Below are 70,774 nucleotides of genomic sequence, written 5' to 3'. Positions count from 1 at the left end.
GTCCTTTGGAGGTCAGGCTCCATCATTAACCCCTCGCTCCGAGTCTCTGGCTGGGTGCTCAGCATTGAAGCCTCTTATTCACTGAGTGCCAAGAAATTCCTCTTGGAGCCCACGGCTGGGACCGCCCATCGCTGGCTGCACTCCACTCCAGGGTCCACATTCCTCTGGGATCAGAGCTCAGGCTGAAGGGAAAATGCTCTGGAAGAAGCCCTGGGAGACAAGGTGGTGACAGATGAACACTGAGAGGGGTGTGGGGGACTCAACACCCTCGGGCAGAGTGGGAACAAAACTGGGATGGAGATTTCCAAACAAACATAACGTGACACAAACCATTCCCTGACCTGGAACCAGCTGATCCTGATGGATCCTGGGGCTGCACGGATCACTCCCCTCGCTGCCACACCTTCATCTTCCTTGGCATCCCCGTGCCATGCCCTGGGAATCACTTTGGAGTTGCTTTCCCAATCCAAGATCTCAGTTTGATGTGACAGAAATTGTTCCTATTTGCTGTATCTCCTGTGCTTTTGTTTGATTGGCTCTCATCATGAGGCTCTGATATCAATGGAATTAAGCTTTGCCTGTAGCAAGACCAAATCACTTTCTCTTATTAAAATAAACTTTTGGTTCTTGTTGAAAAACGTTTATTGGATTTTTTTTCTGGAACTCTTAGCTGTTTATGAAAAATCAGAATAGATACTGGTATTGCTTCAAACTGAAAAAAAAAAAAAATCTGCTTTCTGGTCAGATCTGGTGTGTCTGGTTCCAGTTTTGTCAGGAACTAGAGAGGTAGGACGGGGAGTTATGGGTTCAGACTGAAAGAGGGGAAATGTGGGTGGGATATTGAGGAAGGAAAAATGAGGACACCCTGGAACAGGATGCCCAGAGCAGCTGTGCTGCCCCTGGATCCATGGAAGTGCCCAAGGCCAGGCTGGACAGGGCTTAGAGCAGCCTGGGACAGTGGAAGATGTCCTTGCCCATGGCAGGGGGCAGGATTGGATGGGCTTTAGGTCCCTCCCAGCCCAAACCATCCTGGCATTCCATGGTTCCATAGAGAGCAATATTCCCATGCTCCTTGACCAGCAGCACCGTGGTCAGACTTAATGCAGAAATGCCCTAAAATAGCCACATAAATACACATAAAGCAAATATGTCCCAAAGTATAAACCAAAATGAGGGAGTTTATGTGGCAAATGCAGAGCACAAGGAGAAGGGCTCCCACACTTTAACTCCAGGAAAATGATCCGTGTGGGACCGTGCTGGGCTCAGCTCTGCCACATCTTTAAATCCAGCCCCCTTCAGAGGGTCACTTTGGTGGGGCACAGGGGTGCCCTGGCTGTGGCACTGCCAGCTGGGGGCTGCTGGGACCCCCAGGAGGGGCAGAGCATCCATGAGGGGTTGAGGAAGGGGAAAATGCTTGGAAAGGTTGGGAGGAGAAAGGGAGGAATAGGGGGATCCCACCCAAAGAGGAGGGAAGTGGACTCAGCCAGAGCAGCAGAGCTTAGTGCTGGTGGTGCCAACACAGGGGCAGGGCCATTATTCCAACACTCAGAGATGGGTCTGATATTTTATTTACTAGGAAAGAACCTTTTTTCATTCCCTGCTTCCCTGAAAAAAAAAAAATGCGAGCAAGAGAAAGAAAAACCCTCTCAGGCTCATTAAAGTCAAATGTTCCCACTTAGGAAAAACTGAGGGGTTTTCACTCAGGGCTTATGAGAAACAGCAGCCAGCTGGGTTCTCCTCATCCCTGTCCCCATTCCCTGCTCCCCCCCATGGTACCCCTCTGATTCCACATCCCAGCAGCTCCAGCAGTGGCATCCAGGGCAGTTGGGCTGTTCCAGAGGGTTTGGGACACACAAAGGGGTGGCAAAGGAAGGTGCTGGGGCCCCTCATCCTCCCTTGGCCTGGAGCTGCTCTGAGTGATGGGGATGGAGGAACTGATCCCTCTCCCTCCTCTCCCAAAGCCTCGGCCCTCTGCAGAGCTGGGAGGTGGCTCTGCAGGGGTCACATCCCGCAGCAGGGAAGGGCAGAGGGATGTAGGACCCAAGGATTTGGCTGGATGTCCTCTGATTTCCAAACACGGACCCCGTGGAGAGCCTGGCCTGGGCTGAAACAACCCTGAACAAATGTCCGTGTTGTCCATGGGACGTGGCAGGAAACGTGGCCTGAAATTCTGAATTACAACCTGCCCAGCCTAGAGGAGACAGGCTCCCATTCCTGGGTAGCAGGACTGTGCTGGAGGCTGAGCTCATTCTCAGCTCAGGGATGAGCTTTGGGGACAGCAGCATTCCCTGTGCAGCCTCCAGGCACCTCCTGAAGCTCTGAATGGACGCTGCTGTGGATGGAAACAGCTCAGGAGGAGCTTTGGGAGGGGGAATCACAGGATCCCAGCTGGCAAAGGAGAGAAGTGCTCACAGCTGAGATCTGAGCTGAGAAAAGCTTTGAGAGGGAAAAAAGCCCCTTGGGAAAGTTCCCCGGAGCATTTGGGGGAGCAGGACACAGGCAAGGAGAGGATGGATGGGCAGAGAGAAGGGAATGCCTTCAGAGCCATTAAAAAGAAATTTCCCTCCACGGGGCAGGAAAATCAGCTTTGTTTTTGAAAGCAAACAAGCAAACACATGTTCAGCCCGGCTAAACACAACCTCTCTGAGTTATTATTTATTATTTCTACCATGGCAACATTCAGGGACTTCTGGAAGATAGAAAGGGATCCCTGTGTTGGGCTTTGTAGTGACAGGGAGCAGGAGACAGCCCTTGAGCAGGAGATCAGACACAACAAATGGGAGCAGCCGAGGGATGAAGGGTGGGAAGCGAAGGAACAATAACAAGGCTGTGTTTGCTCTTGCCAGCTCTGTACACATCAAGGGGGGTTGAAGGCTCCATGGTTTAGCAGCTTTGAAACTTTGCTGTAAACACGGCTTTGAGCAAAAATGAAGTGGAAATAAATAAAAACATTTCAATTAACAGAGCTGCACCGCTGCCATCCAAGGGCTCTTTGGAAGTGGGAGCAGCTCTTCTGTGGGCTCTGTGCTCACATGGCTCTGCCGCAGAGCTGGGAAATCCAGAGCTCCCGGCTCACTTCCAAGTGGGATTATGGTCAGGGAAGATCCTGCAGGAGGAACAGACACACTGTCATTGGAACAGCTCCTGCCTCCATGCTGCTTCTTCCTCGGCAGTTGTGGTGAGGTGTGTCCTGCTCAGAGTCTGGGATGGGAATTCCTTCTCCGTGCCCTCCTCAGATTGGGATGGGAATTCTCTCTCCATGCCCTGCCCACAACCTGGCACATTAATTCTCTCTGTGCCCTGCTCACAGCCTGGATTTTGAATTCACTCTCAAAGAGGGAATTCCCCCTCAGGAAATTCAGGGAGCTCAGGACAATGGCTGAGAGTCCAAGCAGGTCCTCAGTCCCCTTCCCAGTCCATTCCACCACCAAGGGAACGGGGATCCAGGGATGATGATGTGGGCCGTGGATGATGCTCTCTGCAGCCCCAAGACCCAGGGGAGACAAGGGGGTGTCAGGGGGGTTTTTTCACCCCAAACCCCTCTGTGCAATCCCATCATCACCTGGAAAGGTGAAGCAGCAGCTTTGGATGGACTCTGTGATTCATGGGGGATTGTTCTGCTGTCCCAGGAGACTGGGGACAGTCAGAGCAGGGGGAGGGTTGGGGACAGCCAGGACCGTGTCTTATCCTTCCACCAGCTCAACAAATCCCCCTGCCCACACCAAAGCTCCTAAGGAAACCAAGCAGAGGTGTTTTTCCAAAAGCAAGAGCACAACCAGCCCTGTGGTTGATATTTGCTGTTTACCCCTTGCTCCAGGGTTAACAAGTGCTGAACAAAACTCCCGGGATAAAATCTTTCTCCCAGGTAAACATCCAGCTCTGCTCAAGTCCAAACAGCTTTTACTGCTGACTTCAGAGGAGCCAGATTCCCCCTCAGAGTCTTCTCAGGCTGTTTCACACCAGGCAGGGATCTTCAGGCACTTTGAAGGGGTCAGGCTCCTGCTGGGACAGGTAATTTCCCAGTAGGAAGCAGCCTGAGCTGCTGGCTCTCTCTCTGGTGGTTTCCAGGGAAGAAGAAAGGAGGGAGCTTCCTGAGAGGTGGATGGCACAGGGAAGGGTGTAAGGGAAGGAAAAGCAGTACCAAGAGGGGAGTCCAGAGCACAGCTGGATGAGGAGGATGCAGGGATGGAGGAGGCTGGGAAGTGCAGTGAGAACCAGGCTGGAGTCCTGAGCATGAGGAGGAAAGCGAGAGGAAATGGGAGGGTCAGCATGATGCCTTGAGAAGGCTGACCTGGAACAGAGGCTGGACAGAGCTAAAGAATAAAGCAGGGATTTATTAAAAGGCCTCAATGGATCCACCTTGGGCAGCACAAGAGCCCAGCCAGGGCTGAACCCAAGATGGTCACAAAATGCACGAGTGCCCACGGGATCTCTCACTTTTATCAGTTCTGCTCCATTTGCATATTGGGGCTAATTGTCCAATTCCAGCTTTAGCCCATGCAGTCCCATCCTTCTTGTTTTTCTCTCTTCAGTCCACGTTGTGTATGCTCTTGGACCTGAGATTTGGATCATTTGTCCTTGGTCCCAGCTGGAGAAGGAATTGTTTTGTCTCCCTACTCTGTGAAGAGAGCTCACCATCCCTAATATGAAGTTCACACCTACACACTAAAGCAGAACAGAATCTGAAAAATATAAAAGCTAAAACCTGAGGCATCAGGCACATTCCCATGAAGAGCTGCCATGTTCTCATGACTGAAATTCTGCCTGTGATCCTGCATTTTCCTTCTTGCCAGTGACCTCTCCCTGTCTTTCTCCTCCCAGGAGCAGGAGGTTTGTGCTGCCTCAGCATTTTTCCATCACTCACCCCCATCATTTGGGCATCATCTGCCTGAGCCTTGGCTCGGGCTGTGCACCCCGAGCCCCTTGGTTCTCCCAGCTCCCAGAGGTGACCTTGCCTGTCCATCCACAGCCGAGTTTCCAGGCTGTTATCTCTCCATGGCTTGGTTTGACACATCCCTGTCTCAAACCATGACTGATGGCAGCCCAGCCTGCTCAAAGCCAGCCCTGCCTGCTCAAAGCCAGCCCTGCCTGCTCAAAGCCAGCCAGGCGCTGTTACCAAGCTCATTTTTCTGGCCCTCAGCTGGGACTGCAGCCAAGCACAGCTTTCCCTTCCCTCACCCACCTTTTCCCTCCCATCCACAAAGGTGTTTGTCTTCATCTCTCAGCCCCTCCTGGAGCCAACTCCCCCCATCACTCTCCCAGACAGAAGTGCAGGGTCAGCTCTGCCTCTCCCAGCCTGCGATAAGCAGCTTTTATCACTCACTACCTGCAGTTTCAAACCACTCTGCATTTCTTCGTCTTCCCTCAGGTGCAGGAGGGCTCCCAGACTGCTGATGGTGCTTCTTCATGCCCCTCGTTCAAGGGCTGCTTGAACCTGGCTGCAAAAACCCCCTGGCCAAGGCTCTCTTTCCCTTCCCTCGTCATTGCCCTCCTGCCCTGCACTTGGAGTGTAGTGACAACAACAACAACAACAAACAATAATAATAATAACAACAATAATAATAACAAGAAGAAGAGAAGAAGAAGAAGAAGAAGTAGTAGTAGTAATGTAATCCCAGAATTATTTGGGTGGGAAGAAACCTTGCAGACCACCTTGTTCCAACACCTGCCACGGGCAGGGACACGTTCCACTGTCCCAGGTCAAACCTGGCTTTGGGCAGTTCCAGGGATGGGGCAGCCACAGCTGGGATGAGCAGCCACAGCAGGCCAGGTTGGACAGGCCTTGGAGCAGCCTGGGATAGTGGAAGGTGTCCCTGCCCAGGGCAGGGGGTGACACTGGATGAGCTGCAAGGTCCCTTCCATCCTAACCCATTCTGGGATTCTCCAGGCAGCACTGAGCACATCTGGCAGATGCACAGCTGGATGCTGCTCTGCCAAGGAGCCTGGTTATCCCAACTTGGGAACCTGCAGGAGACCCTCAGGACAGTTTGTTGGGAATGTGGCTCTGCACTCTTGGGAAAAGCAGCTTTCTCCATGCCTTTATCCCAGTTTTAGTGTTCTGAAGGGCATCAGGAGCACTGCAGTCACCCCTGGGAGGGGTGTCCTGTATTCTTGAATCTAAATTGTTTCTGTTACCAAATGATTTCACTGGAACTGGTTCCACAGCAGTCTCTTCCTGCCCTGACCAGCATTCCCACGTGCCCACAGAAGGACCAGCTGCCCTTGGACTCTGCCAACAGCCCCACACTCATCCTCATGAATCCAAGGAAGCCTCAATTAGACAGGATTAGTGATAACACAGGAAAATGGAGAGCAGGAAGCCTGAGGTGTAAACAGAGCCGTGGAGCAGCTCAAACACATGAATACACGGAGCAGCAGCTCCCTGAGGTCCTCGGGCTGCAGAAATGTTCCTGTAAATCACTGGGAAACCTCTGGGAACTGGTACAACAAACCTGAGGGCAGAGCCTGCTGCTCTCCCTGCCTGGGCACACCTCGTTCTGTGAGCCACCCCACGGATCCCCCGGGATCTCCCTGGAGTGGGGCACTGCTGAGTGGGAGGAATTGCTGCGGCATGGCCGGGGTGATGGATGGACCTGAACTTCCCGAGTGTGATGAGCCCCGGACAGGCTGAAATGAGAAAGGTGCTGAATTCCCTTCCTCACCTGGAATTGAAATGTAAATGAAGCTGTTTTCCAGATAACCCTGCTGATTTTAGGCTCATTCCTGCTGCATCCCGGGGCTCTGCACTCACCTCAGGATCCACCTCCTGGGAAATATTCCCAATTATCCCTGCCTGTCCCATTCCTCACAAAATGACTCGGTCAGACTTTTGCAATGCTGTTCCCAGAGGAATCAGAGCATTTCCAGTGGGATGTTTCCTGAGTGAGATGTTTCCATGGTGGTTGGAACTGGGGGGGTTTGCAGAGCCCCCACTTCACCCAGCCAAAGGTTCCTCCCCATCTCCCTGGAGGAGCCAAAACTCAGTGGAACAGCTCAAAAGGAAAGGCTCAAAACCCCTTGAAATCAGCAGAGCACCAGGGGTGTCAGCAGCATCCCTGTCCCTGTGTCACCTGAGGTCCCTCAGCCACAGCCTGGCGTTGTCACTGAGCCGCAGGATCGCTGAGATCTCATAACAGGCTGGAGTTCATGAAATGATAAAGCTGAGAGACTTTAGCCTGATTGAAGCAAAATATTTAGAGAAGGCCTTCCAGTGTTTATAGTAGGGGTTTGGAATTTTTATTTCATTGGAAATTTGGAGCTGCTGACACTGTTGCTCAAATCTGGGATGAAAGAAGACTGGAACAGTGGTGTTTTTGGCTGACTGGGAATGTTGTGCTGCAGCCAGCTCTAACAGCCTTGTCTTATTCCCCTCCAAGCCGAGGATAAAAGAGAAATATTTTCACTTTCCCAAAGAAAGCCAGAACAAAATTCCTAACCTAGGTTTGCAGCAGCTGGGGAAGGAGAAGGCTCCTCAGGTGACTTCCAAAAGTTTGCAGTGATTGAAGTGTCTGAAGTGATGCTGCAGGTGAGCTACAACCTGGGAACATCAATATTTTCCGTACTGGGCTACTCCTTCAGAACCCCAGCTTATTGGTCACTGCTTCGGGAGCATTCCAAGGTGCACCTGATTGAAAATAACTTTATTTGCAGGAATGACTTTAGATTTAAATGCAATATTGGGAAGAAATTCTTCCTTGTGAGGGTGGAGAGGCCCTGGCACAGATTGCCCAGAGAAGCTGTGGCTGCCCCAACCCTGGAAGTGTCCAAGGCCAGGTTGGATGGGGCTTGGGATAGTGGAAGGTGTCCCTACCCATGGCAAGTATTGGGATGGGATGAGCTGCAAGGTCCCTTCCAGCCCAAACCATCCTGGGACTCTGGGAACATCCCTGTTGGCTTGAGTCCTTGCATGTGCTGGAGAGATGTTTTTAGCTCTGGAAGACTTCATTCATTTTTAAATTTCCCTTCCCACATCTCTCCTGCAATGACCTGCACTTAATTATTTAAGGAATTTCATTGAGTTGCTGTGGAATTCTGAGCTGCAGGGGCAGGGAGAGCTGGGTGCTCCCTCTGGTGGGGCTGGCACAGGGGGCTGCTGCCAGGTCCCACAGATGTTCCTCCAGACATGACCCAGCCCTCCAGGTGTCAGGGACTGGGCATCTGCAAGGGGTGAAACCACATTTCCCTTCCCTCAGCTGTGGCTCTGCTGGGAGAGCTGGGAGGAGCTGGGAATGCTGTGAATGCAGGTGGAGGGAGGGAGGCAAAGCCTTAGAATTTCCATTAGTCTTATTCCAGGTGTGGTAGAAAGATGGAAGGGCTTCTCTTCTCCCTCCAAGGAAATCCCAGTCCCAATGAGCTTGTGTGTCCTCGTTTGGAAGCTCTCACCACAGCTCTGTGAAGAGCCAAGCCCTGAGCTGAGCTCAGCTCCTGCGGCTGCTCAATCAATACTCCCTTCCCAGGTTAATGCAGTTCAATTAAGGGAAAACCCCGAGGGAATGGGAATAAGTGTGGGTTTGGATGGAGCGAACGCAGGTCCCTGTACCCGGCTCCCAGAGCAATCAAAGCCAGGCTGCTGTGCCTGGAGGGCTCTCCCGGAGCCAGGTGTCTGCATGGGACCTGTCAGCACCCCAGATCCCCAAGAAACTGGCTTTGGGAACAGCCTGCAGAACCCTCCCCAGCTTGGGAATGCTCTGGGTGTGGCAGCAGCAGGAGCAGTAGGGAGGGACCCAGGACCCCCTTCGCCAGGGAGCGATGGAGCTGGGAGAAGTCTCCAGCTAAACACTGGAGAATTTTGGCTCCCTGTGCCCACAGAGCTCATTGTGTCCCCATGCTGGGCTGACAGGATGAAACCTGCAGCAATCAAAGTGAGGAGGGAAGCTCCTGTCTCTGGCAGAGGACATGGGAGGGGAGGGAGGACAGGGATGATGTATGAGAGACAGGAGCGTTCCCCCCCTCCTTCCTTCCTCTAATGAATTTTTCCCATTAGCTTGAGGTGATTTTGTGAAATCCATGCTGACTCTGATGTCGCAGCTCCTTCCTCCTTCTGTGAGGACAGAGAGAGGGACAGCACTGCCGAGATCCAGGACTGAGGCTGTCAGCTGGAATGCAGGACCCAGCAGTGACCTGTGTGAGACTCCTTTAGTGACCCGAGTAAATAAAGTGCAGGGGACAGCCCCTCGGTGGTGTGGGGAGGGAGGAATGGGATCCATTATTCCCTTCTGTGATAAGTCCTTGGCTTGGCTGGGCTGGCAGTTGGAATCAGGAAGATCATTTCTCTAATCCAGATGGTTAATAAATGTGGATTGCTTTGCTAAAACCACTTGACAAAATGCAATTACTGCTGGCTGCAGAGCTTCCAGACAAGGAGCCAGGCTGGGAGCAGGCTCTGCTCTGGGCTGGAAAAGCCACGGGACTGAGGGAGCTGCTGGAATTTCTGGGGCTATCCCAGAAAAGGACTCAAAGGCGTTTCCTACTCTCACCTTTCACTGGTAACTTGAGGTGTTCTGCACCTGCACCCTGGTGCTCAGCACAAAGTGCTGGTGTGATCCCACTCTGTGCTCTTAGCATGTCCAGGCTGGGATATGGACACGGGGCCTGGCTGAGGGAAGGATTGTCCCGCTCTGCTCTGCCCTGGGGTAGCCTCATCTCGAGCCCTGGGGCAGCTTTGGGCACTGCAATATCAGAAAGACCTAAAGCTGCCAGAGAGTGTCCAAAGGAGGGACACGAGTGGCTGAGGAGCCACTGAGGGAATTTTGATTGCCCAGCCTGAGGAGACTGAGGGCAGAGCAGAGCAGGGGCTGCAGCTCCTCCCGAAGGACAGCTCTGATCTCTGCTCTCTGTGAACAGGGACATGACAACCCAGGGAATGGATGGGGCTGTGTCAGGGAGATTTGAGTGGTTATCAATAAAAGGCTCTTCCCCCAGAGGGTATCGAGCACTGAACAGGCTCCCCAGGGAATGGTCACAGCCCCAAGGCTGCCAGAGCTCCAGGAGTGTTTGGACAGCACTCCCAGGGATGCACAGGGTCAGATTGCTGGGCTGTCTGTGCACAGCCTGGAGCTGGACTCAATGATCCTGGTGGCTCTCCAAATCAGGAGATTCTCTGATTCTCTAATCCCATGTTTTATTTGTGCTCCTTGGCTGTGGGAGCAGTTGGGCTCCTCCTGGCTGGGAGCCCCTTGGGAAACATCCCTGAGCACTGGGGTAAGGAGCCGTGGTGGGTGCAGGGCTGGATTCTGGGCTGGAGCCCACTTTGAGGTTTCATTGCAGCCTTGCACAAGAAGCAGTTTGGAGGTTAAAAGCAGCACACTTGTGTTTATTTCTCCACTTTGGCACATCTGCTACTCACTAAAGCTATTTTGGGGGCTCTAAAAGTGGCAGTTTTAGAGAGCTCTAAATGGGTCAGCAATTTCCGGGTTTTTTTCTCTTCTGAAAAAAAATATAATTTGAACCACAGATGGGAGACATTCAAAAGGGTTAAGAGAAGGGTTTAGGGACACCTCTTCCATCTCCAGGTGAGACAGGTCTGGGAGAGAAATGAATGAACATTCACATTCAGGGCTCTCCCCTTTTGAATCCAGCTCACCCCATCCTTACACCAACCCTGGGGCATGGATAGATGTAATCCTACAGAATCCCATGTCCTCCAATAAAGGATGTGATTCCAGGTGGATTTTCCTCTACTTGCCCTGGTGGGAAGTAAACCAGAGGTGAGTCTGTGGTGAGCAGCACTTTCCAGTCTGAGCTCAAAGCAGAGATGAGGTTCTCTCTGTTCACACTTTAATTCAGAATCCCATCCCCAGGCTGGGCTCCCGGAGCTTCTCCAGCCCCAGGAATGCTCCCTGGGAGCTTTCTAGGTCAAACAGTTATTTTTTTAGAGGAAACACTTAAAACTAAAATGCTGCAGAATTTCCCCTGAGGTTACAGAGTTTGTTTAGGCTTCTCCAAGCAGAGGATCTCAATCACTGGGAACTGCAAACCTCCCCCAGACATTCATCCCGCTCCCGTGGCAGGCACAGCCCAGTTTCCAAGTTGCACAGCAAACAACAACACCAGAGCTGCTCCCTCCACAGATCAACTTCCAAGGGAATGGCAGAGCTGAGCGAGGAAGAGGAAGAGGAGCTGAGGAATCCAGAGCCGGGGCCCCACGGCCTGGAGCAGGCACAGGGTGGATCAATGATCTTAAAGGTCTTTTCCAACCTAAATGATTCCATGATCCCACAAGGCCTGGGAGCTGCTCTCCAGCCCCTTGGCAAGCACAGCATCCCAGGCAGGAGGATGGGGAGGCTCCGTGGGAGGGAGTTACCAGCGGGTCAGGAGGAGGATGAGGGGCAGGGAAGAAGGAGAGGGCAGAGGGGCAGAGCAGGCCATGTCTCACTCCCATCCTCAAATGCAAAACATTCCCTCTGACCTCCTGAATTTCCATCTAAAAATAACCCATTCTCAGTGCAGTGCTGGCTCAGAGAAACACAATTTATCACAACACAAAGGCAGGGTTGAGGATGTGCATTTGAGGGTAGCAAGGGTCAGTTTAGATCCTGATCAGTGAGTTCTAAAAGAACTTTCTGGGGACAGAGAGACCTGAGGGTGTGATTTGAGGGTGGATTTTGGTCTGGAGGAGGTCACATCCCCCTGATGGTCGATGGTTGTGCCAGTGCCATTTGCACTCGGGTGTCCTTAGCGCCAGCCAAACCCTGGGCCAGGTTCTCCACAAGCATCTCCTCCAAAACCCATGGGAATCAGCACTGAGGAGTGACCCCACACTTCCAGAGGCATTTCTGCTTTCCAGTGAACGTTGGCCTGCTCGAGCTGCTGCCTCTCCCAGGACGGTTCTGCCCGGGCTCATCCTCCCGGAGCAATCATCCCGCTGCAGATCCGCCTCTGCAGAGCCGGCTCTCCAGTGGGGAGAGGAGCTCTGGGTGGAAGGACTGCAGGCAAGTCAGAGCTAGGAAAGCAATCAATTGTTCGTTAATGGAGTTACAGTAAAGATGTTATCCAAAACCACCGTGGCTGCCTAATTATTCATAACATCCCTCTGGAGATTCTCGTTTTGGCAAACTGTGAATCTCTGCTTTGTTGCCACAATAAAAGCAGTTTCAGGGCTGTAAATGAGAGGGTACAAATTACCATGGAGGCCCTGACAATATGGCAGATCCCGAGCCTTGGATTACATGGTAATTTCCATGCAATATCCAGGTTATTACATGGTAAGTGCCATGTCATTGCAGGCTAAATGAATGATTATCACCCCTGCTTGACAAATTCACCTGACAAATTTTCCTCCCTCCTCAGTCTCTGGGATGTCTGCAGGCAGGATGCTGTTTCCATGAGGAACAGCGTGGTTGGGGTGGGCTCTTCCACCCCTGGATTTTTCCAGTCCCACCAGGCTGTGCCTGTGGGCAGCACAGGGCTGGATGGGCTGTGTAAAGCTGTGACCCAGCTCTCTGCATGTGTTTCAAACACAAAATATTGATAAGAGTTTTGGAATATCCATGCCAGTCGAAACAGCTTCAAAGTTCCCCAAAGGAACAGAAATGCTCCAGTGCAGCTGAAGGAACTGTTTGAAAATCCTGAGTTAACAGGAGCAGAAAATGATTTACAGTCTACTCTCAGTTTTATCATTCATGTCCTGAATATTCCAAAGCTCCTCTGCACACAACTGGGAAACAGCTCCAGCTGGGGAGTGGAAGTTTTTCTCTTTGTACAACTTAAGGCTGCTTAAAACTGCCACAGACCTGATCCACAGTTTTGTGACACTTTTAAATTCTCTTGCATTAGGCTTGAGGAGGTCTCATGGATTTAAGGAATGACCACAGCCTTGTGTAGAACAAGAATTCAGCTGTTCAGGGAACTCAGTTCCTGTGAATGGCCATGGTTTTTCCACAGGAATATCTGTGAGTGTCTGTATTTAACCTATAGATCTTTCTAGAGCATGATCAAACCCAGCCTGGTGATGTTTGATGGGTGTTAAGGACATCCAGCCTGAATATCTCCACAGGGAGGGTTGTTCAGCCACAGGCAATCAGTGCCACTTCCCAGACTGGGAGTTTTACCCTGGAGAATAAACAACCAACAAGAAAGGGAAAGATTCAGAAATGTCAAATCTATTAAGCCCTAATGCTTCCCTGGGCCTCAGAAGCTCCAGCCTCCACATTCCTGCAGGGTTTGTATTTTATTTGCACTGTTATCCCCTGGGAAGCCAAATTCTGGACGGGCCCAAAGCTCCACATCTCCTCCTGTGCCTCCTCAACATGTTTCCTCCCTGTCCTGCTCATGCTAAGAACTGACAACCCAGAAAAAATGGTGCAAATATTTGTCCCATGTCCCCTCCCCAGACAGAATGAGAGATGAAAAGGGATCTCTCTTTGATATTCCAAACATCCCATGTGCACACAGACCCCGATTCCACACATGGCTCCCAGGTTCCTTGGCAGGACACCTGTATCCCAACTATTCCCACTGCTCAGAGACTTCCATGGGAAACTGCTCTGCTTTGGCCCTAAAACCACAACTACAGCAGCTGTGGAAACCTCCTTCTGTCCTGCACCATCACAGACACCACAGCAACACCCTGCTTATTCCTGGTAATCAGGTCCATGTTCTCCCTGCCCAACCTAGCCAGTTTGGAATTGGAAATCGTCACCAGCCCCTTGGCACAGTGACAATTATCCTGCAGTAACTTTAAAAACAATCACAATCCACGAGGACAAACAAAATTCCCAAGCCTTCTGATGGTATTTGCAAAGCTCAGAGTTGGCTTGAAATGGAAAAGGAGAAAACAGCCCAGGTAGATCAAGAGCTGCTGAAAAGGCAAAGGAGATAATCATGGAATCATATGGGTTGGAAAAGACCTCAAAAATCATCAGGTCCAACCATCAGCCCAGCACCATTCCCATATTCCCCACTAAACCACATCAAGTGCCACATCCCCATGAGTTTTGAACACTTCCAGGGATGGTGAGGGACCGGCCACTATTCCTCTGCTGTCCCTGCCCAGGAATGAGTCCCTAGTCCCTCTGCAATGAGCAGTGTCCCTGAGCAATGCCCATTCTGAGACTGTTCCTAAGGAACACCATGGATAAAATTGCTGCCCCATTGCTCCAGCAGCATCCCAGGGCAGGCTCTGCCAGCCCCCTGCCACCAGGGCCCGTGGTCCCTTCCTGTGGGTGCCAATGCTGCTGCAGCAGCTCCGAGGGACAATTAGGCTTCATCAGGCAGCACTGACATTTAGCATCAACCCCCCCTCCCATCTCCTGCCTGAATTTCCTTGCTCGCCTTTCAGAGCAAGAAATAAATGGTGCATTAGAGAGAAGGAGAGAGAGATGAGCTTTATTAGCTGTTTATGGAAGAAATTAAAATTGCTCATTAGAAACCGCGACACCGGCAGTGCCCCCCTCCCTGGCAGAGCCCCGATGGTTCCGTGGGGAGCACTCGCCTCGTATTTATTTGGGCTGGCACCTGCCCGGCGCCTCCCTGCCCTTCTGCAGATGGGTACGGGGGGACTGCAGGGAAATGTCACCGCTCCTTCCCCCTCCCGAGTCGCTCCTCGTGGTCGGCATCGGCGCCGGCAGCTCGGGATGCTCCACTGTGCCGCAGAGCAGCCGGGGCTTGCTGCGCTTTGGTGGAGAGGACGCGAGGGGCGAGGAGGTGACCTGATGGCCGTGCACTCCGGCCGTGCCATTCCTGGGTGTCCTGCCCCATCCGGAGCAGTCCCAGGGCTCAGCTCAGTGGAGAGGTGGCTCTTCCTCTCCATCTCTCACCTCCTGGGCAGGCAGTGGTTCCACGTCATCATTTTATGCCAAAAACTTCTAACACAAGAGCTTGTTCACAAGTTTCTGGGCTGTGGCTGAACCAGCTCTGCCCATGGCCAGCTTGGCCTCCTTCTCCTCCTCTTCCTCTTCCTGCTTTCCCCTCTCCGTGCCCTCCTGCCCTTCCCACCAGCCCCACCGTGCTCTGCCCACCGAGCTGCCCATCCTGGCTGGGCCGTGACCCCGCCGTGCCGGTGGCACCGGGGGCAGGCGGGAGGAAGCGGGGCCAGGAGCACTTCAAAGGCTCTGTATCTCCTCACGCAGCTGCCATAAAAAACAATCCAGGTTTCCGCTCCCGAGTCCCGCGTTGCCCTCGCAAGGGACATCCCTGGGGGCAAACGGATAAATCTTTCATCTCCTCGCTCTGGGTTTTATTAAATGCCTCGCACATCCACGGAAAACGCAGATTGCTGATAAATTCGGGCTGGTTACGGGAGAGGCAGATGGAGATTAAGTCGCTGAACTGACTGGAAGTTGGATCTTTCCAGGAAGATGGAGAGCTCTGGGATGTGCCGACACCAAAAGGCACAGCCCGTCTGTGTGGCACAGCCTGGGAGAGCACCGAGCCCGCCTTGGGAGAGGCACTGCTCTCCTGGAGATGTGCTCACACCCTCCTGGCTCCAGGGTTGGTGCAGCACAAGCTTTGCAGAGCTCAGGATCATGGAAAGGGTGTTTAACCCCGGTGCAGGGACCAGCAGGGTCCTGCCAGAGCAGACACAGCTCAGGGAAGAGGAGGTCCCAGGGCTCTGCATCACCTGGCCCCACTCAAGGTGGGCTTCAGCCACAGCCCTGCTCCCCACCACCCCCATACACCTGTATGGATATTCCTGGAGGATCCCTGGGAATATTGCAGGGATGTGGGTGAAAATGATGCCTCCTCACTCAAAAATCAGGCACAGCTGCAATGCCTGTCCCAGCTGAGAGGGAACCAGGCACTCAGGGACCTCAAGAATTGCTGCTCACATGGGAGGTTGGGGTGTTTCATTTCCCCTGAGCTCTTTGGGGAATTTCAAGTCCCACTGAAAGGGCTGAATGAACTTGTTTAATCAACAGCTCCACAGGCTGCAAAGGGTCCTCAGACCTCTAAAATTGGGCCACAAGAATAGAGAAATAGCATCTTCTCTGTATCTGGGATGGAGGAAGGCAGGGAGTCATGGGACAAAGCTTTAGCAAAAAACAATTGTGGGTTCACAGGGAGCAATGCTTTCTCCAGCCTGGCAAGGTGACTTCAGGTATGGAGGCTTCATCCCAAAGGTCTCCTGGAGCACTTTGGGCAGCCATGGAGGGCTCAGATGGGGACAGCTCATCAATCTGCTTGAGGACAGACCCAGTAAATGTAGAAAACAATGGCCCCAAGATATGAGATGAAATAAAATTAGGAACAAGAAGCTCAAGAGTGAACTTCAAATGCCCTTTGGGGTAGCCAAGCACTCGGGGCTGTTCTAATCAGTAACCTCCCCATTCCCCAGCCGCTGCAGCAAGCCCTGCTAAGCAGACAGATTTTCCATTAAGCCTGGAAGAAATGGCAAAGTGCCTTAATGAATGTCAGAGTTAATACCCCGTTTGTTATAGGCTGCGACTGCAATGTGATGGGTTTATAAAGCCGGCCCCTCATTACCCTTATCAATATTATTCTTACTCGGTTCCCGTCTGCAGTCCAGATCTGCATCCAGCCCTTGGCTGCTTGACATGGGAGCTGCCTGCCTGAGGATCTGCAAGCCATCCTGCATCAGGGCATTTTCAAACCAGTAAAAAAGGGAATAAAATCCAAGAACTAAGGCAGGTTGAGCGTACAGAGCGTGTGTCTGAGCGAGCGCGCGGTGCGCGGCATCGCTGGAGCCGCTGCAGCTCTGATTGAAACCAGACTCAGGAAAGAAGGGCTGTAAACGTTTTTTCACTGCCTGTCCTAAGAAATTTATGTCTCACCCACTCCATCATCTCCTTCAGGGCTGCCTTTTTTTGCAGCTGTCTTCAGAGACCATCGGCTGAGTCCCTTTATGAAGTCCAGTCCATGATGTCACCCAGAACCATAACTCACTCACCTCCCTGGCTGGGCTCTGCGCGGGGGTGCCCCATAAATAACGGCCCAGGCTGGGGGGAAGCCTGCCCTGCTCGAGGAAAACCTTCCTGACATCGGAAGGGAAGAGAGAGGAACACGCACAGGGGGCAGGGGAACCCAGGGTGAGGTTTGTTGAACACAAAACCACAACTGTGCAGAGCAAATGGGACAGAAAAATCGGCGGTGTTGTGTCCAGCAGAACTTGCTCAGGAGAGGCCGAGGTGAGCCTCAGCTGCCTGGACATCCATTAAACCTTCCAGGGCTCTGCCTCCTCCGGAGAAATCCAAACCATGTGCTGGAGCCCCAGCCCAGGGTGTTGTTGCTGCCTGGGATTAAAATGACTCAGCAGACGGGATGGGTCCATCCTTTGGTAGCACCCAATTGGTCATGACTAAAATGTGCTCTGACTTTGGGGTGTTTTTGGGCCCCACTTCCTGGTGAAGTTGCTGCTCACCCATCACACTTCTCGAGAGCAGGTGTCCACATCAGAGAGCTCCAGGCCCCCGCCAAGGCCCATCCCCACGGTGGGGAAGCTGAGGGTAATTGTTTCATTGTGTCTGATAACATGTGGTTTTGCCATATTTATAATCCAGCGCTATTAAAAGGGGAAAAAAGAGATCAACTCAAAATCCCTCCACCGCAGTTGGCTCTAATTGTCCCTGTCCCACCACTTCCCCCTTTCCCAGTCCTGCTTGTGGGCTGTTTTGGCAGCAGAGCCAAAGCAGGAATGAGCTGTTGGGATGAAGTTTATCCTTCGGTGGGATGGCCTCGCTGGGGAGGACTGAGCGCTCTCAGTTTTCCTGTGAAGTCTGGACTTCATCTGCTTGGGAGCAGAGCCTGGGGAGTGCCACCTCCCTGGGATACCTTCACCTCTGTGCTGGAGCCACACTGATGGTAAGTCACAACCTTCCCCTTGGAATTTCATCAGTTAATGCCACCACAACTCTGCAGTCAACTGGGCTGGTCCTGATGGCTGGGAAAGGCACAGACTGAGAAGAAGGGGCTCTTCTCACATCTCCTGCATTTCTTCTCTTCCACTTGTGGATTTGCAGGGGTTGGATCTGTGGTCCCCAGCCACTTGTTGAACCACAGAAATCCCCTCCCTGTGATGGCTCTTGCCAGGAAAATAAACAAACAGAATTACTCCAACAGCATCCGCAGGACATCTTCTGAGCCACACATTCCAGAAAACTTTGGAGCTTTGGAGGGCAGGAGCAGGTTCGGAGTGCTTGGCGGTGTGGGCCATGTTCTCAGTGCCTGGATCTGTGCCACACAGTCTGTCCCACCAAAATGTCCTCAGGGACTGGGAATGCTGTGCAGCCATTTCTCAGTGCCTGGGCATCTGCTGGAGTATGGGATGCATCCAGAGATTTGGTTCTGAGCTGGAATTTATTGCCCTCTCCTCTCCTTTCCTGTCCTCAGTAGATACAGAAGTGGGGGAGGGTGATGGTATCTTTTTTCCTTTCTTTCTTCCCAAACTGAGATTAAAACCAGCCAAAAGCCCACCATGATGGGAATGTCTGTGAGCTGCAGTGTTCTCAGGGTGGCCACACAGGTCCCTGGGATGATCCAGGCAGCTGAGGGATGGACCTTTCTCCCGCACCAAAGGATAATATTTGTGGAAAGGGCTCTCCCATGTGCCCCCAAACCCCCACAGCCTTCTCAGGCTTCTCTTTCTCCTTTTTTTATATTCCAAGTTGCAGTCAAAGCCCTCGAAACCACTCCAGCAGAGCTTGCCCATTATCCATGGGATGCAGAGGAGGGATGTTGCCATGGCACTGCAGCATCCTCCTCCTTCACGGCGGTTCCTGGGGGGGCTTCACTGCTCTGTACCTGGACAGGGCTCTGGATCCCTCACCAGGGATGGCCCTTCTGGGATCGCTGGGGGCTGCACCAACGATTCCAGCAGCCTGTCCCTCCAGGTGCGTCCCACTGGTCCTTGCCAGCCTTTGTCACTCGGTGATGACCAGCGCCTTGTCAGCTTTTGTGTCCCCTCCTTGTGGAATGTCGGGGATCGCCCAAGGAGGAGCACGGGGCAGGAATGTGGCTGTCACCCCCAAGCCCTCTCCCTTTCCCCCCTCTCCCATCCCTCTCATGAATCCATCTCCCCTCGGCGTGGCTGCCTCCCGTGCTGGGATAATGACTCCAGCATTCCCGTGGCATTTGGGATTCCAGCAGCACTTGTGGGGCTCCTCTCTCCTGCCGCCGGGAGGGCTCTTCAGGGCGGCTCCCCTTTGCTCCCCCCGCCGCGCAGCGGAGACAATGGCGTTCAAAAAGCTGAGCAGGGCAGGGAGGGAAGCGGCTGGTGTTCAACCTCCGGCGGGCAGCGCGGCGAGCCGGGGCCGGCGCTGTCGGGGGGATGCGAGCGGAGCTCCCCGCCTGCCCACGCTGCTGCCCGCCGGAGCTGCCAGCTCCCATCAGGGCCCTCAGTGGCCGCGGCACAAGGAGCCTTTATTCCTTTGGATGGGAACCAGGAGAAGCGGGAGAATGCATCGCTGCGTGGGCTCAGATCGCCCGGCTGGCATGTTTCGGTGTCTGATTTTACAGGCGACCAGCGAAGGGGACAGGGACCCCCGAGGTGGGAAGGGCTCTTCCTCCCTCACCGGCCCTTCCCGGGGTGGGAGACTTTGTCACCTGGTCCCTGCTGTCGCATGAGTCACCGCGCAGGAATCAGAGCACGTAATGATCCCGTTTCCATCCCGCCATCCCGGGATCTGAGTGTTGCTGATGGATCCGGCCCCCGTGTCCCACCTGGCTGGGACAGCACAAGGTGACACCTGCCCGGGCTGTGCCGGCAGTGCCGAGCTCGCCGCGGGGCTTTGGCAGGGCTCGGAGCCGGGCTCGCTTTATGGGGTTTGTGGGATCGGTTGTCAGGGAGTTCGTGCCTCACGTCGGGAAAACGCTTCCTGGCAGCTGTGCCGCAGTTTTGGAAGCTGCAACCTGAACGGGGGGACCCGTGACCGGGCCTTGGGGACTGTCCCCGTCCGGGGGAGGCGGGACAGGAGCCGCCTGTGGATGCTGCTGCGGGAACACCACGTGTGAGCATAAACCCTGCAAGCAGCAGGATATTGTCAGATCCAAACACCACTGGTGATCCACGGCTGACCACGGAGAGACAGAGAACTCTTCCCAAGCTGTGCTTTAATTTTTCTCTTTCTGGAGAATGTGGAAACATCTGTGCCTGCCTCTCATATTACCCTGATTTTGGTGTCATCTTTGCCTTCTGATCCCGAGGAGTTATCGTGGTTTCTTTTCCCTCGATCCAGATTGTGCTGAGTATCCATGTCGCTGCCTTCCCGGGAATTCACACTTGATTCCTCTCTGAAATCTTGGATAAATACCATCCAGGCTGGGGGATTTACTACACTTTCTCCAGTTGCTCCCTGATTTCCTCCTTAGAGGCTGCCCTGCCCGCTAAGGTCACATTCTGATTTCCTATGCACAATGCCTTTGAAATGGAAATGTTTCCCCTCATTGTCTTCTCCAGTAAAGATCAAGAGGAAGAACGCGTTTCTCCCGGCTTTTCCACCCTCCATAATCATCCTCTTCTCCCCAGGGACCAAACGCGTGCCACAGTCCTACACACAACAGTCACAGGGCAGCATCTTGTGTGTGAATTTGTGAATTCAGCAAATTTCCAGGCTTGTTCTGGCACCTCTTGGGCTGTTTTGGGACATCCTTGTTTCTGATCCACAAAGAAGTTGCTTTCCAATCCAGGGAAAGCTTTTCCATCTAATTTAAAAGGGGAATTTTATGTACCTCCAGTTAGCACAACCTCCATTCCCACGGCCAGAATGGATTCCCCTTTTTCCCTTTATTCCTGACACACCTCCCTGCAGAAGCCAGGTGGGTTCAGCATGATCGTGTCCTGGATTGTCGCCAGGAGGTTGTCCCATCCCTCCTGCTTCAAAGGACCTGTCAGGAGAGGAGAGTCTGCCTGAGAGGCTCAGCACCCCCAGCACTGCTGGGCTGGATCCGGGCCAGGTGCCTCAGCCCCCAGCCCTTCATCTGCAGCTCGGCTCCCGTCTCGTGCCGGGGCTGTGCCAGCAGAACTCCATGGAATGCCATTTCCCGATGTTCTGCTTGTTAACAGTTGCCCACAAAGATTTAAAAGTCTCAGATGTGTGTCCAATCTGTTGGCTTTGGTAGAGTGATCAGAAGGGACCCAAAGGACTTGTGACTATCTTGAAATGTTATTAGAAGTTTGCCTGAATCACTGATTTTTAGAACAATAACCTTCCCAAAAACTTCAAGCCATTCCTCTGCAAATTGGATTTAAAATAAAATTAAAATGTGATGGAGGGAATTTTCTATATGCTGGGGGGAGGATTTCTGCTGGAGCTCATCGAGCAGAGGGTGTGGTGCAAAATGTATGGAATTATTTTAGCTGAAGCATACTTTCCTCTATGCCCTTTTTCCCAGTCTCTCCTGGAACAGGAACTCCATAACATTTGATCCTTTAGACAAACTTTCAAACCCATAATGTTCAAGTGGGTTTGAAATTAGGCGTAAAGAGTTTGTTCATCCTGAGGAATCTCTGAAATGGATTATAGTGAGAGCTGCTTGTCTTACACTGGGAATCCAAGGAAGCAACCAAGAATCACCCAGAGCTGAAAGAAATGAGAATTATTGGGTGTAGTGATGCACTTTTACACATCCAACTTGAGCATCTCATCTCAGGGCAGCATCTGGTCGAGGACACTCCTCATGTCTCATTAAACTTGTCCCGCTCATTTCCCATCCCTGGTGTTCCCACCAGGAGATGATCCCAGAGAGCCACGGGCTGTTGCTGTTATAAGTGATGGAACAGGGAGAAAACTGGCACAAATCATTCAGAGTGTCTGATAATTCTCCACGTGAAAGCCCAGCTGGACTCAGCAGCTTTCCCAGATCCATTTCCCTGATTTACAGCTGTCATTATCCAGGGAATCCTCCACCCCGCAGCGCCGCTCAGCCGTGAGCCCTGGAGCCTCCTTTCCTCATCCTCCAGCCACAGGAGCCTGAAGTCAACCCCACTCCACATTCCCACCCCGTGAGTCTCCAGGTCTGCTGGTGCAAGAGACAGGCAGTGGTTTCCTCTGGTGGCCAAATGCTGTGCTTGGTAGTCACAGGAAAAGGACTCTGCTCCTGCTCTTCAGCTGTGTTTGAGTGGCAGATCCATGCAGGACTGGAGTTCCTGTGTAGGATGGCTTCCAGGTCCTTCCCAAGACACAGCAAATGCTGGTGAGCACAGAGCTGAGGGGCACCTGAGCTCTCAGGGAGGAATGGCCCAGTTCCCAAGTTCACTATTCCCAGATAAGGGAGATCTGTGCCTCATTCCCGTCAGTGTTATGACTGACAGATAATGGCAGTCATTGGCTCATTCCCACCTTCAGTTTTCCCAGATAATGGGGATCCTATTCATTCCCACTTTGCCTTTTCCTGGATGATGGGGAGGCAGAGCTCTCTCAACCCCTGCAATGGTTTCTGGAGGATCTTGCTCCTCCCCAGCCCCAAGGGTGTTTCTTGAGCCTGAGCTGAGAGGAGTGATCCTCACCTCTGGATCCTCACATCTGGATCCTCAGCCCTGGATCCTCACCTCTGGATGGCAGAGCCAGGTCCCAGCAGGGACAGAGATGAGCCACACCATGAGCCACCTTCCCCTCCCCACCCTGCACTGGGACTCTCTCAACACTTCCTCTCTGGAAGCTCTCCACATCTGCTTTCTGCATTTCTTTGCCAGCCTGCACAAGGGAAGGATGCTTGGCAGGTCCTCTCCATTTGGGAGAGCTTTCCCCATAGAACAAGAAGGAACACCCAGCAGCACTGAGGGAATATTTCCATATTGTTCATTCAGGCACCTGGGCCTGGACTTGGTTTGTGAGCCCTGAGCTGAGCCAGGTGTGGGGACAGAGCAGGGGGAGACCAGAAAACCGCTCTGCACAGAGATCCTGGGGCTCAGCTTGCCAAAATAATGTCACTTTATGGAGCTTTCAGGTGACACCAGGAGAGAGGGAGACACCAGGGCTGCCCCTGCTGCCTGTGGCCCCACAACCACAGGGCTTTAGGCAGAGCAGGGAGATTTTCAAGTCCTTCCTCAAAACACAAATTTAGATGAACATGATTGTAGAGTGAAAATAATTTTATATTCAAAAATCAAATGCTTCTCCTTGCAGGAAATATTTAAATGTCTTAGTTCAGCCTAATTTTCTTTTCCTTTAGGAGCAAGGGAGACAAAATAAAGAACCAAATACAGAACACGCCAGGTTTTTTTGGGTTTTTTTTGGCTTTTTTTTTTCAAATCTGGATTTTGCACCTCTCATAAACTGCTGATAGACGCATTTGTCCAACTTCAACTTCTACAATATCCATTTATCACCTGTGGCCAAGCCTCTAAAGCAGCACTTCCCTGCTGCACGGTTCCTACCAGGGAAGCAACACCCACAATGCTTCCGGCCATTGGGAAAACAAGAAAAAACCATGGAGACTCAGGGCTTCTACCCCGCCTCACGCACCCATCGGTGCCCCTGAGCAGGATTTGTGTTCTCGGTGTTTTCTGCGTTTCTGTCCATCCCCAGCCCCCGCTGCCGCCGTGCTTTGTGTGGCTGAGCTTTCTCCGGGATGGTTTTTCCATTGTCATTCACGCAGGGCCAAAGGCAGAATGCATTAGAGCCACCGGGGCGGGGGCAGCAATATTTGCGTCTCTTGGAGTTAATTCTCCCAATCGCTCCACGATCCCTCCCTTCTCGTTCTTTTGGGGCACTTCCGTGGATGTTCCTGGGGGCGCAGGGGGAGGTTTGACCCTCAGCTGGTCGGGGTCACTGCGGGGGGCTCTGCCTGTAGAGCAGCTGGGATGGGGAAGATGTGCGAGGGTGTTCACCTCGAGGGTGTCCAGGGATGTGGGAAAAGCCGGCTCTGCGATGGACTCGCTACCTTGGAGAAAGCAGAGGGAAACCTGGCCCAGGGCAGAGCTGCTCCCTTGGCTCCCGGAGCCCAGGACGTCTCCTGTTTGCTGGCAGAAATGTTCCTCTTCGTTCCAGAGCACGAACCTCAGCTGTATCACGGCCCTGCCGTGCCCGTGCTGGTGGGACCCGGGGCAGCCCCTGCGAGGGGCACGGTGTGCCTGGGGCTGCAGCAAACCCACCCCCAGGGGACATCCCTGCAGGCTCCAGAGAGGGGACAGGGCTCCTGCACTCACCAAAGGACGAGGGGACACCAGGGACAGCAGAGCCCAAGGCAGCTCTGTCCCCTCCTTTGTCCCCCCAGCTCTCCAGCATGGAGCTGATGGCAGTGGCTGCCTCTCCGCTGTGTTCCTGCCCAAAACGTCAGGATCCGGAGGCAGTGGGATATTTATTCCTGCCTTTTGGCCCTCGGCTCTCCCCGGAGCGATGATAGATGAACAGTCCCGGGTTTCCATCCCCTGAAGCTGCTCCGCCAGCCTGATCCACACCCCCTCTCCTGGGGGTACCCCAGGGCTTTCTCCGGGTCACGGGGCTACCTCTGGATTTCCTGGATTGTCTGAATTCCTGGTGCAAAGTTGTACATTTCTGAAATTCTATTTTTGGATTAATGAACATTTGGCAACAATATGAAGCTTGTTTTTAGCCAGTGGGTGACCCTCCTAATGTATTCCCCATGCCTCCTCTTCCCCCTGGCCAAATTCCCCCCCAGGAAAGCCCTGGAGCCTTTCCCAAGTTTACCCCAGGAATGAAATCAGCTCCACGTCTGCCACAGTGAATTTTTTCTCTGTCCACAGGCACTTTCTCTTTTCCCCACCTGCCCAAGAGGGAGAAGGGAAGGAGGGGAAGCAGATGGAGGCAGAGCTGCAGACGTGAAGTGTGAGAAAGGCAGTGGGGAAGAGGAAATTTGAGCATCAGGAAATTCTTCCGAGCACACCGAGGTGTCAGACAGAGCGATTGCCTTCCCGGGAATGGGGACCAGCCCCACGTCTTGGGAAAAGAAGGGAGATTCAGCTTAGAGCAGACCAAAACCTGCAAGGCCCTGCACTGGCCACGCTGGGATCAGCATCCTCTTGTTTCCTTCCCTGGAGTAAAGGAGGATCTGTAGGAGGAAGATCCTAAGGGTTCATCTTATTTTCCACCTGAATTCCCTCTGCTCTGGAGCCAGGCTGGGAGAGCTGGAGTGTTCAGGCTGAAGAAAAGGATCCAGAGAGCTTAGAGCCTCTTCCAGTGCTCAAAGGGGCTCCAAGAGAGCTGGAGAGGGACTGGGGACAAGGGATGGAGGGACAGGACACAGGGAAATGGCTCCCACTGCCAGAGGGCAGGGATAGATGGGATATTGGGAAGGAATTGTTCCCTGTGAGGGTGCTGAAGCCCTAGCACAGGGTGCCCAGAGAAGCTGTGGCTGCCCCTGGATCCCTGGAAGTGTCCAAGGCCAGGTTGGATGGGACTTGGATCAGCCTGGGACAGTGGAACCTGTCCCTACCCATGGCAGGGGGTGGGATGGGATGAGTTGCAAAGTCCCTTTGAACAAAAACTGGTCAGATATTCCATGACTCCCACAGTGTGGAGCCACAGCTGGACTCTGTCCACCTCCAGTCACCTGCTCCCACATGTCCTCCAAGCCCTGGGAGTTGAAGACTCCTCACAGCTCCTGCCCAGACCCACCTCAGCTCTCAGTGGGAGTTTTCAAGCTGTGGGAATGGGAATTCCATAAAACATCCCAAGCTCTCCCTGCACCAGCACTTCCCAAGTCCCTCTGTGTGGGCTGTGCTCTGGTGACACTTCCAGCCCGACACCAGACGGGAGGAGTAGCTCATGCACTGATATAAAACAGGGGATGAAGTGTCCCCCGTGACTTTTTTTTTGCCTATTTCATCCCCAAATAATTCTGCCCAAGTCCCTCTGTGTGGGCTGTGCTCTGGTGACACTTCCAGCCTGACACTAGACGGGAGGAGTAGCTCATGCACCGATATAAAACAGGGGATGAAATGTCCCCCGTGACTTTTTTTTGCCTATTTCACCCCCAAATAATTCTGGGAGGGAATTTTTGTGTAATTGGATTAAGTGTGGGGAACTTGTCCTTGCTGACAGATTGCACAGGCACCAAACCAGCATCAGGGGGGTTGCCACTAAATCTTCTTTCACTGGAAAAAAAAAAAAAAAAAGTAAGCAAATAGTAATTCAGGTTTACAGCCAAACCAGATTCACCCAGCCCCGATGCAGAGATGGATTGTTCCCCATCAGTCCCACAAAAGCCACTGAGACCCCTTTTTTCCTTTAGCTTCATTTTATGGGCACGAACAACTCCTACCCAGGCTTTTCTGTGAAAGGGGATAATTTTTAAGAGCAGCCCGTGTTTGAGGGACACGACACTGCTCAGATCTGCTGATATCTCTGCTCTCCAAAGGAAGGGCTATTAAGGAGATAAGGGATTGGGAGAACGCTCTCTCTGCGTCTCTAAAGAGCGGAGGAGGGAGATAACTTGGGAGCTCTGCTAAAGCCACCAAACATTCTGTGAATAAAACTGTTTGAGGAATCAATTTTCCTCACTGAGGCGATTGTGTTTTTCTGAGGGTGATGTTTATCCCTTGGCTCCGTTCCCGCAGCTCAGGCACATCCAAGGCTCGCCCAGGGCCCCATCCAGCGCTCGCTGCAGGTTTAGAACCCTCTGCCCTACACACCAGGGACCTTCAGCTTGGACAGCAGGAGGAATTCCTTCCTGGAAAGGGTGGCCAGGTGTTGGAAGGGGCTGCCCTGGGAGGTGTGGAGTCCTCATCCCTTGAGGTGTCCAAGCACTGAGGTGGCACTCAGTGCTCTGGGCTGGTGACAGGGTCGGGATCAAGCACAGGTTGGACTCGATGGCCTTGGAGGGCTTTCCCAACCTTAATTATTCTGTGATTCCATTAAGTTCATCCCACCCAGTGGCTGCAGCACCCACAAAGGCACCAACAACTCATCCCAGGGATGAGCCAGCACTGCAAGGCCAGTGTTTTCTGCCCAGGCTGAACCCTGTCCTGCTTTTCCCTTTCCAGAGAGTCCCACAGCAAAGCCCAGAGCATGTGGAGCATGTGGAGCACTCCAGGACACCCCGAGCTGTCTGTGCCCCCCCAGCTTCCAGCCCTGAGCATGGAGCCAGCTCCACTGTCAGTTATTTACGGAGCTCCATGGGCCACATCCAGCACGCCTGCATCAGCCCCCGAGCTCTTAATGAGATTACAAAGTTTATTTTAGTTGAGAAAGACACCAATAAAAAGGATTTAAAAATCCCTCGGAGTCTCGCCATACCCCGGAGTGCTCGGCCAGTGGGAGAGCTCCTCCAGATCCCGCGTTTGTTTTCCTTTCAGAGCAGCTGAGGCTGCTGCCTCTTGCATTCCCGTGCATTAGCAGCCTCTTCCCAGGTTGACCCCATGTATTATGGATGTGCTAAAATCTTCATGTTCTGAATAGGAGCTGCATTATTCATGGATCTGCTTAGAGTTTGTCTTTAAAAGCCCTGCAGCCTTTTAATGAAATGCTCTGATTTTAACAACAGCCAAGACCAGATATTTTGCTTTAAATTTTTTAAAAGTCATCTCTGTAGATTTTTCCCCCTGTTCTCCCCCTCTCTTTGAAGGCTCAAGGCCACTCGGAAGATGGCGTGGTGGTGGGGGACAGAGGTGGATGAGGAGGTGTGAGGGTTCAGGGAGGAGAAGATGGGATGTGCTGATGGCCCCAAGCCTGCTCCAGCCTGGATATCCCCAGGTCCCCATATGGAGTGGGTGCTCCTTGGGACATCAGGGATGTGCCACTGAGCCTCTCCCAGCCCTGGGCAGTGGTGTTGCTCCTGATTTGAGTGACATCAAGGTTTCCTTGGAACTGTAAGGAGGGAAAAGGGGAAGATGGAGGGAGCAGCACCACCTGGGCCCCGTGGGGTGAGATCACGGCTCAGTGTGGAAGGTGCAGGCAATACTGGTGGGTGGGATGGAGGCATGGAGACGCCACGGAACTCCACCGAGAAATTCCTGAGGCTGGCAGGAGCTGGAGCAGAGCCAGCATGCCCTGCCTGCTCTGGGAGCAGGGAAGGAGCTCCAGAGGCTCTGCCTGGGTGCAGGAGCACAGCACGGAGTGAACGCGGCCCCGCGTGGGCACAGCCCCAGCCCGGTGCCGGCGCTGCCTCTGCCTCCACCTGCAGTGAATTTGGCCTAATGACTTAAACACAGATCCCGTTTCCAGGCAAACATCCCAAGTGTTCTGTCCCTGGTGGCAGTGAAACTCCTTAAATCAAAGCAGAGCAATCCGATAGCCGGGGCCGCAGCTCGGGGCTTTATTGATCACATCTGGGCTGGGCTGGGCTGGGCTGGGAAGGGACTGGGATGGGACTGGGAAGGGACTGGGATGGGACTTTGTGGGGCTGTGGACTGGGTCCCTGGGGACACACTGCTCTCCTGCCCTGTTGGAGCCCTGGCCCTGCAGCCCCTCACGCTGAGCACTGGAAGGAGAGAGAAGAAATGCTGGAATTTCTGACAGCTCCAGTCTTTCCAAGCCCAGTGCCATGGGTTCCTTTTGTCTCTGCAGTTCCCAGGAGTTTCGGAGCACATTGAATGCCGTTGTTATTGTTTGGTAGGGTTTTGTGCTAATTCCTCGTTACCTCTGAGACTGGGGTATAGAAAAGTTGGGAAAAAGCAACTGATTGGAGGAATTTCCCTTCCTCTGCTCTCCAAATGCAATTAAACACCAAGGTCCCCTCGGCACGGGGCTGTGACATGTGGTGCTGGCAGTGCAGTGCTGGGGTGGCTGCTTCCCACCCAGGCTCATTCCTGAGCTGCTCCTGGTAACTCCTGGGAGTTCATGGTGTGGGACACAGCAGTGGCAGGGTCCCACTGCGCTCTCTGCCTCAGTCCCTCTCTGCGATGGAGATCCCTCTCTGCCGGGGTTTCAGCTCTGTGAGAGGAGGTTCACTGGTTATGGACACCCTGGCAGCACCTTGGGAGGAGCAGGGAAACGTGGGATGGGGCACTTGGAGGGGGAAGCAGTGCCAGGCTGCCTGGCTGGGCTGGCCCTGACACCTGAGCCCAAAGGCAGGTGCCACGGCAGCTCCAGCATGGCAGGACAATGCCACCATGCCCCAGACCATGTGCCTGGGTGCACAGCAGGATTGCAGGCCCGTCCCTACTCCTGAGACCTCCACGTTCCTCATCCTCCCTCTGCACACTCAGGAGAGCCGCGGCCCCTCGGGGGCGCATCCGTCGTGTCCCATTTTGGGGGGCAGGACTCTTCTGTCGTGTCCCATTTGGGGGGCAGGACTCCTCCATCGTGTCCCATTTGGGGGGCAGGACTCCTCCGTCGTGTCCCATTTGGGGGGCAGGACTCCTCCGTCGTGTCCCATTTTGGGGGGCCAGGACTCCTCTGTCATGTCCCATTTTGGGGGGCAGGACTCCTCCCGACTCCTCCTGTCACATTGTTGTGTCTGGAAGCAGGTCACCCCTCGTTTCCATAAGATCACATTTCCAGGCCAGCGCTGCCCGCAGCCCTGCCATTCATGCTCCATTGGAGAGCCGCTGCTGCCTGCACGGAGCGCAGGGATAAAGTGATGTCTTAATTCATTGCACATTCTTAAATAAAGGAGAGGGAGAGAAAGGGAGCGGCTCAAGGTCAGCGCTCGTTGCTGAGTGAGATTTCTTCAGCAGATTGTCTAAAATAGCCTGGAAAAAATAAATAAAAGCAAATTGATGGACACGTTATATTGAGGCGATGGGAAGTGAAGATGAAAAGAGAAGTGCCAGCTTGACTGCCAGCTTGGTGTGAGAATAAAACCTGCAAAAATATTCTCAACTGGTATTTTAATGGCTGACCTGAATGCTTAAAAAAACCCAGGATTGCTGACTTGAGCCAGGCAGATGCTGAAGCCATTTGTGCATGGATAACACTGGGAGAATCCTTCAAAAATTATTTAATGATCAATCTCTCCAATTCTGGCTGGAGCTGACCAAATTCATTTGGAATCAAAAGAAAAGCTCTCCATTACTTCCTTGAGCTTTGGATCAGGACCCTGAAGGCATTTAAGAGGCTTTGTTTTGTTTTGTGTTCCACGGATATTCCTGTGAATACTTTGAGAGGATGGTAATTGGAATTGATGGTGGAAGCTGGAATTTTCAGACTGTTGGTTTGATACCTTTGACCTTAAAGCCCCTTGACCTCAAATCCTACCCCCTGCCATGGCAGGGACACCCTTCCACTGTCCCAGGTTGCTCCAAGCCCCATCCAGCCTGGCCTTGGACACTTCCAGGGATCCAGGGGCCACAGCTTCTCTGGGCACCCTGTGCCAGGGCCTCCCCACCCTCACAGCCAGGAATTCCTTCCCAGTATCCCATCCATCCCTGTCCTCTGGCAATGGGAGCCATTCCCTGTGTCCTGTCCCTCCATCCCTTGTCCCAAATCCCTCTCCAGCTCTCCTGGGGCCCCTGTAGGCCCTGGAAGGGGCTCTGGGGTCTCTCTTCTCCAGGCGAGCACCCCCAGCTCTCCCAGCCTGATTCCAGAGCAGAGGAGTTTGTGCTGTTTTAATGAGTTGCAATTATTATTTCATCCCTTTAAAATAAGCATTTTAAATAAAAAATATATATAAAAAAGCAAACAAAAAAAAAAAAACCAAACCAAACAAAAAAAAAAAAAAAAACAAACATTGCTGGGATGGGATGGAATTACTCCAGTAGGAATTACAGCTGACCACTCTGGAAAGGCTGACTGGAACAGAGGCTGGATGGGGTCAGATTCCCCTTCCCGAAGCCCAGGGTCTGTTTTTTGCAGGTGTGAGCAGAGCAGCCCCAGGGGGATGAAGAAGGTACCAGACATCCCTCGCACATCCTCCGAGGTGAATTCCCAGCTGGACATTGGCCCCTTTCCCCTCTTTGGAGCCACTCTGGGGCTTGTTCCAGTGCAGGTCCTGCCGTGGTGTGCTCAGGTGTCACAAGCAGTGTCAGCCACCATCCCCAGAGCACCTGTGTGACAAACATTAAACATTCCCTGGCTGTTCATGCTGGGATGTGACACAGCAGGGGAGCTGGAGCTGCCTGCAGGGAGGGAGAACCAGACTGCCAGGAGAGACAGGAGTGCAACTGCTGCCTTTTTGTCCAAAACAGGAATTTCTGGTTAAAAACAAAATATGGCTGAGATAAATAAAGATGAGTTAAAATGTAGGCAGCTGCCTCAGAGATCTGTCCTGCAGGCAGATCCTGAGCCTGCTGACAGCTCCCTGGCACGGAGAGGCTTCAAAAGCAGCAGTGGCTGGGAATGAGAGATCCTGGGATGTGCCCAGGAGTTCCTGACCACTCAGTACCTCGGGGAGCAGGGGCTGAGGTGTCCTGTGACAGCAGGAGCTCAGCTGTGTGCGCCAGGAGCAATGCTGAATCGTGGAATCCCAGAATTCCAGAGCCACTGAGGTTAGAAAAGTTCTCCAAAACGATCAACTCCAACCTGTGCCCCATCCCCACCTGGTCACCAGCCCAGGGCAGAGTGCCACCTCCAGTTCTCCCTTGGACATCTCCAGGGAGGGGGACTCCAAACCTCCCTGGGCAGCCTCTTCCAGCTCCTGACCCTTTCCATGAAGAAATTCCTCCTGATCCCACGGGTGGAGGGGTCTCTCATGGCACTGCCCAGCCACCATTCCCACTGTGGCTCATCACTGCTCATGGAAGGACCTTTATCACATTCCAGCAACACAACAGCTCACACTAAACCAGGGCTGGAGCTGCTCATTCTCTCCTCCTGGGCTTCCCTCTGGATCCTGCTCCTGCCCTACCACAGCCTCTGCTTGCCTGGAGCAGGATTATTCCCCCATGGATGTGAGTTCCTGCTAGCTCTGCCACTCGCTGACTGAGTGCTGCCATGCAGATATCCTGGGATTAAAAGAATTGGCAATTCTGGGTGCCCAGTTTGAGGCAGGGGATGGTTTTGTTTGCACATGGCCTTTTCTCTAACAGCTTGGCTGTTCCAAGCCCGGCTTTCCCTGGAGACAGGGATGCTCAGCACTTCTGAAGTCACCTCCCAGGATCTTGGATTTGGATATTTAAGGCCCAAGGCTCACAGGAGATGTTCTGTTCACCAGCAAAAATCCTGTCTGGGGACACCAGCACCAGACATCACGGCCTGAGCTGGGGACTGTACCCCAGAGGGGTGCTGGCATGCCTGAATCCCAAATCCATCTCCCATCCTTCCTTTTCCTGCTTCACAGCCCCCATCCTGATCAGGATTTTAATGGCAAAGATACAGCAAATTTTGATGAGCTGTCTTTCCTCATGGTTCAGCACATGGCCAAGGCCAGCCATGTTTTCCAGGCAGGAGGACACAAAGGGCATGTCCAGACACAAAACATCCTCCCTGTTTGGAAGCTCCTGCTGTAAAGAGACCTGGGGAAGAGTGAGAGCATTGTAAAGAAACGTTTGCCAGAATTCAGCACATTTTTTCATTCCTGGGAGCAGATTTCAGCATTTTGGCTGAAACTTCGCAGAGTGATTTCGCTCCAGGCAGACACCGGCCTGGAAAATTTCATCTCCAACCATTCCAGTTTGGCAAAGCCCAGAGCAACTGCAAACACAGACCTGTAATGTGTGGAGTGGGAGCAGCCCAGGAACCAGCCCTGCACCCTGCACCCCATTCACTCCTCTCTTTCTGTAATTATTTGCTTAATCACAGCACACTTTTAATCCTGTGCCCTAATTAATGTGCTATTAAGAGCCGTGCAGGCCATAAACCTCCCCTTGGCATGAGCAGGATCATTTACATTTGAGCTCGTTTTTTCAGCCCAGGATCTTGAAGCACTTTCTGAAGTAGAGATCATTAACCCCAGGTTCCAGCTGGCGAGGCCCAGACAGAGGGGATGTGACACCAATTGTCTCACTGAGCACCGATGTCCTTGTCTGGCAGATCACTGGGATATCCATGGGAATGCACAGTCTGGGAGTGCTGCCATGCTGGGGGCTCCCTGGGGTGCTCAGCTCAAGCACCACCTCTCTGTGGATGCTCTCCCTGTGTTCCTGCCCGTGCTTGTCACCACTGGAGAGTGATGCTGGCATTGTCCTGCCCATGGAGAGCAAGGGTGACATTGGGATGGCAGGAAAAGAGCAGAGGTATCGTGTCTGGAGCTGGGAACAGGGGCAGCAAGACAGCAGGACAGCAGGACAGCAGTCCCACATCCCTCCTGAGCCTGGGCTGCAGGAAATGCTGGCCCTGCTCCGGGATGGGCTCTGGGTGCTCGCCAGAGGCTCCTGGTGGATGTGCTCGCTCCAGGGCTGTTTACACAGGTGCTGCTTTGAAAAGCAAATGTTGCTGTTTATAAAATACTTTGCATCCATTTCCTGAGGAGCAGCAGAGCTGAGCAAGGTGGCTGAGCCCTGGCAGTGCCGATGTCCTGCTGCCAGCAGCTCCCAGTGTCCCAATGCAACGTCCTTGGAACATCATCCCTGCAAACCCTGCTGTCCCTGATGGGCTGGAAATGAATCCAGGTGAAAACAGAGCACAAACTCTCCCAGGCCCTGCTTTAAAAAGCTCTACTGGAGACAAGGACAATTTCCCTTTTTAGGTCTGTCTGGTAGAGACAGCCAGAACTGCTTGGAATCAGCACAAGGAATCTTCACTTCCTCTGGGTGTGCCTTCCATGACCCCCCATGAGCTTAGCTTTGGGGTGCACACGGATTTCAGGCTATTCCCCTAAATACTTCATGGAATCCTAGAATTCCAAAATGGCTGGGTTGGAGGGGATATTAAAGCTCATCTGGTTCAAACCCCCAGAGCAGTGACACCTTCTACTGTCCCAGGTTGCTCCAAGCCTGTTCATCCTGGCCTTGGACACTTCCAAGGATGGGGCAGGCACAGCTTCTCTGGACAACCTGTTCCAAAAATTCCTGCAGAGAGGAGGAGAGGGGGCTGCCCCAGCCTCAGCCTCGCTGCAGCCCAGGGCCTGGCTCTCCTTGCTGAGCTGGCTCAGGGTCGTTTGTCTCCCCCAGTGTGTCTGGGTTTGATCAGCCCTTCCGTCCTGGAGCTCAGAGACTTCCCCCGATGACAGTCTCGTCAAAACCATTCCATTTCCACACAACTCCTCGGCTTTGACAGCTCCACATTTTCTGACAAAACCCAAACCAAAACAAGGCGCTCTTGGAAATTTCTCAAGCAGCTGCAGGGGAATGCTGATGAGATTGGACATATTTGGGTGAGAAAAGGCACGGGCAACAACCCTCAGCTTTCCTTCTTTGGTTCCCGAGGATTTGATTTCAAAGCATGGACAGAACCGCCTCACCCCGGGTGACACAGAGCCACCATCCGTCACCTTCACACCATGTGAGGACCACCTTGGGCACAGAGAATGACACTGGGGACAATTTAGAGAGGAAAACCAGAGGCTCTGGGCACCAGAGTGTGTGGAGGAGGTTCACTGTGGGAAGAGTGACACGGCTGCAGTGTGTTCCCATCCTCTCTCCAGTGCCATCACCTCGCACCCCTCATTCTCAAAAGAACTGGCCAAGAAATGTCAGTTTGAACCCTTCTTGCTTTGTAATATTTTTCCTGTTTAACAGCAACCTTCTTGCCCAAAATCTGAAGGTCATTCAGGGCTGAGCTGTGTTGACTCCATTTTTGCAAGAGTCAGGAACCTCTTCTGGTCTTTTCTCAGCAGCTTCTTCCCTCCTCCTGCATCCTTGGTCTGGAAAATGAGGTTTCACTGAAAAACCTCCAGCCCTGCTCACGTATGAGGGAGGTGTTTCTCTGCTTCACAGGTTGCTATGCAAAGAGAAAGAAACAAAAACCTGATTTTCAGAATGTAATTTTGGTTAAACCCCACTAAGGGTTGTGTTTATAAAACAAACAATCCTTGGGCTTATTTGTCTTAAATGAGCCCCAAAATATTTATCATCTGCCTGTTTGCCCAGTCAGATGCTGGAATGAGGAAAGGCAGAACTGAGAGGATGGGAAGGGACCACCAGCAATGGGAATTGAGTCCAGCAGCAGGACTCTGCTCCAAAAACCTCCTCTGGGTGCTCCTGTGAATGCTCAGGGCCAGTGCAATAAATTGAATCATGGAACAGTTTGGGATGGTTTGGGTCAGAAGGGACCTTAGAGCCCATCTCATTCCACACCCTTCCATGGGCTGGGACAATTTCCACTGTCCCAGGCTGCTCAAATCCCTGTCCAGCCTGGCCTGGAACACCTCCAGGGATGGGGCAGACACATCTCCACGACCTGGGATTTGTTCAGGGAATCCAGCCTGGCACCTGCAGCAGCAGCAGCCCAGATGCGGCTTCTCCAATTCTCCATTGTCCTCTTCCAGCCGGGAGCTGCCCCAGGAGCTCTGTGCCCCTCTCCGCTCCCACAGCTGATGCCAGGAACGCCTCTTCAGCACCCTGCTGACTCCCGTGTCCCAGCCCTGCCATTCCTTGTGGAGCTGTCGGTGCCAGCAGCGAGGGCTGGCACTCAGCCGGCAGAATTCCTGTGTGGAGCTCCTCGTCCCCGCTGGGAGCCCTGCTGCAGGCATGGCACGGCACGGCACGGCTCTCAAAGGAATTCACCAAAATTAGTGGATCCGCCACCTCTGGAGGGGTTCAAGTGTGCAGCAATTATCTCCTGAACCACCCGTCCCACCTTCCTCTGGGAATGCCCCCAGGCGCCGCCTCGCAGCGAGGGCTAATGAGTGGATTATTGCAGCATTTTAAAACTCAGCTGTTTTGTAAATTGGGATTATCCAGTGAAACCAAGAAGACTTTCAAGAAGGAGCAGCCCTTCACCCCCTCCTCGCTCTCTGCAGTCCCTGGAACAGCAGCACGGCCACGGGGAAGGGCTCATTTTTTAAATTCTCCATCTCAAACACTTCCTTCTCAATCAACATCAAGCCTCTCCCTCCTGCTCCACTTCTCCAGTGCCAGGGAGCTGCTCTTCCCCCTGTCCCCATCTCCCACCGGAAACATGGCACATCCAGGCAGCTCTGAATTGACAGAGATCTGGGAGCTTTAAGATTCCTTCCAACCCAAAGCACCCTGAGGCTCCGTAATTCCGTGTGGGAGGCTCCCAGACAGCCCCCCAACCCCTGACCCCGGTGTCAGAGCAGAGTGGGACACCCAGGGAGCCACCCCAGAGCCCTGGGCAGGGCCATCCAGGCATCAGGCAAAAGCAACCCAGCTGGGAGATGTGGCTGGGAGTCTGCTGGCAGCATCTTCCCAGACCCAAAATATGTTAATGAAATATTTCAGTTTCGATGAACAGGCATATTCTTTCCAAGCAAATTTCCCCCAGCTTTAGCTGGGAGCAAGTCCAGATCCCACAGCCCTCCCTTCCCCACTCTGCTCCAGCCACCAGCAGGGCTTGGCTGAGCCAGGTCCTGCATCCATGGCTGTCATCTGCACCCCTGGCCAGGCTGGGATGTGTGAACAACAGATTTGAACTCGTGCTGGAGTCAAGCTTTGGACAAAATCCTCTGTCTGGTCCCGGAATCACCCCAAATAATTTGCTTTCCCAAGCCCTTAAAATGGGATTTTCTAATAACGCTTTGAGGAGAATTTCACACATACCAAAGGTACTGGTGGCACTGGTTACCCTTACTTCTCCCAGGAAATCCTTTTCTGTAGGATTTTTCCTTTTTTTTTTTTTTTTTTTCTGAGTATCACAGAGACCTGTGCTCTTCCTGTGGGGTCATCCTGTCATCTTCACAGGATGACCACCAGCCCGAAGACCCTGATCCCAAACCGAGCACAACCTGACCAGTGGGGTGAAACTCATCCCCCTCCCCAGAGCCCTGAGAGCAGCACAACAAGGCGGAAATCCAAGGAGGTTCTTCGAAAAGCTGTTTCCATTTTCTGGAGCATTGTTCCGTGGGTATGGAGCTATTTCCCTGGGGTTCATCCCAGCTGAAGCCCAGGAACAGCAGATTTTACCATAACGGGATGTGCCTTCAGACCCTCTCGGCACAGAGCAGCCCCAGCCCAGGAAATCTGGGATTTCCTAAAGGGAATGGATTGCCCTTGTCTGGGATGGTCCCTAATTTGCTTTGGGCATTGAGCTAGCAGGTCCCAGGGGAAAATGTGCTCTAAGGGCTCCTCTACTTGCAAAGGTTTATTTTAAGCAAAGATTTAAATGCCACCAAAATTATTCAGCATTTTTCCGGCTGGGTGTGCTGCCAGCCCCGGTCCCGGCCGGCTCATTCTCCCCTGATTTTCCAAAGCCTTGTGCCTCCATGGGTGACACCGTCTACAGGTCCTTGAAAATGTCACAGTTCTGGCGTCTCTCATTTGCTTTTCTTCCTTCTTCCAGCTGCTTCCCAGTGAGGAGGAGGAAAAACCCCTCAGGTTGCCCCTGAAAACCCCTCCTTGATGTGTCCGTCCTCCCATTAGCTCGGTCCCCCCCTCAGGATGCCATCGGGAGCAAGGTCGCCTTTGGCTCCCTTTCATCCCCTCTGTGACATTCAGGCAGGATTTCCATTTGGAAGGATTTCCATTCTCAAGGATGCCTCTGAGCCCCCGGGGGCCTGCCATTAAAAAGAAGACGAGAGGAGAAAAAGGCGAGCCCAGCCTTCCTGGCTCTTTCTTTTCCCTTTTTCCCCCCAGTCAGAAGTCCCTAATTGGTCTGAACTCCGTGGGTGTCACGGGGCCCTCCTGGACCACCGACCCCAAACAAGACCCCGGCTCATCGGCTGTGGAAGGAGAGGTTGGAGCTGCTCATCTTCCCTCCCTGCTCCCGCCAGAAACGCTGATTCCTGCAAAGCTGTGACAGAAAAACGCGGAATAAATAATTGCAAAGATCTGAAAAATGTTATTTTTGTGGTGGGAAATACATTTGGGGAAAGGGTGAAAAAATAAATAAAAGGGAAAGGTTTTGAATTGATGAAGAAAACAGGGTCTGGTCAGAGCGTCCCAGAGAGATCCCATTTGCCATTAATGGGGAAAGCAAATTGGAGGCTAATTGCTGGATTTGGAGAGGGGGTTGCATCATAGGGAACAGGATCTGGGTCATGAGTGCTGTGTTTTGGGCACAGGTGAGCACTGGAGGGAAGTTGCTTTGGCCATCAGGGTGGGGGCGATGGAGATTTTGGGATGTGGCATCACCCCCACAGCAGTGGGTGGGACAGGGCAGCTCCTCCTCCCTCCTCTGGAGAGGGACCACATCCCACAGTGGCAGCTGTGACCCCACTCCATGCCAGGCTGGAGCACCTGGTGGTCCTGCAGCTTCACCCAGCACCTCCAGCTCCTCATTCCAGCTCTCCCAGCACGCTTCCTGCCCTTCCAGGGCAATGGGATGCCCATGGACTCTTCTCACCCAAAGCTGACCAAAACTCTTCACCACTGGAGATGCTGTGGCCTGGCAGGAGTGCCAGTGGTGGAATCATCTTCCCTACCATTGCCTTGTGGAAAGCATGTCCATGGGAATGGCGATGGAGAAGGGAGGGGACACAGGGACACAGGGACACAAGGACATGGGGCTGTGGCAGTAGCACAGTTCAAAGTGGGGGTGCACCAGCTCTTTCTGCTCTCCCTGCTTGCAGGCAGAGAGAAAAATAAAGGACAGAGAGAAGGAAATAAAAGAAGATGAAGGACAGAAAGGGAAGAAGATAGGACGGGTGTTTTCCACTGAGTTATTTTTGGGAGGCTCGGGGCATCTCAAACAGGAACAGTCCATGACATGCAGACCCTGGTACCCTGTGGCTCTTGGAGACTGTTGTTAGAGTGCAGATGGTCCCCAACTCTTAGTGGGGATGGATGATCATGATGGGGAAAGAATTCCAGAGGCTGAGTTCACTCACTGCCCAAACCAGGACACCCCGTGTGCTCCAGCTGGGAAAGTGATGAGCACATTCCAAGGCTCCTGAAAGTCAGCTCCAGCTGAGCACTCCCAGGAGGTGTCCTGAAGACTCCCCCTACCAGCCCACCCAGATTTAATTCCCAACAAGCAATTCCCACCCCCAGCCCAGCCACCAGGAGCACTGGGATGAGGCACACACGGTGCTGGAGCTGAACACCCCCACAGGCAGCCAGGAAAAGGAGCAGTGTCACCCTCGGAGGCTGGCATCGCGCTGTGTTTCATAGTAACGAGGAAATATTTTATGCATCAAAAATAATATTTTGGCAAGATCCTTCCCAGGCACTTGTAAGTGCTTATCACGGTGCGGGAGCCTGGATGCTCCAGGCCCTTGGACTCAGATGCTCTTTGTTCTTGTACAACCTGATGTAGGTGCTGCTGCAGAGAGAAAAATAAACACAAAATTTGGAATAAACACCCTGTTGTCTGCTGCCCCCCCCAACTGTGTCTGTTCCTAAAATAATTGCGTCTGTGGTAAACGCTGACTAATTAATGTGCACATATTTAGAAGAGGATTAACATCAATAATAATCAATGCAGATCTATTATGGCTAATTACGGATGTGGATCTATTGCATAGCTCCTAATCTTCTATAAATATGGTTTTTATAATCACTTTGTTAGCAGGTATCTAAAGCAATGCAAAGAATTTGCAATACAAGTTTAGAGCCTGGCTCTGTTCCAGCTCAGGTAATTACACCCTGGCTCGATCTATCCCTCTGCAGCTCCCCCTGGGAATATATTTATTTTTAACTTCTTACCCAGAAATGTCTCATGTCACTGAGGGCCGTGTGCTGTGTGACACCACAAAGGGCTCAGAGCACAGGGGGGGATGTGGGATCTCTCTGGGTGAACCTCAGAACACACTGGGTATGTTTAGTCCATTACAGCTTGGGATTAGGTTGTTATTAGTCCCTACAGAACACCAGGAGCAGCTCTTTAGTCCGGGGAAAGAGGCTGTTAAATAAGAAGGAGGATCTGAGAGCTCTGTTGGATGAAACTCTTCTCTCTGTGTGTCTGGGCTCCTCACTGCTCCACAGCCACTGCTCTCCTCGGGAATTGCTGCTCAAATCCTGCTGGTGCTGAGCTCATGTGGGGCTGATCCATCCCAGCACCCCAGCAGGGCTTGGTGCACATGGATCCCAAGGAGCCCCCAGCTCTGGGGGATGCTCATGGCCATGGGGCTGCAGGAAGGGGCAGTGGGAGCTCTGCAGATGGGATGCAGGGTCTGGGCTGGAGGAGGAAGACCATGATGCAGCAGCAGGAAGCCTGGGAGCTGGGTGAGCAGTGGTTCCCTGCACCTCTGCCCAGGCTGCTGAGCTGCTCCTGCAGTTTGGAAGCACCAGCATCTGTGGTTTTCTCTTTTTTTTTCCTTTTTTTTTTTTTTTCCTGAGAAGTGACCTTGGGAAAAGTGAGCTGGGGTGGGAGCTGTCATGGTGTGAATGGGAAAGAGGTGGCAGCTGCACAAACCTCGGGCTGTCCGGGAGGCTCAGGAAGCAAAAAACAACAACCATGTTTCACCACAGCCCCAATTACAACAGGGTTAAGTTTGGCACTTCAGCAGTCAAAACATCTTTCCAAAGTCTCCTCAGGCTGGAATCCCCCTCCAAGAGCCATGGGAAGGAGGACTCGTAACCCAATCTGCTGCCCCAGATTATACAGTGTCCAACCGTTTAATTGAGATTAATCACTTCTTCCCCCATGCCCAGAAATACCTTTCATGTCTGGAACACTCTTCCCCGTCCTGAACCACTTGAACTTTGAGACTTGTGGGCGATGGAGATGGAGGGGGAGAGGGCAGGGTGGGATCCATCGGCCAGGCAGCACTTCCTGAGTGTCCCACGCTGGTCTGCAGGGTGAGACACCACCCGGGAACCTGGAGGGAGCAGCTTCTCTGCCTCCCTCCCACCACATTGTGCCTCATGCCCAGAGGCCGTGGTGTGACACTGATCAGTGATTTGATCATTGGCAACCCCAGCCCACGTCACCTTCTCAGGTGCTGTGGTAGCACCAGGACAGGTGGAGAGGGTGACCTGAAATCTGGCGGAGTTTTATTTAAACCTAAACCTGGGCTCAGCAGTGCTGAATTAACAGCTGCACTCGACGATCTTAAAGGTCTTTTCCAACCTGGACTATTCCATGGTTCTCTGAACCATCCCTGCCTGCTCCCACACAGGAGACAGCACAATTCCACCAGGCAGCTCTGGGGAGGTGAGGAACCTCTCAGCTTCTGGGGAGGGATAATTCTCCTTCCTTCAGCAGTAGGAGTGAAGCAGACATGGGGTTTCTTGTAATTCTCCAGGATTTGGTAATGTTTAGTAACGTGCAATAACCTGAAGCACTGCAGTGGTTTCCCAGCCTGGAAGAGGTGGGAATCTCCCTGCAGTCATCACAAGGAAGGTATGTGTGACCTTGCTTGTCTGTTCCTTTGTGGGGCTGGCAGGAAAGATGCCCACCCCACGCAGTCTGGGTTGGGGTCAGGAACATCCCAAGCACACGGATGTGTCACTGCAGGGACACAGGGCATGTCCTGGGACATGGGGCTGGGAAAAGTGGCCTTGACAGAGTGGAATGGTGAGGGCAGCCCGGCTTCTTGTTCGAGGAGGTTTTGGGGCTGCCAGGCTGGGCTGGGTGACAGTAAGAGACACCCAGATTCCTGCTCCAGGAGGTTCTGGGATTGCTGGGAGGCTCAGCAGGCCGTGCTGCTGGCACAGCCATGCGTGCAAGCTTTGCTTTTCCATTTTAACCTAAAGACCCGAAAAGATTGGGTTCCAGCTGACAAGTCATAAAAGCTGTCGTGTCCTGTATCACAGCAAACATCTGCCAGCGGCATGGCTCCCAGCGGGATCAGCGCTCCAACACGAGTTCAAGGGCTTTTTGGGGGCTTGCTGGAAGAGAGCAGAGGGAGGAAGAGGAGCAGCAGTGCCCCCGAGGTGCTCTTGGCCAACCGCAGAGGAATTGCAGCTTGGGCTGGGGCTGGGGCAGACTCTGCAAAGGTCAGCAGCATTCCAGCTGCGGGAGCTGCGGGACAGCCGCTCCGGGTAACTGGAGAAGGAGCTGGATAAGCTGCTGCAGGACACGGTTTAAGGCAGCTCGTCCCTGCCCTAGGGGGGCTGCTGTGTTTATGGGTTCTGCTCCTAGGATGGGATAGGTTTGCACTTTACCAGAGCTCACCCAGAGCCTCAGAGCCCCTTTTTGGCACCAGCAGCGCTCAGGATCAGGCCTTGGGGCTGAGTGTGTGGGGTTTGTGGGGGCAGAGCCCCACAGACTGCAGGGGATGGGAGGGAAGGATGGGGGGAAGGAGCTGCTCAGACCTGAGCCAACCTTCTACTTCCTGAAGCAACCCCGATGAAGGGAACTGACTCCCATCCCTCTGCCAGACCTTGGTGCCCTCCCTGGCTGCCCTGTGTGGCCATTTTGGGGGGTGCAGAACAGTCACGGGGCTGGAGCACAGGAAAAGTGGCTGGGAGAGGAGGGCGGGTGACCAGGCTGCATCCCAGAGGTGGCACAGCGGCTGTGTCCTGCTCTGGTGGCACAGTGTCCCTGTCCTGCTCCCAAAGAGCACAGCCATGGGACTGGACAGACCATTGCACAGCCCCCAGTGCTCTCCAGCCATCCCAGTTCCTTATGCAGTGCAGGCAGCAGCTGCCATGGAGGAAAAGCGCCAGTGCCAGCAAGGGAAAGCCAAAGCAGAGCTGTGTGTGGCAGCTGAGAAGGAAATGAGTGTAGACCCTGCAGGACTCACTAATGGCCTCCACCGTGTGCCTCTGCCTCGTACGAGGCCTTCACTGTGCGAGTTTGGACACATCCCATTTCCCACAGACCCTCATTATCCTACTCGTGTTCACCGCAGTTCTCCATAAATATTTTATGAGCATCCTCTTTGCAAGGCTTTCGTTTGGATTTGCCCTGCGAAAGCGTCTGCCTGGCAAGGAGAAGAGAGGGGAAATGAATAACAAGAATGATCACGGAGAAGGCCTCTCTCTCTCCTCGATAACTGGGTTGTCTCATCTCTGCTCCTGTGTGATAACAGCAGAGCAGCTGCGTCCCTGAGCCGGGATCCTTCGGAGCGCTGCTCTCGGGAGCCGTGCCCAGCTGCCGCTGCCACCACCCAGGGGGACAGAGCCCAGCTGTGCCACGTCCTCCCGGGGCTGGGGAGAGGGAGAGGGAGGAGAGGAATCAGCCCCAGCATGAGGAGACACGGCTGCCTGCTGTGCCCTGCTTGGCTGCGGCCCTGGCACACGGGGATGCTTCAGCACATCCAATCCTGCCCACGCCAGGCAGAGCAGGAGCCCTGGTCCAGCAGGACACAGGGGTGGGGGCACAGGTGTGGGGGCACAGGTGTGGGGGCACAGGGCACGTCCAACACAGCATCAAAACCCAGCATCCAACCACAGCATCCTCCAACACAGCATCCACACACAGCATTCCCTGCACACAGCATTCCTTGCACACAGCATCCACATGCAGCATTCCCTGCACACAGAATTCCACACGCAGCATTCCCTGCACACTGAATTCTATGCACACAGAATTCCACACACAGCATCCACACACAGCATTCCCACCACAGCATCCCCCATTCCACACACACAGCTTCCCTGGGTCACTGTGCAGGTGGGGACATGTGTCACCAATTCCATCCTGTCCCCCTGGCTCAGACACATTGGCTGTGGCCCTGTTTGCCTTTGGGACCTGCCCTCCCTCCCCTCCTGCCCCGAGGTGCTGCAGCCCTGGCCATGGGGCTTCTCTTCTCTGGTTTCCAAGGCAGAGTCCGAGCCCATTCCAGCCCACCTCCGCCCAGGAGAGCCTTCTGCCTATCCTTCTGCTTCATGAGTGAGCTGAGGCTGGCTGGAAAGCAAGAATTCCATTTAGGGGAAAAAAACCAACAAACCCTGAGGTTTAGAAATTGGTTTTCATCATCATTTTGAAGGGGGAGCAGAGTGCTGATGACACCGAGGCAGGAAAGGAGCTGGCACCGCTCTCCCTCTTTGTGACCATGGCCCTGCAACCCTGCATTTCTGTGGATGAAGGACCTGGGGCAGAGATCAAACCATTCCTGGGCTCTCTCCAGAGAGTTCCATTTATGGACCTCATAAATCTTCTCAGCTGTCCAATGGGATAACCCTCCCATCCTGCTGGAGGAGCTGCACTGCAAATTCCTCACCAGCCAAAGCTTTCCCAGAAAGGGGCTGAGCTGGGCTGGGTTGTGTGAGCTGGGCAGGAGGCTGGTGCTGTCCCAGAAGACACAGCCCCAAGCCTGAGGGGTGGGGTTTGAGGGTCTCTTGGACCCCTCTGGGACTGGAAAATGTCTCTAGTAAAGGAGATAAGGCAATGGGGATGTTCCAGAAGAGCACCCATACCCAGGACACAGCAAATCCCACTTCCCTCCTGAGCCCTGTAGCCCATATTGCCTCAGAGGCTTGTCAGCAGAGCTTTCCTCCCCAAATTTTCCTTCAGCAGATGCTTTTCACAAATGTGCATTTATGAATGAGGAGCTGGACTTCCACCCTTCCCTCTGCACAACGGCAGCTCTTGCTGCTGGGGTTTTCCTGCTGAGGTACATTCCTAAATAAATAAATAAAGCAGTTAAATAATTTCCTGTCTAATTGGTAAGAGGATGAAATAAGTGACCTAATCATCCTTTTCTGTCTCTCATTTCTGCCTAACTCTGACCTTACTCAGCCCAGCTTGGCAGTACAGGGAGCCCAGTGTGTGTGCTTGGGTTGGTCCCATTTTCCCTGGAGCAGATATGGGAAGCCTCAGGCTCGCAGGCTCTGAGCTTTCCTCGGCTCATTTCAATCCCATCAACCCTTACCTGGAGCTGCAGAGGCCATAAAGCTTCTCTGTGCATCCCAGTTCTCCGTGTGCAGCTGTTGGGAAACAGGCCAGCCCGAATGTTTGCTGAGATGCTCCCATAAAGCTAAAAAAGCCTGGAATTACCCCAAATCAGGCTGGTCTCCTGTTCCCCAGTGCCGCCAACGCTGGCTCTAGGATGAGTTGTCAGTGTCCAGCCCTAGATGGTGCAAGGAAACTGCTCCAGGATTTGTTACTGAGGGGCAGGAGAAGCCAGGAACGCTTCTCTCAGGACTGGGCAGGGTCCCAGCGTGCAGGACCACCACCAGAACAGGGTGCTCTGTCCCTGGTAAGAGTAATTTGGTATTTCCCAAGTGGTTCTGCCACAATGAGCCATCCCTGCTCCCCATGCCATCCCAAGGAGCTGCAGGGCTGCACACTTTGGAAGTTCAGCTGATCTCCCAGGGCCACAGCAGGATGGTCCCATCTCTTCCCAGAGAGGAGTTTCTCACTCCTCTGCCTCTCTCTGTTGGATTATTTGGTTTATTTCCCTGAAATTTATCATCTGTTTTCCTTTCCTCAATTCCACCTTCCTAACTCCACATTCCTCTACCTTTCTAAATCATTCCCCTCCCTTCTGCCTGCTGACACCTCTAAACCAGCTGAAGGTCAATGCTTTGACGCCTCTCCCCTGCTTTTCTGCCTCTTCCACCCCAACACGAGCAGGTTCCAGTCTGCAGACTGTCCCCACGGGGTGTCCCCACTACAAAGCTGATCTTCCCTGCTGGTTCCATGACCCAGCTCCCAGGTGACAGCCATGAACAAAGAAGCCTTGGGGTGAATTGCTCAGCTGCCTGCAGTGGAGGTTTCCCAGTTTTCCAGCAGCTGTGCTGACATGTTGGCCATGCACAGCTGGGAACATCTGCCACCCCACCCAGGTGGGCATCCTCTTCCTCCTCCTCTTCCTCCTCCTTCTCTTCCTTCTCTTTCTCCTCTTTCTCCTGTTTCTCTCCAGCCCTCCCCATGCAATCTTTGTGCTCTGCTCTCCCCCTGCCTGTCCTCCTCTCCACACCTCCTCCATCCCTTGGTGTCTGGGGTGTGTTCCCAACCCCGGCCGAGCAGGGGCAGCTCTGGCTCCGGGGAAAGTCAGGCAGGGAGAGCTCCGTGCTCCGCCTCCGCTGCACCTTCCAGCCCCCCATCCCCCGAAATTTGTCACTCTAATCCCGTTTGGACACCGCTAACTCCGGCATCCTCCCCCTCCGCCTTCCCTCTCCGGTGCCTCGCGGTGACTCCCGCAGACGCTGCCTTATCTCCAGCCCATTTGTTATTCCCATTCCTATTCATCCCGCGTTCTCGGGCTGCTTGTGCCGCGGGAGACAGGAAAACAAAGTCGGCTCTGGCCCCGGGGGACGCCGCGCTCGGAGAGGAGAGGCACACGGCAGAGGGATCGGGAATTCGGAGCAGCTTTCCCCCAGCCTCCACGGCCAGCTCATTTCCCGTGGCTGTCACGGAGGGAATCGCAGTGAGAGCAAGTGGATGCACAGGAGAACGTCTGCGAACCCCTGCCAGCTGCCCGGGCCCTGCCCCGGGTGCTGTGACACCGGGAGCGGTGACACGGTGCCACGTTCCCGCGGTGGCACTGCCGAGCCGGAGGAGCTCCCCGCGGCTGCCGACATCTCCTGAGATGGATTTCAGAGCAGGGACAATTCATCACCCAAGATTCCTGTATTTATTTTGGGCTGGTCGTGAAGTGTTGTTGCTTTTGACAACTCGCTCTGTGCTGGGGAAGGACGAGGAGGGGAAGAAAGCGAGGGGCCGGGCGGGGGCACCATCCATCACCTCCCCGGATCCATCCCTGCATCCATCCTCTACTGCACAACCCCAAAGCCGGGCAAGGCTGAGCAGCCAGGACATGGGAGATGAAATCCCAGATTAACTTGACTCAGAAGGGAGCCACGAGGATCTCTGAGCCCAGCTCCTGGCCCTGCACAGGGCACTCCAACAATCCCAGCCTGTGTTCCTGCCCAGAGCAGAGGCTGCCTCCCATGAGCACTTCCATCCCTCTTCCTCTTCCCTCCAAGGGCCGATGCCTTAGGGCTGCTTCAGTCTTATCCTTAATAGGAGAAATTTAAGGCTAAGGATGGCTGCAAACTGGAAAACAAATTCCCCAAAAGTAGGGCAGGCCACAGAGCTGAGCCGAGCCCATCGCATTGTCTTTTCTCAGAGAAGTTCACATTTTTTCAGTGAAAAACAAAATTAAAGCAAACAAGTTGTGTTTGTTGGGATTTTGTTCTGGCTGTTGTGTGCCCTGTGCCTGTGTGCATGCGTGGAATCGCTTGCTCCGGCTCTTTTCCCAAGGGAAGCCGAAGTAGGGAAATAAAAACCTAAAGTGTTTTTTTTTATCATTGCTGCTCAGAAACTAAACAATTTCAGCTATGCAGGATCCTCACAGAGGAAGGTAATTGAGATCACAGAGGCTTTTTTCCCACACAGGCATTTCCATGAGGAGGGTTTGATCCACCAGTTTTAAGTGCTTTGTTTTTAAATATGTTTTTTCTACATGGCAAAAGAGCTTTCCCCAAATCAGTGTTTTGCCCTAAACTCTCCTGTTCAAGCTGTCCCCAAGGCCAGGGATGTGCTAACCCAGGCTCCTGACAGCCCCACTGTCAGGAACAATGTCACTAATTAAGGTGGAATTATGTGTCTGGTGACCCAGCCGAGGAAGAGGAGAAAGAGAGAGAGCTTGGTCTAAAAAAGTGCAAATAAAGGACAAGTGGTTTGTGAGACCCGGGCAGGGAATGGTTTGATCAGCTCCTAATGAACAAATGGCTCAAAGCCCATCTGGAGGTCCCAGAGGCACCAGTGACCAGTCCCAGTGACCAGCCCACCCCCTCAGGGCCACCATGGTGGCACCACAAACGGCCTGGGAGCTTCCACAGATGCTGATGGGACAGCCAAAACCCACCTTGTGCTTGCCCCTTCTCCCCTCCCTCCATCCTCCCTGCTCATGAAGATGGATCTGTGTGGATCCATCCATCCACCCAGATGTGCTTCACCTCACCTCTCTGAGGAGATCCTGCCAGGCAGGACCAGAGCTGGGCTCCTCATGGCAGCAGCGCCCCAATCCCCCCCACCCCACTCCCAACACTTTTTGTGAGTCTCCTGCTTTTCCCCCGGCCCAGAGCCGCAGCCCCGGGATGCAGGGAGAGATAAGGCCCTGCTCATGTTACCTGATGCTGCCTTCCTGCCACCTGATAGCATTAATTATGACTTATTCTAATATGAAAGGACCCCTTCAGAAGGCTTCCCCCTGCTCTGCCTCCATCCCCGTGCCCACCACGGGGACCCCCCACCCCTCCCGCCTCCCCTTCCCGAGCCCACGGGACTTCCCAGTTTTCAGCAACACGAGATACAGGAGGCTCTTTGAAAACGCTGCACGCTGGCAGCTTTCCCACCTCAGTTTCAAATCTCACTGGATAATATTCTCCATATTCCTTTATGGAAACCAGAAATTCTGGCTTTGCCGTGTCTCGGCGTGGCCGCGCTCGCAGCGGCTGCGAGGAGCTGGGAGACAGCAGCGGTGGCAGCGGTGACAGCGGTGACAGCAGACACAGCCCATGCCACTAGCCATCAAATAAGGCCACAGAAGGCAGAGCTGGGGGAAACTCCTCTGCCAAACACGTTGTTCACCCAAAAGCACAGCTGCGAGTCAACCGCGACACTGACGCAACGGGAATGATCTTGTACCCCCCAAAAAGGGAAAAATCCAATCAAACCAGCCAGGTTTGTCCTGCTGGCTTTGAAGGAAAGCTTCTTGAAGTTCCGTGATTTGGGCTGAAATTATGTTTTCATGAGAAATTTGCCTGTGTTTAACTCAAGCCCACTTAAGAAGCTTAAAAAGGAAAAGCTTGGAGCACACATGGAATGTTTGCTTGATGATTGAACCAAACGTCTGGGTTGACTTGAGGCAGGTTTTGGACAGGGGATTTTTTCAGTTTGTTTTTCATTTCACTGAGTGCAAGTTTGGGTTTTGTCAATGTCTCCCAAGTTTCCTGTAACCCCTGTGGAAAGATGGGCTGCCAAGGGCTGGGAGAGCCCCATGTCCCAGTGCAGGGATGGTCACTGGATTCCTACAGTCCCCAGAATGGCCAGGGGCCTGCAAATAACCTGATGTGCTCTCCAGCTGCCAGGAATTCCCAGATGAGGTTGTATGGGATTACCCCGAATGGGAAGGGCTTTGCTGGAGCACACAGGAACACTCCAGGGTCTCCGGTTCTGGGGTCCCTGTGGAGAGGATTGCTTGGAAAACCTCCCCATGTAAACTAAAGTGTAATGTTTTGGTTTTTTTTTTGTTTTTTTTTTTTTTTTTTTTTTTTTTTCCCAGGATATCAGTGAGGGAAAAACACAAATCTGCTCTCATCTGGTGCTGCTGGGAGCATCTGCCTGAAGGCATGGGAGGGTGACACGTCCTGTGGGGTGACAGGGGGACATTTGTATTTCCATACAATTTATAAATGAGCCAGGCATGGGGATAATTGGGTGGGATGCTCTCAGCAACAGGGCAGGCATGGGCAGGTAACAGAGCCATCCTGAGGGGAAAAGCCCCACGGGATGGGAATGGAGCTGAGCATGGGGGGCAGCAAGAGCTGAAAATGCACATTTTCAAGCCCCACAATGCCAACTCATCCCCCTGGACAAGGGCAGTGCCACTCCAAGGACAGGGACTGGTGGAAGGAAAGGAAAAGAACAAGCTCTAAAGGGGGGGCTCTTTGCCCTAAAACTCTCAAAACCTTTAAAACGTTCAAAACCTTCAAAACCTTCATGGCTTGAGTCTGACTCGTGCAGAAGCTGCTTTGAGCAACCAAGTGACAGCAGGGACAGGAAGGACCCTGCCTGAGGGCAGGAGTGGGGGAGCAGCCCTGGGAAGGCTGGGATACCCATCCAACAGGTGCTGAGAAGGGAATGTCAGCTCAGCTGAACGGGAATGCTCCCTGCCAGCCTCTGCAGGGGAGCTGCCAGGCCCTGCTGCTCTTAATCCATAGCACGTTGAGGAGCTAAATATATTCCAGCCTAGTGCAGCAGGGCCTTGCTAATCTGCCCTTCATCACTTGGACACCCAGGACTGGCTCTGTCCGCGTCCCAGCGCAGGGTTCACAGCAGAACCAGCAGGATCAGGGGCTCCTGACATCCGGCAGGGGCTGCTCCTGAGGATGGGCACCAGTAATTGAAACAGAACTGCTCTTGTCCCAGGGAATGAGCCCTGGGCTTCCACTGGCCTGACCTTGCCCCGTGCTGCTTTGGGGAACAAATTGCATTTGTTAATTTGCAAAACAGTTCTCCCAGTCATTAGTGTGACTCAGGTCCTAATCCCCGGTGTTTTCATGGAATCTCAGGCTGGTTTGGGTTGGGAGGGACCTCAAAGCCCATCCAGTGCCATCCCCACCTTCCACTGTCCCAGGCTGCTCCAAGCCCCATCCAACCTGGCATTGAACAATCCCAGAGGTTGTGGGGACTCCACAACCTCTCCGATTTTCCTGTGGATCTCAAATTCCCATCCCAGGTCCTGGCTCCTGGGATCAGGGCTGTTTGGGGAACAGTGCCAGCCTTGAGCTGTGCCTTTGGAGTCAGTGATGGGACAGCACTCTGTCCTGTGCCTGGGAAAGCCCAGGATGCCCATCAGCCAGGAGGGAGCGTGCAGGACACAGAGAGCCAGCAGGCACAGGCAGCTGCCTCCAACTCACACCCCAAAATATAAGTGACTTCATCCAGCAAAACAGGGCAAGAAATGCTCCCCAGGGATTCTGGACAAAGGCTGGATGAGGGGGAGATTCCCCGCTCAGCCCTTGCTTTGGGAGAGGCCAGCCAGCCCTGTTCCCGCATCCCAGGGGAAACAGGAGCTGGGGAAGGGGGAGCCAAGGTGCTGCCTGGTGCTCGGCCACCCGTAGCCAGCGAGTCCCATCTCCCAATCCCTGTGCCTGCATTAGCATTCCCCAAATCCTTTTAACGCGCTGATCTGATAAGGGATCTGCCCGTATTGGATTTTTTTTCCCGGTGACACATAACCCAGCTGGCTGGGTGGCGGCTCAGGGAGGAATCAAACGGTCAGGAACAAATGAGTAAATCAAGTTACCATTTTACATCTCTTTAAGTTGTTTCCCTCTAAGAGCTCCCCAGATTTTATCTCAGGTAGCTTAATTGGAACAGGAGAGCCGGGGCTCCTCGGAGCGCCGGGCTTTCCAAGGGAAGGGCAGCCCCCACCAGGTAGGAGGGAGCTTTGCTCGGGAAAGGCAGGGATAGTTTATCCAGTCTTGTGGGAAGTCCAGCAAACGCCAGGAGTCCCCGTGACGGGGAAGGAGACAGCCCAGGAGCAGCCCCTTCCCAGCAGAGCTGAGAGCTGTGGGGAGGGGGCTCTGCCTCTGGGGGGTCCCTCAGCATCTCCTGCCTGGCACCCTCACCTTGCCCACCTTGGCACCCTCACCTTGCCCATCTCATCCCTGGCATCCCACTGTGCCCTCCCTGCCAGCATCTGTTGGATGCTTTTGTCCCTAGAGAGTCACAGGACGACTTCCCCAGGTTTCACCTTCCCTGCTTCGATCTCCTCGTTGGTTGTTCCCTGGCACCAGCTGTCTCCAACACCCAGAGCCAGAACTCCTGGGAATTTGTGCCTTGGGACTACAAGTTGCTCATCCAGGAGCACTGAGCAATCGCTGTCACTCCCTGAGCCCCGGGGTGCACGAGGCCACTCAGGAGCCTTGTCCTGGGCTGCTCCATCCTGCTGACACCTCGGATGGAGCCCTCAGCGTTCCCTGGGCTGGGAATCCTGTGCACATTCCCTGCTCCCCAGGGTGTCACATCCCCCCGAGTGTGCAGACACACCTCATCTCCCATGGACAGACTTTCCATTCCAGGCTGCTCCAGACTGGGAGAACTGGGCAGCTGCTACTGGGCTTTGCTGTTTTCTGCTCCTGAAGTGTTTCCGTGCAGAAATTTGCCCGGATTTCCCTAACCGAAGAGATAATAACCTGAGGAATTCCTAGTCAGGCTTCATTGGCCATGGCATTTCTCTGCTCTTTCACAAATCCCTGATGTCTTCCTACCCCAAAACACTGCAGAAACAGAAAACAAATCAATCCACATAACAACAGCATGATCAGCTTTTGTCTGGCCCGGAAGAGAGGAGAGAGAAGGGAAGAGAGGAGAGATGGAGTGGTAGGGAGAGAAGGAGAGAAAGTGCAGGGCTGAGGAGGGGCAGCATTTATGGACTCGTTGGAAACCATCAATCACTGTTAGTGCAAGAGGCTGTTTAGAGCTGGTGAGTATTAAATTCCAGCAGAATTTGATGAATAACAGGAGGAAAAACATTCTTGTTGTAGAAGAATAAAAACAAGAGTTCCCTCGTCCCCCTGTGCCAAACATCCCCAACCTGAGGGAAAGTCCTGGGAAAGGTTGTTCCTGAGCAAGGGAATGTGGAGCAGCTCCACTGGGAACTCCAGAGGGACTGCAGGGCTGAAAGGGATCTGAACTGGAACATGCAGGACCTCGCTGTCCCAAACCTCCAGCTGGGGTGGAATGGATAGGGAGTGGCTCATTTTGCCTTAATGATCAGCCAGCCCCTGCTAATTATTAGCAACTGGAGTGAGTCTGCTCAGATAAAATCAGGCTCCTGACTCCCCAAGCCCTGCACCCTTTGGGGCTCAGAGGGGTTCCTGCTGCCCAGAGGCCTCCTGCTGCTGAACCTGTCATTCCACTGGCTGGGACACACTCAGGGCTGCCCTCCTGTCTCTAAAGATCCAGACCCCAAAAGCACAGACCCTGGTGATGGAGATTGGCATTTGTTGCTTCCCCACGTACTCCTCCAAAGCAGTCAGCAGCAGCATCTCTTCTTAATTAGACAGGCTGGTAATGAGAGCCGAGGGCCCCAGAGGCTTGTCTGACATCACCAGGTATTGCTGTCAAGCAGACACAGAAAAATGCACTGAGATTCAGCCAGAACATCCCCAGAATCAGGGAATTTGTCCTAAAAATGCAGGGGCTGATGTTTTGCCTTTGGTGTGTCTCAGTGCTGGGGAGGAGGGAGGGGAGCACCTGAACCCAGGCAAATTTGGAAAACATCAAACAATGGCACAAGGGGCACTTGGGCTTCTGGTGAAGAATTAATTTGCTATCAGCATAAATGTGAAAGGGAAAGGCTGGTACAGCTCAGGTGACCTTTTCCCAGAGCTGTGTGGGCTGTCACGGTGACAAATGGGACACCTGGGCGCAGGCACAAAGGGGTAGCACTCCAAGGTCACCTCCGTTTGCTAAACAAGGGGTGGCTGCACTTTGGGGCCAGAGCCTGGACCCCCAGGCCACTGTGGGATGTGGGACTGAGGCATTCCCACTCTGGCCACATCCCAGAGGATGGGCAGTGGTTGTGCACAGCCGGGCACAGACCCCAGCGTGGCCATGGCAACGTGAGCATGGCACGAACACGACATGGAAACATGAACACGAGCATGGTCACTCTCCATGGCCACTCACTCATGGTCACTGAGCACCAGGCTCTGACCCAGCCCCCTCCTGTCCCCAGAGGTGCCAGCACTGCTGTGGGAATGGGATGGTGGCCATGGAATGTCTTCTGAAGGCACCATGCTACAGAGGGTGGGCACAGGATTCCCAGCACCTGGCACGACACCCACCGAGAGCCTGGAGCGATGGTGGCACAGCTGGGAGCAGGGTCCCCACGGGGCCCTGGCCCTGTGTCCCCTGGGCCCTGTCCCTGCCATGTGGCAGCAGCCCAAGGACCGCTCTGATGGGAGAATGACTCACAGGGACTCTGCTGCGGGTGTGTTTCCTATTAGGGCCCTTCGAGTCTCCACAATTAGGAATGCAGCTCAACCAGAGTGTGAATCCCTAATAGGAAACATTCCCCAGATGCACACGAGGGCCCCGAGGAAGATGCCAGCCCTGGAAAGGGCTGGGGGGCGAGAGCCGCCGGGATGGCTCCCACATGAGGCGGCATCAAAGGCGAGGCTGCAATCCCGGGGTCTCCGTGGCCACTTCTGCCAACTTTGATCAGGGTTTGTCGTCTGACTCCCAAACAGTTCTTTCACACTTGTTTCCCAAGTGTGAAGAGCCCAAAGCCTTGTTGGAAACTCTGAGACAATTTTGGATTCCTTTGCAACAAAGCCAAGGCCAGGACAATGGGACTTTGATGTTATTGACATATTGGTTCAGAGTTTCCTTGTTTCCATTTCCCAGCATTAGGCCGGAGCAGAGGGCTGCTGCCTTGCTCTGTTTAATTAGGTAATGTTTGTACAGTGCTTGGAGAATATAAAGTGCTCAGCAAGTGGAAAGCGTTATCCTTATTACTATGCCTTCCATATCGACTGGCTGCGCTTGGTGGAGCTGCAAAAGCTTTGAAAGAAAAATAAAATAAGGTAAAGTTTATTTTATTTAAATGTAAAATAAAATTGTAGTGCTGAGCAGAAGTAATGGACTGGCAGAGGCAGGGAGGGAAGAGCTCTGTGTCTCAGAGGCAGGACAGACTTTGCCAAGCTGAGTCCCCTTGATGTTGTCCCAAGCTGTCCTGTCACTGTGTGTGTCCGGTGTGGCCTGGACAAACCCTTCCCAGAGGCAGCAGAAGCCAGGGCAGCTCCCAGCCTCCCTGCTGGAACTGCCACCAACAGAGTTCCTGGTGCCCGTCATGCTTTCATCAGGAGAAGGGACAGCTGTGCCAAGCAGGGCCACCACGGCACTGCCAGGCACAGCTGGGCTGGACAGGGGCTCCCAGCACCAGCACATCCTCCAGGCAGTTCCTGGGTGCTGCCAGCACTGCCTGCCCACTGTGCAGCATTCCAGAGACAGGGAGAACACCCCACTCCTGCTGTTGCTGGTCTCCCAACCCCGGGCACTGAGAGATCCTGGAGGATGCTCCGAGTAGCTGAGAATGGGACACCCCTGCACTGCCACGGCTGTGCCCCAACCTGGAGTGATGCCAGGGATGCTCCCACCCAGGACTGCTCCACTTGGGCTCCAGAGCTGGGGCTGGCTGAGTCTTCTCAGGCTGCTGTTCCCTTTTTCCTTCCCCTGGGTGATTTCCCCTCATTGTGATTCCTCTCCTTGCTGGTGATAAAACATTTGACGAGTTGCACTGAAGGCCCAGACCCAGCAGCCCACCCCAACCCTCCCACCCCAGCCTCTCCCCCACAAAATATGTTTGTATTTTTAACATTTTTAGGCAACAATCTTAAACCGAAGCAGATGTGACAATGAATATTTATCTGCAGCATCTCAGTATGGGATTTTCTCTTAAACTCGATAAAATAAACTGCTCAGGATACAGAACAACATTTCTCCTAATATACAATACACAAGGGGCAGGAGGGGAATTAGCAGATGAACTCGGCATTAAAGCCATTTAAAATCAAAAGAGCAGCAGCATTTACATGCGAGGAGAACAGTTGGTGCTTTCAGTGAGATCCTGGCTTGTTTTCCTCCTCATTCCTGGAGGCTGGCAAACTCCAGGCAAAAAACTCCTGCCAGGGAGGGGCAGGTGAGCAGCTCCCACCTGTGGGGGCTCTTCCCACAGGTGGGAGAGGCAGGAGCAGCCCCTGTCCCCAGCGAGGAGCAGCTCCCATGGGATGGGATGAGGAGCAGAGGGAGGAGGGGAAGAAGGCAAACACTGCTCCAGTGACAAGGAGGTCACCAGGTGCCATGCTCGTGTCTCTCCATGCTGTCCCATTGCTGTCCCTCCCTCAGGGGGCTCACAGCAGCTCCCCCCTGCTGACTTCACCAGGGTTTGTTTCCACCCAGCAGGAGAGTGGCAGTCAGGAATTGTCCCCACCTGCTGCTTCCCTGCTTGGAGTTGCCCTGGGGTTGCCCTGCAGGGACTGATGCATGCAAGGTGCTCCAGGCTCCACAGGCTGGCACTTCTGGGCTTGCAGGGCAGGATGTGACTCTGCTGGCTCTTCAGCATCTCCCTGTGCAGCACAGGGTGGGATGCTGTGGGATCCCTCATGCCCAGGGGTAGGATGAGATCCTCTCCCACAGGACCAAATCCTGTGCGCTCTGCTGCTGAGAGCCCCTTCCTCCCTATCCTGCTCATCCTCAGGGCTTGGCTTTTGGGGCTGGAAGAGAGGAGTGACTAAAAACTGCTGCAGACCTCGGGGTGAGTGCTGGGGCTGGGTGCAGCCCCGCTGGATCCAGCAGCTGCTGGAGGCAGCGCGTTCTCCTGGAGCTGGAGGGCATTGCCAACCTTGCCACGCTGTGCTCCAAGAGCCAGGCACGTTTCTCCAACCTGCTGTCTCTGATGCAAATCCAGAACAATATGAAGATTAAAAATAACAGCCACAACAAAAAGGCTCCAGCACCACCCCAGAGAGCCCCAGGCACACGGAGCCCTCCCCAAAGCTGGAGCAGGGAGTGGGCACAGGGGGTGGGTGAGAGCCTGGGGGCCTGGGAATGGCTGGGAGATGGAGGGGCAGCAGGAGGAGCCTGAGGGTTTCTCCTGTCCTGTGTCCAGGGCTGAGAGGCCACTAAAGCCCCTCGTGCTCATTCACTCCCCCACAGCTCTGCAAAGGGAGCAATTTGGAGGGACCAGGGACAGCTGTGCCATGATGGTGGCCCTCTGTGACCGGTCCCCTGCTGAGCTGAGCCAGTGACCGCAGCACCATGCCCTGGAACATCTTGTTCCTCTTTGGCTTAGGACCATCTACCCTCCTCCTCCTCCTCTCCCAGACAGGGATCTGTGTCTCTGCGTCCTGAGGGACCCCTAAATAACGAGTCAAAGGGACAAGGTCTCCTTTGGTCTGCAGAGAACATGAACTGGAGCCAAAAAACTGCTGACTGAAAGGGCTCAGTGGCTTCCCGAGGGCAATGGTCCCAGCTGGTGGCACTCACAGTGTCAGAAAGGGGATGGTGACTGTTTGAGCCTGGAGGGAGCATCTCCGTGCTGAACAGAGAGCAGGGTGACACAGGAGATGCCTCCAGTCACCAGCACAGGCCCTTGGGCAGTGAGGGTGGTGGAAAGAAGGCTTTGGAGTCCCTGTGCTTTTAAAGCATGGGGAGGGTCCCCAGGCCCTGCCCCATCCCCTGCCAGGAGGATCCTGCTCAGGCCTTTGTGCTCCTGTCTCTTGCGGCCAGCACTGGATCCCAGCCCGCAGTCCCCCTGCCCTGAGCAGGGATTTTCCCCTCGTGCTTCATTCCCCGACCTTGGCCAGGTCAGGGCTCCCCAGGGGACTCCTGGGGCAATGAACATTCCACCCTCATCCTTCACCTCCAAAGCCTGGCCATGTCCTGGCTCCCCTTGTGCCTTCGCGGGGTGTGGAGGAGGCAGGGTTTGATTTCCTGAGCCCCCAGGGGAGCAGAGGGACATTCCCAGCCCAGGAGCTGCCCGGCATCCCAAGACAGGTTTTGTTCCTTCCCAAACTCCATGGGAGTGGCCTGATGCGATGCTGCAGCCACGGAACATTCCTTTGTAAGGAAGTAAAGTGTCAGTGCCACAGCTGTGACATCCAAGCTCCGCTTCAGTAGCGTGCCCTGGGCAGAAAGAGGCGGCGGGATCCTGTTTAGGTTTTCAGTTACTGTGTTTGTAAAATATTTATTTTTCTTGGTGTTTCTATCCCAGTCCCTTTAGAATCCAAATATTTGGAGGCTGGAGGAGCCGTGGCCGGGCCCAGCACTGCTCTGCTGGCTGGGCTCGGCGTGTGCCAGGCATGCTGATGGCCCCAGACCCCCCCAGCCAGCCCTCCGCATCAGACAGTGTTTGAATGCAGTCTCCAGGGGTGGAGAGGGTGGTATGAGGCACTGAAAGAACTGGGAGAGGAGAAAAAAAGGAGAAGAAAAAAGAAAAGGGGGAAAAAAAAAAAAAAAGCAAGGCAGTGGCGTATAAATGAATAAATAATAGTAATAAAAAAGATCATTGGGAAGCAAAGACATTCTTTATGGTGCATTAATGTGTTTTCTCAGCTGCTCTTTTGACTCGGCACCAGCTCTTGCAGTTCCTGTCCTCAGGACACTCCGTTGGGCACACGAAGGTTTGTTCTGGCCGCTCTGTCCCAGTCCCACAGCCCCTGGAGCTCCTGTCACCCACCTCCTGGTGGGGAGCACAGAGCCCCCACCTGCCCCTTTCCCCACGGCCTCCCTGCCCATCGCTGTCTCCTGGGACTCGGCTCTTTGGTAGAAAGCCTCTTGCTCCAGAGCAGCCCCTCAGGTGGGAAACGCCAGAGGAACGCGGGGTTTTGTCCTCTTGGTGCCACCCGCCGCTGCCTCCCCCCGCTCTCCGAGGTTCCCTGAGCCCATGCTTTCCTCCTCCCCCATCTCCAGCAGCTTGCCAGGGAAGGGACCCATCCCCAGGGCTGGTGGGACCCCAGCCGTGGAGGCAGCAGCTCTTATCAGGCGGCTGCCAGCTCTGTCACCACGCTGTGCTGAGTGACGGGCGCTCCCACCTGCTCCCGGCGCTGAGCGCGGGGTGCTGCTGCTGCTGCTATAGAAACACCCAACTTCTTACACTCACCTCCTTTTTTCTTTCCTTCTTTTCTTTTTCCCTTTAGACCCTCAAAGCCGCGTCTGAATTCCCTCACCATTCAAAGGAGGATCCGCCGGCTCCTGAGCGCAGCCGCGTCCCTGCCGAGGCGCCGAGGCACCGTGTCCTGGCTGTGGCAGGGTGTGGTGATCCATCCCCGCCTCACGGAGAGGGAGCTCCAGAGCCACCACCTGCTCTCCAGGAGCTGAGCTGAGAGCTGAGCCCTCTCCTGCTCGCACCAGGGCCGTGGGATTTGTTCTCTGCGCTGGCACTGCTCCGTGAGCTCATCAGCTGCTCCAGCACAGCCCCACACAGAGCTCTGGTGGGTTTATTTTGCTGGCTGCTCTCACCCAGCTGTTTATTTTCCTGAGTTTCCCCCCCATGAACCCACTCCACACCTGGAATTGTGCTGACGAGTTGACTTCAAAGCTAACTTTGCAAATCCTTTCCATGCGTGACTGTGGGGAGCAGGTGCTCCTCGCTTCCCCAGGGCTGCAGAGCTCCCCAGCAGGAGAGCAGGATCTGGCTCAGTCCTCACTCGCCAGGCAGAGACACTCACATGGAAAACCAGCCTGTCCTCAAGTCATGGAATCACAGAATGGTTTGGGTTGGAAGGGACCTCAAAGCCCATCCAGTCTCACCCCCCGCCATGGGCAGGGACACCTTCCACCAGCCCAGGGTGCTCCAAGCCCCATCCAACCTGGCCTTGGATACTTCCAGGGATCCAGGGGCAGCCACAGCTGATCTGGACAGCCTAAGCCACCAAGCCTGGACTTATCCAGCATCACCGTGGTAGATCCAGCACATCCCTTCTCATCCCTTCCTGACCTCGCTGGCCTCGGCTGACAGTGGCTTGTTTTGGTATCAGTCCCCATGTACACTCTGCAAACCAAAGCAGCTCAGTGTAAGATCCAAGGAAACATTTACTAATGGGCTTTGGGCTGAAATTCAACCCTTCCTCAAAAAAAAAAAAAAAAAAAAAAAAAAAAAAAAAAAAAAAATTCGTTCAAACTAAAAGGTTCTAAACAAACCTGACTTGAGAGTCATTTAATACCCTGTCAGCTTCCCTTCCCACTGCTCCTGGCCCTGCCGAGGTGAGCCGTGTCCCTGGGATCAGGGTCCTGCTCTCCTGTGTCTGCCAGGAAGGTGCAGACAAATCCTAAAGTGCAGATGCCAGAGTCACTGACCCAGAGAGATCCTTCTGGAGCCCATCTTTGGCTCGAGCCTCAGTGGAAGGCCAGGACAGGTCATTTCCCAATCCCTGCACTTTGATTGTCTCTGCTGTGATTCCACTTCCCACAGAGCAGCCCAGCACTGCTGCATTCCGGAGGCATTTCAGAGTCCTGGGGGTGTCGGTCTGGGTGAGTGGCACAAATGGTGATGCCATCAAAGCAAGACAGACCTTCCAGCTGTGACACCTGTAAGAGTCAGGTCACCCGTGTTTCTCCTGCCCCACAGCTCAGGAGTAATTATTCCACTTCCCTTCCTTCCTTCCTTCCTTCCTTCCTTCCTTCCTTCCTTCCTTCCTTCCTTCCTTCCTTCCTTCCTTCCTTCCACCACTTCTTTCCTTTTGTCCCTTTTCCCTTTTTCTCCAGGATGACCTTCCCCTTCCCCTTCCCCTTCCCTTCCCTTCCCTTCCCTTGCCTTCCCTTCCCTTCCCTTCCCTTGCCTTCCCTTCCCTTCCCTTCCCTTGCCTTCCCTTCCCTTCCCTTCCCTTGCCTTCCCTTCCCTTCCCTTCCCTTGCCTTCCCTTCCCTTCCCTTCCCTTGCCTTCCCTTCCCTTCCCTTCCCTTGCCTTCCCTTCCCTTCCCTTCCCTTGCCTTCCCTTCCCTTCCCTTCCCTTGCCTTCCCTTCCCTTCCCTTCCCGGCTCTCCTTAGCGGCGCTCTCCCCCTGGCGGCCGCGCTCGGTACTGCCGGCCCCAGGTGCCGCCGCCCCGCTCGGCCCCGCCCGGTCCCGGTCTCGGTCCCCCCCGTCTCGCTTCCCCGGTCTCGTTTCCCCGGTCCCGGTCCCCCCGGTCCCCTCCATCACCCCTTCCGTCTCCCGAACCTGCAGGGACCGCGGCCCTGCGCAGGACAAGGACCCCAGAGAGTCCCCCGGCCCCGGGGGTTCGATGCTCCCCCGGCCCCCCGCGCCCCGGAGGTGACACCCCGCACGCGCTGCCGGTGACACCTGGTGGGGAACCGCTGGCTCCTGGAATCTTTGCTCTTTCCAAGCGCAGGGAGCCCCCACGAGTGACTCCCAGCCATGAATATGCACCTTCCAGCCCCCCTCCATTCAGTGCCACCCCCGACTCGTCCCGGCCCTGAAGCGGGTGGCCTCCTTGGAACATCCTCACTGGAGACTGAGGGAAGAGAAGACAGGGAGGGAAAGGAAAGGAGAGGGAGAGGGAAACAGAAAGAATTAAACCCCCTGCTTTAAATGATGGAAAATATCCCAGCAGTGTTCCCTTTCAAGCCTTATTTTGCTATTCAGGAGCTTGAAAGGCACCGAGCTCCCAGGCCCTCACAGAGCAAGCAGAGATTTCACGTTATAAAATATGAATATCCTGGTTTATGAATAAACCTGGGTTTGCTACTCAATCCAAGCCACCACAACCTCCTCGGTTTTTCTCTGGGGTGATTTGGTGAGGGGTGTCCCAGGTGTGGGGTTGGGAGGGGAGGGGATCCAGCAGGGAGCAGCTGGAGGCATGGATCCCCCTCCCCTCCTGGGGCTGCGAGGAGCGGAGGCACTGCTGAGCTCTGGGGTGATGCCAGGGCTGGGAGATGTCCCAAATCCAGCGCTAGGAGCGGTCCCCAGAGCTCAGGCACATGTCTGGGGGAAGATGCTCAGGATTCTCAGTGGCTGGTTGGAGCACCAGCCCACGAGAGAACAAGTGGAGAGATCCAAAACCTGCCCCCAAGCCTCCGAGGTCCCACAGTGCTGACAGAAAGAAGAGAAACGAGCACGGAAGGAGGAAGCCTGGGCCCCCCCTCCCCGGGGGACAGAGGCAGCAGGGCCGTGGCAGGGAGGTGACAGAGGGATCCCCCGGCTCCCGGCGGGGCACGGGGCTGCGGCTGCACAGCTCACCTGCTCTCCCGCACCTGGGGAGGAGGAGGGATGGCACGGGCATGCCCAGGCTCTGCCCACCTCTGGGCACAAACCCAGGGCACAGACCCCTGCCAGAGCCCCCTCCCCTGGCCCCGCCACCCCCGAGCTGCGCTGGCGAGGGACAGACCCGCACCAGGAGCAGCGAAGACTTCAGAAGCTCTTTGGAGCAAAAGGAAGGAAGGACAAAGAAGCTGAGAAGAGGCCATGCCTGGTCCCCTGATGCACTTCAAGAGAAAACAGTCTAGACTTTTTTTTTTTTTTTCTTTCCCAGACCCTGTTTTCCATTTCAAATCAGCCCTGACATTTTGGTTATCTTTTCTTTTAATAAGCCAGGTTTGGTCTGCTAGAATCCATTCATCCGTGTGGCACAGGAAGGTTCAAAGATAAATAATACCTGGGGACGAGGGAGCTCCCCAGTGTCTCAGTGCCACCAGTCTGCCCTGAGACAGAGGCCAGGGCAGCACAGGAGGGCACCCAGCACCAGTGTCACCCTGCAGACAAGGACCTGTGAGTCCCAGGGGACACGAGGCTCTCTCCACAACCTTCACTCTCCCCTGGGAGGTCTTGGCATGGGGCAAATCCCCTTGGCATAGCTCCTGGCAAAGGATGCAGGGGTTCCTGCAGATTTGGGGCTCCTTGAGCCTCCCTCACCTCTCCTCTCTGCCGCCTGGCAGAGCAGCCGGAGCACAGCAGCCGCTGGCTGGGGCACTGCCAGGGGAATTCCAGCTCCTCCCGCCTGACCCCGGCACAGTCCCTTTGGCGGTGTTGGGAGAGCTTCCCAAAATGCAGCCCCAGGAGCCCTTCCCTGCTGGCAGCCTGGCCCAGCCCCGCTCCGAGTTCTCGCCCCTCATCCCGCGGAGGCTGGAGAGGGGGGAAGGCAGATGGAGCTCTGCAGGAGAAGGCGGCTTGAAGGAGGAAAATAACAACCAGAAACACAGAGAAAGGGATGAAATGTTACAGAAAAGTTGGCCTGAGGGAAATAAGGGAGCTAAAAATAACCCGCCAAAGGCTGCGATGGGAGCAGGAGGAAAGCTGCCGATCGCGAGGAGGAACGGGGTTACCCTGCAGCTGCCCCCACGCTGCTCCTGCAGAGCCCCCAGCTTTGTGGGGGTGTCCCGTGGCAGGAGGGGGCCCGGGGGCAGAGGTCTCCAATAGGGTCCCTGAGCTGGCCCAGCGCTCTCCAGGAACAGGGCACATCCCTCGGGAATCAGGCAGGTGCCCACCCAGCCCAGCCCAGCCCAGCCTGCGAGCCCTCGCCTTGATTACATTTCTGTTTCCTCCCCGAGCCGAGCACAGGAAGCTGCTTTGCCATCCATTTACCCAGGGACTTCACTGGTATTTAATAAACTCGATTAAGCAAGAGCCTTAATTTGCTTTGGTAATGAAAACATAATTGTTTCTGCAGCTCCAGTGCGGGGACTCTCCACGGCGCGTGGCGGGTGCAGGCAGTGGGATAATCAAGCAGAAGAGCCCAGAGCTGGGAAGTTGTTTGTTCTCCCCTGAGGAAATAACCAGGTTTTCATCTCAGCAGGGCACGGCTGGGGAAGGGCAGGGGGAGAAGCCGCTGCCCTTGGGGGGTTCGGCTGGGCTGGGGTCATTCAGGGCAATCCTGCCCCCTCATCCTTCTCAGCCTCGTTCAGCCCTTCCCCACAAAAACATACACCACACATCACCAGTGACCTTTCCTATTCCCTCACCTCACAGCTCCATCCACACCCTGGGCAGGATGCACAGATCCCACACATGGGTGATCCCATGGGATGCACACATCCCACCCTGGGTGATCCCATGGAGGGATGCAGGTGTGATAAAGCAGGTGTGATGAGGCAGGGGCTCACCTTGGACCTTCCCCAGCACTAGTGCACAGCTGTGCCAGGCCATGGATAATGAAGAATTCTGTCCACAGATGTGTGTGCAACCCACAGCACTTGACTCAAAATCGAGCAGTGACCCCACTGTGGTCCCTCCCAGTCCCTCAAAGGCTGTGTGAATGGAGCATACCAGTGCCCAGGGACACGTGCCACAGCAGCCTGGGGACAAATAAACGGGAAAACAGAAGTTCCTTGTAATGGCAAGCCCCGAAATGAGCAGCCAGGTGCAGCGTGTGCAGTCGGTGTGACACGGGAGGTCCCTGCGGGCACCAACCAGCACAGCCCGCCAGGGTTTGTACACTTAATGTGAGATATTTCTCATGATTGATGGTTTAGGAATTACTGCAACCCCTGCAAAGGTGGGGAGAGCCCAAGGGTCACCATGGCCAGCAGGAGCTGGGCGAGGTCAGAGCCCAATCGTGCTTCCCAACGAAACTCCGGGGAAGAAGGACCCTGGATGTGCAGTGAGCACAGAGAGAGAAAATGGGAGGAGGAAGAGACAGATGGTCCCATTTTGTATGAAAAGGCAGAGAGGGAAGATGTAACTTGGGAATCTCCCCAGAACAAGCCATCTGTGAGGTGTAAGGCCTGAGCTGCTGCCAGTGCAGCCAAAATCCTGGAACAGCAGAAGATGCCGCGCTCAGTCCAAAGATTTCATTACCTTGTCCCCGTTATTTGTGACTCAGAGGTCACAGGTAGTGAAAGCAGCAATTTAATCCTTTGTCTTTTTTATTTTCTTCTGCTCTAATAGGTTTGTGTTTTCCCTCACCCCTATCTGATGCCAGCCAGGAGCTCTGGGAACTCTTGTGAGCCTCAGGCAATTCCCTCCACTGATTTAAGGAACCCAAATAAATAAAAGTTGTAGACAAATCCTTTAAAATATTAGAAACTTGAAGCAGCTTTTGAAACCTTGTGAGCCAGCCTGGCTTTCCCACTGCAGCTCTGGGAATGCCCGTAGGAGCTGCTGGAACAGGGAGGACTCAGCCCCAGCACCCTCCCTGTCGCTGGTGGGAGGAATGTCCCATCGTGTCCCAAGAGTTGTCACGGTAGGAAGGGAGGTCTGGGACAAGGGCAGCTCCTAGGTTATCTCCTCTAGACAGTTCATATCCCTGGAAATCTCAGTCCCTCTGGAGGGACACAGCAACTCTGTCCCTTCTGCACTGCAGCCATGGGGGACTCACACATTTTTCTACCTCTGGGGGCAGCCAGGCCAGCAATGTCCCCATGCCTGGGGACACTGGGTGTCCCAGCCCCAGGCTGGGCCCCTCCTGCACGGGGTGAGAGAGGGAAAATGAGAATGTCCAACCCCCAGCAGCCACACACTTCCCACCCTTCCCACAGCTGGGTCCCAGCACGGACAGATCTGCAGGGCCACCAATCCAGGCAGGGCCATGGTCCATCCTAGAGCCCAGCCATGCTCAGGAATGCAGGAGCAGCAGGATAATAGGCCTGGCTTGCCTGGGCACTGCCCATTGTCTGATTGTCACCCAGTTTGGTCAGTGGAGTGGGAATGGGAGCCAGGTGAGACGTGCTGGTGCCACCGGGCTGGGTCCCTGCAGAGGGCTGGGCTCTGTCCCCATGCAGACCCCGGCAGGATGGAGCTGCCAAGGTGTAATCAAGGCAGGGATCTGGGGGTTTTGGGGGTTTTGTGCATGAGGGGGAATGAAACAAGCCTCAAAAAGAAAAGACACCGCCCCTATAAATCACTAATATTAAAAAGCACGAAAGGGCCAGAGCCTTCAGCCCCGACTCAGCACTGGGTGGGAGAGCAGGAGCAGCGCTGGCCCCGCTGCTCAACTCTGCAAATATCCATCAGCTCTTCCTGACACATCGTTATTAGCTTTCCTACGCTGAATTGCACAGGGATAAACTTGGGGCTGGGAGAAAAACCGCAGAGATTATTGTCAGCCCGAGCGCTGCCACGCGCTGTGCTTTTCCTCCTTCCCCCCTCCGCCTTTTTCATGCAGGAACACAAAGGAAATTCATGGCATTTCTACGGCTCATACCGCAGGAAGCGTTGGTGGGCTTGAAAGAGGAGAAAGAATTAGAGGCTCATCCAGACAGTGGGATGTGGGGGGCGAAGGAGGGGGAGCACAGGGGGGGTGTCAGGAAAGGCCGAGAGCAGCTGATCTCAGTAAAGTGAGAGTTTGATGCATTGGTTGGGGGAAAATAAAGAAACTTCAATAAAACAAATTGAATTTAAATCCTTCGGCAGAGCCAGTTCCCAGCGAGCGAGCCCCGGGAATGGGTTTGGGTTACACTGGGACAGCTGTGGCCCCTCACTGCAGTTTGCTAACAAAGGAGGGGGTTTGGGGGGGCTGGGGACAGCGAGGGGCCAACATCCCCCACTTCCCATCCACACCCATCCTCTCTGGTTCCATGTGTGGCCCCATCGTGTTCCTCACACACCAGAGGGATCTCAAGGCACTGCCAGGCAGTCTATCCCTCCACCCAACTCCTGCACAAACCCCCAAAAGTCTGGGATCCCCCCCAAAACTCTGTGTCCTCCCCACCCAATGTGGGTTCATTCCAACCCCTGGACCCTCTGTGTCCCTCACAGAATTCCGGCTCTGGCTCTGCCTGGCCCTGCTGATGTCAACGGAGCAGCTGGCTCCCAGTCCAGGAATGAAGAAAGGCAACTCTTGGGAAGGGCAGTGAGCTCAGGAGGCTCAGAGCCCTCCCTGGGCACTGGTGCCATCCCAGCTGCCCATCAGAGCAGTTAGCAGATGATCCATGGAGCCACTGGGTAAGAGGAGGATCCACCTTGGATTCCACTCTCCATAAGCAGGGTTGGATGTCACGCCCCCAGAGGGGTGAAGCCCCTGGAATTTCCTCCCCTGCTGCCAAGTTAACTGTCCAGAACATTGATGATACAATCAGCAGTAAAGCCTAAAAATAGCCTAGAGCTGCTGTCAGCAGTGTAAATAGAGATTGGTGAGTGTCGTGGAGTGGGATAAGTACTGAGGATTTATGGATCAGCTCCCTCATATGGGCAGATGATGCCTATGGGTTGTCTGGGAGCTGCTGTGACTTCGGGAGTTGCCCAGAGAGCCTGGGCTCTGTGGGGGCACAAAGTGGCATTTCTACAGCAGCAAGAGCTCCATGAGAGCTGGAGAGGGACTTTGGACAAGGACACGGAGGGACAGGACAAGAGGGAATGGTTTCCCACTGCCAGAGGGGAGGGTTAGATGGGATATTGGGAAGGAATCCATCCATGAAGGAATTCACCCTGTGAGTATTGTAAGGACCTGGCACAGGGTGCCTGGAGAAGCTGTGGCTGCCCCATCCCTGGAAGTGTCTGGGACCAGGTTGGATGGGGCTTAGAGCACCCTGGGATAGTGAAAGTTGTCCCTGCCCATGGCAGGGGATGGAACTGGGTGATCTTTAAGATCCCTCCCAATCCAAACCACTCCAGCATTCCGTGACATGGAGCAGAGCTGTGTGGTGGGATCGAATCTGCAGGAAAGGGGAGCAAAGCCAGCTGCACTCCCCTGCTGCACAAGGTTCCCAACTCCTTCCCAAGGCTCTGGTCTCCTTCCCAATGCTCGGTCTCCTTCCCAGACCAAAAGGCCCACACTGTGCTGGAAGCCCCCACAATTTATCTATGAGTTTATTCCTGCAGGAGGGCCCCCCATGTGTCCATGGAGAGCACACAGCACCCTCTGCTCTCCTGGGGGCTGCTGGAGCTGAGAATTCTCGTGGCACTGGGAGAAATCTGGAAGCGATTGCTCCGGTGCGCCTCTCCAGAGGGAACACCGTGCCCAGTTCATTTCCTTTAAGGAAACACAACCCCAGGGGATAATTAGAGCTTCTTTGCGTACACAATCCCATACTGTTTATCCAACACAAATTAAAAAATGTGGTCCTCAGGAACACGGAGTGGGGAGATAAAGAAGCGATCGCTCCCAGACGGGTTTCATTACTGCCCCAGCACACCAGGCCCCTGAAGCCACCTTGTGTTCCAGGACAACAGCAGGAAAACCAGGATGTTTGGAGCATGAGTGAGATCCAGGGATACACCCAGGGTGCTGTAAATAAGTATGATGGACTATCAGCTGAATTTTGGCACCAGCATGCATCTCTGCCTTGAGCTTTTGCGCCTCTTGTGTCACGTGCTCAGGTCTTGGGTGCACACAAGTCCTGTGAAAGCCTGCTGGTGATGAGAATCATGGAACCACAAAGTGGTTTGGGTGGGAAGGGACCTTCGACATCACTGAGGACTTGGAGAGGTGCTGAGGAGCAGGGTGGTTTGTGGTTTGTGCAGGCTCCCCGCCTGCTCCCCGTGGCAGGAGCAGAGTCCCTGCTGGGGGTGGGGTTTCTCCCAGCACCAGCAGTTAACTGGGAGCTTCGATGGTCCCCAGAGATGGGAAGAAGGTGAAGAGGGAGTGGGGAAACGCCCCTGGAGTGGAGTCCCAGCTCGGCTACCACAGGTCTGGCTCTGTCACTGCTGCGGGCAGGCAGAGAGGGGAAAATGCCATCTGGGGTCTCACTTGAAAGGGGTTTTACAAACACTGGGATTTTATTACAAGCAGCCCAGTGCTGGCGTGATTCCTGCCTGGCTCTGGGGTGGAAAGGCAGGGCTGGGAGCGGGGCTGCCCCTCCACAGCCAGGGTGGCACAGAGCTCACCCCTGGGGGGACACCCCGGGCAGAGCCACCCAGGGCCAGCACGGGACAAAATCCGTGTCCCCTCTTGGAAACCTGCTGTGAAAGATCCACCCCAGAGGGACACAGGCTGGGTTTGAACACTTACTCCTGCGGTAAAACAAAAGGAATGTGCGGGGCCAAACCGTGCGGGGACACACAGGAAGATGCTGGTGGCATCCCCCGGTGCCTGCGGACCACGCTGTGGGATCAGGGGAATGTCACCCCGGGAAGGGCCACGGGCACGGCTGCGGCATGGCAGCGGTGGCAGCCGGTCCCGTCCCCTCCTCCCCTCGGAGCCGGAGCTCATTAGGGCAACGCTGTTTGTTTGTTTTGTTAATCGACACCAAGAGGCCCCATCTGGGCTCTGCCGAGCCCCCTCTCCACCCCTGGCAGCACGGAACCCGAAGCCAATTTTCCAGTGTGGTTTCTGTGGCTTGGGAATGTATTTCAGGATCCTCGTTTGGAGACCTGGATCAGAGCTCAGAGCTCTTCCCTTGCACTCCCTGCTCTCCATCTCTGCTCCCCCGTGCTGTGTGAGACTGAATTGTTCTCCTCAGGCCACTCACACCCCCTCCCTTGGAGCCATGTCACTGTGGGGACGATGGAGGGACATCCCTGGGGGACACGGAGCATCCCTGGACACATCTGGGATGGGCACCTACAGGAGATGCCAAACAAAGTTGATACCAACTGGCAGCTGGGTTCCAGCTCCCATCCCATAATCTCCTGGAGACGCCAGTGGAGAGGCCACCTTTGAATGGCCCTGCTGGTGATCCTGCTGCCTTTGGGGGACACTGCAGCCACCCAGCTCCGTGATGAGGCAACATCAATGAAACAGAACACACCGTGCCAAAGACAGCCTGGCAGGGACTCTGACAGGGACTCTGACAGGGACACTGGCAAGGACTCCTCTCCCCTGGGAAGTTGTCAGGCTGGCAGCTGAGTGTGGATGTGACACGAAGATGATGTGACAAGCATTTGCCACCATGAGCCAGCAGCAGGGACGAGCTGGGCTGCTCCCACTTCCAGCCTCCCCTTCCTACCCCCATAACACCTCCTCCTTTTCGCTGGCACAAACGTCTCTGTCGCCAGGAGAGGAACAGCTCTGGCTGAGAAAAGCCACATTTCAAAGCAAAGCCACCCCTTGTGGCGGTGTCGGCGGCTCCAGCCGTGCCCCCGAGGCACGCTGCTCCTCCCGGCCGTGCCTCCCACAGCCCCGCGCTCCTCCACGTGCGGATGCTGTGCGAGGCAAAACAAAAGTCAGTGAAATCTATCAGGTGAGAAAAGCTTTTTGGAGGATGAGAATGAAAAGCAAAGGTTTTTCTGAGCCTTCCCTCAGGCTCCCTCCACACGCACGTCCGAGGCAGCGTCTGTCCCGCTCTGTGATTTAGTGAGTGAGACAGCACAGAGCAAACGTGCCATGTGAGGGGAGGAAGGGAAGCTGCTGGTGTGTTTGGCATTCCTTCCTTCCTTCCTAGTGACCTTGGGAGGCACTGGAGACACAGGTAAAGGGACACGGGCGTCTGTGGCCACCAACCCGAGTGGCAGCCACCAGTGAGCCCAGCCAGGTTGTGACAGGAAGACCCAGGGTGGCCGTGCCTTGGCTGAAAAGCTCTCACCAGGTGAAGGAGAGGATGAATCTCAGCACAGGGGGTCCACAGACCCCAGCCCTCCTTCCCGTTCTCTCCCAAGGCTCTGTACATCCCGGCTCCCCTCCCCTCCCTGGACTCAGGGAACATGTGTCTGGCAGATTTTTATTAACTGTGCAGCTTTCTCTTGCTCGCTTTCCGTCTCTTTTTTTCTGCTCCCTGCTTGCTTGACAGAATTTAGATTAGACAAAACATGAGATCATTCCTGCCTGCACAAAAAGGAAACAGAAGAAGAGAAGGAATTGGCTCTGGCTTCTTCACCCCCTTCCCTCTGCACCCCAGCATCTCCACCTGCCCCAGCCCCGTCTCTCTCCCCCAGCTGGCAGATTTCTGACATTCCAGACGTGATGAAGATCCAGGGCAGACCTGCTGCTGGCCACCACCTCATCCTCAAACCATCCCTCTCCCTGTGCCTGGTGGAGCTGTTTGCTCTCTCCAGCCCTGACAGTTCACACTCCACAAGCACAGAGCCACCCGGAACCCTCCCAGCAGGGACAGGGATGTCCTGCAGGGCACAGGCTCTGCCAGGGGCCTCTGGGCCAGCACGGCACCTCTGGCCAGAGCTGAAGGTTTCCCCATCCTCACTTGTCCCCACACTCCCCAGAGCGGTGGCTTTCAGTGAAACGGGGGCAGGAGCCAAAAGGGGACAGTGGTACTGGGTGTCATGGGTGAAGGTGGGAGCTGATTCCCACCCGCAGGGTCTCCCACTGGGGAGAGCCCCCGGCACAGCCCTGGGTGCTCCTGCCAACCACAGAGCTGCTCCTCTTCCCCAGGAAAACCATGGGGAGGGGGCACCACCGTGGATTCAAGTTTCCTTCTCACTGCTGCTCCCCTTTCCAAGGAGGAATCTGCAGCTAATTTTATGGACACCTGGAGGAGCTGGAAAAATGATCTAACATCTCCCAGGGCCTTGCAGAAATGGAGGGAGGTGTGAGAGGGGGAGGAAGGCAGCTCTGGAGCCATGAGCCATGCGGGCAGCTGGGAGGTGGGAGGATTTTCCCCTGTTCCCTGGTTTCCAGAGAAACTTGCCTCTGGGTGGAGAAGAGGTGGTCCAAGGCTCCAGTTAGCAATGGAGCCCAGAGGCTTGGGAACACCAAGATCACCATCTCATGGATAGGCTGCGAGCCCTCCAGGGTGTCGCCAGAAAGGTGCTCCCCACATTCCCAGATCCAGGGCATCACCTCCTCTTTGTACCCCAGGCCTGCTCACATCTCCTGGGCAGCACTGATCCAAGGTGAGAGCAAGGAAGGGCAAAGAAATCCTTCCTTCCTTCCTTCCTTCCTTCCTTCCTTCCTTCCTTCCTTCCTTCCTTCCTTCCTGGTCCTGTCCCAGGTGTGCAGGGACAATGTCCCAGGGCCACAGGGATTCCATCCGTGTGTGCCAGCCCTGGAGGGGCCCAGAGGCTCCTGTCCCTGTGCTGTTCATGCTCTGGGCAGCACACACGTGTTCTCACTCACACGTGTTCTCCCCGCCCATGCACAATCCCATCCCCTCCCCAGGAGCAGGGCTCACATGGACAGGCAGAGGATGCATCTGTGGATCTCACAGCCTCTCTTGTTTCTCTCACATTTCCTTTCCTCTCTCCCTGACCTTCCTCTTGGATAGGACAC

This window comes from Onychostruthus taczanowskii, unplaced genomic scaffold (assembly GCF_017590055.1).
Source record: "Onychostruthus taczanowskii isolate IOZ18803 unplaced genomic scaffold, ASM1759005v1 scaffold13, whole genome shotgun sequence".
Classification (NCBI taxonomy): domain Eukaryota; kingdom Metazoa; phylum Chordata; class Aves; order Passeriformes; family Passeridae; genus Onychostruthus; species Onychostruthus taczanowskii.
This window is presented reverse-complemented; position numbering follows the sequence as displayed.